General features: G+C 38.5%; 1 protein-coding gene and 4 pseudogenes across 1 annotated transcript; all 5 read left to right on the top strand.

Annotated features, from left to right (window-relative positions):
- The window catches only part of LOC149154877 (3-hydroxy-3-methylglutaryl coenzyme A reductase 1-like), a 10,865-nt pseudogene extending 1,004 nt beyond the window's left edge, over window positions 1-9,861 (top strand).
- Window positions 9,862-10,198: 337 nt separating this feature from the next.
- LOC149154876 (3-hydroxy-3-methylglutaryl coenzyme A reductase 1-like) lies at window positions 10,199-12,458 on the top strand (annotated as a pseudogene).
- Window positions 12,459-28,609: 16,151 nt separating this feature from the next.
- On the top strand, window positions 28,610-31,306 carry LOC149154875 (3-hydroxy-3-methylglutaryl coenzyme A reductase 1-like). Its single transcript, XM_089441240.1, has 4 exons — window positions 28,610-29,832; window positions 30,030-30,211; window positions 30,392-30,732; window positions 30,866-31,306. The coding sequence occupies exons 1-4, from the start codon at window positions 28,718-28,720 to the stop codon at window positions 31,124-31,126; spliced, it is 1,899 nt and encodes a 632-aa protein (XP_089297366.1). The 5' UTR covers window positions 28,610-28,717; the 3' UTR covers window positions 31,127-31,306.
- A 3,809-nt stretch (window positions 31,307-35,115) lies between these two features.
- On the top strand, window positions 35,116-58,147 carry LOC149154874 (3-hydroxy-3-methylglutaryl coenzyme A reductase 1-like; annotated as a pseudogene).
- A 747-nt stretch (window positions 58,148-58,894) lies between these two features.
- LOC149154873 (3-hydroxy-3-methylglutaryl coenzyme A reductase 1-like) lies at window positions 58,895-60,725 on the top strand (annotated as a pseudogene).
- The last annotated feature ends 11,364 nt before the right edge of the window (window positions 60,726-72,089 follow it).

Genomic DNA, 72,089 nt, shown 5'->3' with positions numbered 1-72,089 from the left:
GAGCAGCTGTGAGGATTGTACTGAGAGCTAGCAAGCTATGAGAGCTAAGGCTTTGTATAATTCCTATGTATTTCCACCATGTATGATAATACAATAGTGTGGGGTTTTTATCTCAGACTTTCCCCAAAGTATTTTCATGTGTATTGTGCCATTGATTCTTCTTCTTCTGGTTATATTGTTCAGCTTGATTTTTAAGCTTCCGCAAACTGATAGTAGAAGTAGGTTATAGTGTTCTGATTTGATTTATATTTCATTATCGGGTTAACCTATCACATATTTTCTACATGGTATTAGAGTTGTGAACAGTATACTAAGAAGAGAATTCGAAGTTTGAAGTTCGTGGGTTGCAAGTGCAAATCGAATTCATATCATACTTCAAGGTTGGCCAATGGCATTCTATGGCTTGAGACTCGAGTATGCCTTGGAAGGTAGCTCGAATTACATAGCATGGAAAGATAGAACGAATGTTGTATTAGAAGACAATGGCTTAAAGGAATTCACTGATCAAGAAATACCAAAGCCAGCTTCAACTAATGCACAAGAGTTGGCTGAGTGGAATAAGTGTGTGGCTAAGGTGAGACAGATCATCCTTGAGGGAGTTCGAGACCATATTGTCTCGAGTCTCCATGGGAAGGATACTCCATTTTCAATGTGGAAGACATTGAAGGACCTCTACCAGAACAGTAGTGACCAGAGGAAATTGGTGCTCAAGGATAAGCTTCGAAGAATCAAGATGGAGAAGGGCGATACTATTTCCACATATTTGAACAAGCTCACCACTTGCAGAGATGAGCTTGGCAGTGTGGGAATAACTACTGCCGATGATGATATGGTGAGCCTCGCTCTCCTTGGCCTTCCAAAGAGTTGGAATAGCTACCAGGAATCTGTGAATGGAAGAGAGAAACTATCGGATAAGGAACGACTGTGGTCAGATCTTATGCAGGAGGATATCAGGAGGAGCACATGAGATGGTTCTTCATCCAAGAATGATGATGAAGAAAATCTGGCCTTAGCAAGTAAGGCAAGGAAAGGGAAGGGGAAGGCTTCCCATTTCAAATCGAATTCTTCTCATGGAGGGAAGAAGGGTGACATGTCTAAAGTAAGATGCTTTAATTGTCACAAGATGGGACATTATGCGACTAATTTCCCATCAAAGAAGTCCAAGAAGGGATCCTTGGAAGGATTAGAAGGTGAGGCATTAGGCTCTCAATTCAAAATGGACGTTACCCTCATTGCATGCATGGTGTCATCAATGATGGGTTGTGTCTGGTATCTTGACAATATAGCCTCATTCCACATGACCGATGATAAAAATTTATTCAGTGCCTTAGAGGAGAAAGACCTCAAGATGCGCATAAAGATGGGTGACGATGGAAGGTATAGTGTTTCAGGAGTGGGCACGGTTGCTTTTCAGTGGGAGGATGGAGCTCCTCTCACCTTGACAGATGTGATGTATGTGCCTGGACAGAAGAAGAACTTGGTATCAGTTGCAATGTTGGAGGAAAAAGGCTATGATGTTGTCTTCAGTAAAGGAAGGCATTTCTAAGACACATAGCCATGGGTCAGACCAAGAGGATAGGGATTCAGGTGAAGAATCTTTATAAAATAGAGGTAGATGATTGTGCAACATTGAGTACAAAAGCAGAATTGGTGCAAAGTCAAGACATTGGCAAGTTGTGGCCCAAGCGGTTGGGCCATTTGCATCATGGGGCTTTGAAGATAATGCAACAGATATCTATAGGACTTCCTGATCCGGATTTAAACAAGAACGCAACAAATTACAGAGATAACCATATACACAAAGATGCAACGGAAATAATACTTCATTTCATTAATGGAAAATACTGAAATATGCTTACAAACAGAAATGGCAATAAACTAGCTAGGGCGATGGTAGCTTATCTCTAAGAAGAGATGTGATGGCTACATGCCTCTGAACTGTTCTGAACTGTATTACAATGAGGCTCGAAGGCCTATTTATTGTTGAGAAACAATGGAAAACCCTTCACATCCCGAAACCTAACCCTAGAAGATGAAACGCCAAATTGTGGGCCCCGTTTGGGTAAATTGGTACATCAATTTCCCGGGGTCGTAACTTTGGCATACGATCTCCGTTTGACGCGTATGATAGCTCGTTAGAAAGATCTATCCGAGTACTACCACTTTGGTAGGCAACATCGGTCCATGGACCCATGTTGCCCCAAAATCCCAAAAAAACGTCGTTTAGGGCCTCAAAACGACTCCGGAAGTTCAGGACCCGAAAAACTGCTAAAAATAGTAAACTGTGCTGTAATTTAGGAAACTGAAAAGACTGAAAGAGACAGTTGTGGGGGTCCAAATGGGTTGGTGGGTGGCCACCAACATCCACCTGGATCATTCCTCCCCCCTTAGGAAGCAATGGTCCCCATTGCGTTGAGTTCCTCCATCTGCTGAACTTGTCCTGCAATCTCTGATGTGTCCAGTGATGGTGGGAAGCATGGTCGACGATGGTCCACATTGAATATTTGGTGCAGGAGAAGGAATGGAGGAATGATGTGCTCCAAAGCATTGTTCTCCATAGCCTTGGTACTACTGTAAGGACCATGTCGGAATGATCTGAGCTTCTGATGGGTTCTGGTAAGGTGTTCTTTCTGTCGATGCAACCAGACTTTGTTACCCACCTGAAACTTGTGTGGTACCCATGTAGGTGAGGAGAAGTTGTTCCTGTGTTTTGTCATGACCGTATCCCTTTGCTGATGCTGCTGCATGGAGGAACCCTTTGCAGGGGTCATGGATGTAGCAACGATCTTCCCCTTATTTTGGGAGTGAACCAGACAGATGAATTTCCTGGTCTGTGATATGAGCTTGCTGCCTTTTTTTGGTAGTGATCAAAGATGTGGCGGTAGGTGGGGCTACCTCCAGTATCCTGTATAATGAATCATTCAAAGAAATAATGACAGCACGAGGCCTTGATTCATACACAGCATGTCGCCTCCACAAGTATGGTTGGCCTAATAATACATCGCAAACATCCAGAGGTGTAACATCACACAATACCTCGTCTGTGAAGGGTTTGATGCTGTAGGGAAGGCGGCACTGCTGGCGAACTTTCAGATCTCGTCCTTCGTGAAGCCACCCGATACTGTACGGCTGTGGATGTGGTGTAGTCGGTAGGCCCAACCGCTTCACGACCTCTGCTGAAACCAGGTTCTTTTGGCTACCACTATCGACAATGAATCGCAGCGGTGAACCCTTCACCCACATCTGTGAGTGGAAAAGACGCCCCCCCTCCTCTGGATCTTCGGGCTCATTTTTCTTGATCTTGGCGGTGGCAACAGTGGCACTGGGATCCGCATCAATGATCTGCTTCCCTTTGCCATTCCCTTTGTCGGGTTCTGGCTTAGGGTCGGAACATGCATCTGATTCGGAAGCCTTCAACTCGGCCACCAGTGACTGCTTGGTCCGACACTCACTTGTGTTATGAGTGGGACTCTTGTGGAACTCACACCACTTTCCTGTGTCCTTCTTCGGCTTCATGGTGTTGTTCTTTTCTTGCGGCTTCAACGGGTTGTCTTGGGTCACCCCACCTTGGCTTTGTCCTTTGGGCTTCGTATTTGCAGATCCAAAGTCTCGCTTCTTCTGTTTGAACTTTTGCTCGATTTTGACAGCGTATCGGTATGCTGTGCCGAGTGAGGAGATGGTCAAGAATCCCATCTCTTCCTGGATGTATCTGTGTAGGCAGCCGCGGTATTTTAGTACTAGATGCAGCTCAGAATCTTTGATACCCAACTATGTGCGAAGGGTATGAAAAATGTTTGTGAACTCCAGCACATCTTGGTCTCGTCCCTGCCGCAGTGTGGTCCATTTGATGTATTTGTCCTCATAGCTTCCGACAGGGTAGTACTGCTCCTTGATGGCATCCCGGAAGTCATTCCAAGTGGGTGCGACTGAAAATAGTGAGCCTGTACTTTCATCCTTCTGCTCGCAGTAGGTTTCCCACCAGTCCTTGACGTGGGGGGCTGCTTTGAGAAGAGCGAAAACAATCTTTTCCCGACTTGAAAATTCATGAACAGGGTAATACCCATCTAGCAGATTTAACCATTTATCTACGGCATCTGCATCTATTTTACCCTCGAAGATGGGGATTTCAAAATTAACTTGTACCTTAAACGGCGTGGTGTTTCCAGAGTCGCTTTTGGAAGTCGATGCGTCGCGTCTGGGTAGCCGCTGAAGGATCTGCGCAAAGCTATCCATCATCGCGTTCCTTTGCCGCTCGAGTGCTTCTTCGAGCAAGATTTTGATAGGATCTCCTGCCCCCTCGTCTTTCTTCTCATCCGCCATGGGAGGCCGTCGAGATTTTCGAGGCTGGTCTTGCAAAGGTTCGACCAGTTCAAGCCCTAACTCCTTATATCCCGACCTCGTTGGGGACATGCAAAGAAAAACAGAGAAAAAGCAGAGCGCTCTGATACCACTGATCCGGATTTAAACAGGAACGCAACAAATTACAGAGATAACCATATACACAAAGATGCAGCGGAAATAATACTTCATTTCATTAATGGAAAATACTGAAATATGCTTACAAACAGAAATGGCAATAAACTAGCTAGGGCGATGGTAGCTTATCTCTGAGAAGAGATGTGATGGCTACATGCCTCTGAACTGTTCTGAACTGTATTACAATGAGGCTCGAAGGCCTATTTATTTTTGAGAAACAATGGAAAACCCTTCACATCCCGAAACCTAACCCTAGAAGATGAAACGCCAAATTGTGGGCCCCGTTTGGGTAAATTGGTACATCAATTTCACGGGGTCGTAACTTTGGCATACGATCTCCGTTTGACGCGTATGATAGCTCGTTAGAAATATCTATCCGAGTACTACCACTTTGGGAGGCAACATCGGTCCATGGACCCATGTTGCCCCAAAATCCCAAAAAAACGTCGTTTAGGGCCTCAAAACGGCTCTGGAAGTTCAGGACCCGAAAAACTGCTAAAAATAGTAAACTGTGCTGTAATTTAGGAAACTGAAAAGACTGAAAGAGACAGTTGTGGGGGTCCAAATGGGTTGGTGGGTGGCCACCAACATCCACCTGGATCACTTCCCAAAGGTAAACTTGAGCAAGTTGACACATGCAAAGGTTGTACCTTGAGAAAGTGCACCAAGTCTTCCTTTCATGATCGAGACAGTCGAGTAGAGGCTATCTTAGAGCGAGTTGATACTGATTTGTGTGGACCATTCTCGACGACATCCACAACGAAGCAAAGGTATTATGTGATTTTCATTGATGACTATTCTCGTAAATGCTGGATTTATTTCATGCAGAAGAAGGACCAAACTTTCACAAAGTTTTGTGAGTTCAAAGCTTTGGTCGAGAAAGAGTCAGGGAAGAAGATCAAGGCCTTGAGAAGCGACAATGGTGGAGAATATGTCTCTCAAGAGTTTAAGGACTTTTGTGTAGCAGAAGGAATAAAACAAGAATTGATGGCATCTCATAACCCACAGCAGAATGGGGTGGTCAAGAGGAAGAACAAAACTATTGTAGGGGCAGCACCAGAAATGCTGCATGACCAAGGCCTACCACTTCACTTGTGGGCTGAGGCATGCAACACAACAGTCTATTTGCAGAATAGAAGCCTGCATTACATAGTTGGGATGAAGACACTAGAGGAAGCTTTCTTCAGTAATAATCTAGATGTGGGTCACTTCAGGATCTTTGGCTCATCCATATATTTCCATGTGACAAAGGATGCAAAGAAGAAGCCTGAGCCGACAGCAAAGTTGGGGATATTTGTGGGGTACACTGATACACCTCACAACTATCGGGTGTACTTGCCTACCAGTCGGAGGACAGTGGTTCACAGAAATCTCAAGTTTGATGAGTAGAAGGCCATGTGAGTTTCCCTTGAGAGGGAGCTCCAACTACAGGTTGTGGAGGAACTGTTGGTTCCTAAGGAGGAGGAGCCTCAAACTGATGCAGAGTAGCTACATGCAGAGGTTCCAGGAGTGGAGACATGCACTCAAGAAGAGTCTTCCAGAGATGGATGGAAGCACATAAGAGAAGCTGACAAATTGTTGGAGGATGCGAGAGACAATGTGGGAGCACCATCTTCTCAGCGCAAACAAAGGAGGTTACCTAAGAGTACACTGGATACATGGCCCTTGCTGGGGAATGTGTTGAGACCGAGCCATCTTCCTTTAAGGAAGCAGTGCAGCAAAAAATTTAGGTTGATGCTATGGTGGAGGAGTATGACTCCATAGTTCGTAACAGTGTTTGGGACATGGTTCCGAGACCGGAGAACAAGTCAGTTGTGAGTTCCCATTGGCTTTACAAGGTAAAGCAAACTACAGGTGGTAGTGTGGAGAAGAATAAGGCAAGATTTATTTCCCATGGCTTTTCAAAGGTTGAAGGGATTGACTATGATGAGAATTTTTCTCCTGTTGCAAGGTACTCATCTATCAGATCTATGTTGGCACTATCAGCATAGATGGGTTGGAAGATCCATCAGATGGATGTGAAGACTGCATTCTTGAATGGCCAAATTGAGGAAGAGGTGTACAAAGAGTAGCCGAAAGGTTTTGAGACCTTCAATCGTCAGTCACATGTGTGCCGACTCAAGAGAGCATTGTATGGGCTGAAGCAAGCACCTCGTTGGATAGACAGATAGACAACTACTTCACCAGGTTGGGCTTCAGAAAGAGTGAAGCGGATGCGAACTTGTACCACATCGTGGTGAAAGGTAAGTTGTTGATCATCGTACTTTACGTTGATGATCTTATATTGACTGGTGATGATCAGTTGATCATGTCTTGCAAGGAGGACCTTGCAAGAAAATTCGAGATGAAAGACATGTGTCTCATGTATTACTTCCTTGGCATGGAAGTGTGGCAGAAGGATGGGGAGTTGTTTGTGTCTTAGGGCAAGTATGCAAATGAGATACTCAGGAGATTCCACATGGAGAAGTGCAAACCCATGCAGACTCCTCTAGCAGGTAACTGGAGGAAGGAGGTTGCTACTTCAAGAGAAGTGGTAGAGGCTACTGTGTACAGGCAGCTTGTGGGTTCACTGATGTACTTAATGAACACACGACTAGATTTGTGCTATGCGGTGAACCAGCTGAGTCAAGCGATGGTTTAGCCTACCAAGATGTTTTGGAAGGTGGCAAAGCATGTATTGAGATACCTCAGAGGCACATCTCAGTATGGATTATGGTATAGACAGATAGAGGGAGTGAAGCTACAGGGCTTCACTGATGCATATTGGGCAGGGAGTCCATCAGATCGGAAGAGCACATCAGGAGGGATTTTCAACCTTGGGTCAGCGGTATTTTCTTGATACAACATGAAATAGAGGTCGGTTGCACTCAACTCAACCGAGGAAAAATACATGGCTGCAAGTCAGGTAGCATGTGAGGCCATCTGGAAGCGGAAAATCCTAGTCAGTTTGTTTGATCAGAGGATGGATCCAACTATGATCTATTGTGATAACCAGAGTTGTATCAAACTATCTGAGAATCTAGTATTTCATGATAGGTCCAAGCACATCGACATCCGGTATCATCATCTCAATGATTGTGTAGCGAGGAGGATCATGTTGCTGTAGTATATTTCGATAGAGGAACAAGATGTTGACATTTTGACAAAGGCATTGTCAAAGTGTAACTTCGAGTTCCATAGAGACAGGATCAAGGTGGAAGATAATCCCTTTCTTGTTGAGAGGGAGTGTTGAAATATGGCAACAAGAATATTCCAATTTAATTTGTCCTTGAATTAAATTATGAATTAAAATCGAATTTAGTCTTAACAACTACTTGGAAATAATTACGTAAGTTATGTTAAATTAATTGGTTGGAGAAATTCAAGTTAGAAGTCTTTCTGAAGTCATGCAAGATTTATCCCTTAAATTAAGGAGATAATATTGAGTTATATTTGAGTTGTAATTAGTTAACTCAGTTTACTGAGTTAAGTCTAGTTAAATTAGTTCCAAACTGTTTGAGGAACTAATAGTGAGTTAACATTCAGTTGATGCATTAATGCACTTAACTAGTGCTACTCCAGTTAACTGAAGATTCCCTCATCAGAAACTCATGCATGTCTTTTCTGAGAAAGACCCAATTGAGAATAATGTTCAAGGATAGTGTACTATCAGTTGCATGTGTTTTCTCATGGAGAAAACTCATGCATGTAGTCAAGGATTCATCCTTGAGGATTGCATAGTTTTGAAGGCTTGTTTTTCCACTTGGTAATAGGCTAATCATCCACAAGGAACAACGCAAGGAAATAGGAGCTTGGAGGTCAAAGAGGAAGGATGAAGAGAAGCCAAGATTGTCTGTGAGCATCTGTGAGGATTGTACGGAGAGATGGCTAGCTGCGAGAGCTAAGGCTTTGTATAATTCCTATGTATTTCCACCATGTATGATAATACAATAGTGTGGGGTTTTTATCTGAGACTTTCCACAAAGTATTTTCATGTGTATTGTGCCATTGATTCTTCTTCTTCTGGTTATATTGTTCAACTCGATCTTTAAGCTTCCAAAAAATGATAGTAGAAGTAGGTTATAGTATTCTACTTTGATTTATATTGCATTATTGGGTTAACTTATCACAGATTTTTCTACAGATATTGTAGTTGTTGTGAGTTGTGGCAAAGTGGCTTCTTATTCCCTCGAATCGACTCTTGGGGGAGACTGTAGGAGAGTTGCTTCGGTGAGAAGAAGGGCTTTGGAGATGGAAACTAGGAGATGTGTAGATGAGATTCCCTTGGATGGATTTGATTATGGATCCATCCTTTGCCAATATTATGAACTACTTATTGGGTATGTGTAGATTCATGTGGGCGTTGGAAAGCCTCTTATTCTCAATGGCTTTGAAAACATGGTTCCCATGGCCACTACCGAGGGTTACTTGGTGGCGAGCACCAACAGAGGTTGTAAGGCCATTCTTTTTTTGGTGGTGCTACAAGTGTTATTTTTAGAAATGGCATGACTAGGGATCCTGTCATTCAATTCCCCACATCTAGGAGAGCTGCATATCTCAACTTTTACTTGGAACATCCCAATAACTAAAAAATCTTGTATCTAATATTCAATAGGTATGGTGATTAGATTTATTTTTTGTTATTTTGGATAACATGCGTATACACTCTAGTAGTTTTATCACTCCAAAATCCCTTAATGCTATATATGCTTAATCTATCAATTATTCAAGAGAATCATATTGTTGTATACGAGAAAGTAACCATTTTGTGAGTAATATAAATTGACTCTTTCTCGTTGATCTGATGTTCTTATGAATATAATAACAACACCAATGAATCAAGTGAGCAATTGTAAGAAGCAATTATAACATGAGGTTTTGTTGTTCCACTAGAGATGCCATGGGGATGAATATGGTGTCCAAGGGCATGTAGAATGTTTTAGATTTCCTTCAGAAGGAGTTTCTTGTATGGATGTTATCATTGTTTCTGGAAAGTCTCTCTAGGCCATGCAAGTCTCAATGATTCTGATTTAAATTCGGGTTTTGGGTCATCCCTATTTCCATTGGTTCTATGGACTCTTAGTTCACAACACTTTTTGTTATTGCCTTTTTTTTTCCATTTTTTTTGTTTAATGAAATTTGTTTTGGCTATTCATCGGGTGATTTTTGCGCAATTTATGTGCAGACAAGAAACCCACAATTGTGAATTGGATTGAACGGTGTGGGAAATCAGTAATGTGTAAGGTTGTCATTATCAAGGTAGTTGTTAGCAAGGTCTTGAAGACTGCTATTCCAGGTTTGTTAGAACTAAACATGCTTAAGAACTTAATTGGATCTGCAGTGGCTAGTGCCATGGAGGCCTTCAATACCCATGCATCTAATATTGTCTCTATTGTATTTATTTAATGCCCATGCATTATGGATTGATCGAGCTATTTTTTCCTATTAAATTTCTCGTTGGTGGTGTATGTGCAACATTTTCACAGACTGCAAGACATTTTAGAGCTTGAATGAGAGTGTTTTAATAGCTTGACCAAGAGTATTGGACATTGGAGAGCTCGACCCAATGTTTGAATAGCTCGATCGAGAATTTTTACTTTAGTGTAATGGATACTATGGTTTTAGCGAAAGAAAAGATGGGCATAGAAATTAGAAAAAAATTGGAGATGAAATGGATTGTTCCATTGATGCATTGACTTAGGATACTGCTAAACTTGTTAGAGTTGGGCCTGTAAAAAAGTTCATGAATGGTAATAGTTATACCAAATCAAAGCAAAAGTCATCTGATGCTTTGCTATTGCCCATGGGAATGATGAATAAGGTGTTCTTTGTCATGTTTTTCGCTCCCTCCTATTTTGTCATGAGGAGATGGAGGGAGAAGATAACAACTTTGACGCCTCTTTTCATGTGATGAGCCTTGGGGAGATGTTGGCCATTGTCGCTCAACTTGCCTCCTTCATATACTTGAGCGGATTCTTTGCCATTGATTATTTCTAGAATTTTATCACCACCTCCAAGGAAAATGGTGGCGAGGGGTCAACTGCTTGTGATGAGGAGTTTGATCAGCTGTGGAAGGAGGAGGTGGAAGATCTCATGATGAGCCCTCTTCCCTTTTTGCAACCAAATTCTAATGAAGAATTGTGTGTTCCTATTATGAAGCCTTACTGACCTCCTCTGCCTCAAGTGAAACAACAACTAAAGGGGAATGGGGTGATATTAGCATCATCGCTGGGGGATAATGAGGATGAAGATATTGCAAATGCTATGAGCTATGGCAAACTAGCTTCTTATTCCTTGGAATCGGCTCTTGGGGGAGGCTCCAGGACAATTGCTTCGCTGAGAAGAAGAAATTTGGAGATGATAAATAGGAGATGTATGGATGGGTTTCCCTTGGATGGATTTGATTATGGATCCATCCTTGGCCAATGTTATGAACTTCCTGTTGGGTATGTGTAGATTCTTGTGGGTATTGCAGGGCCTATTTTAGTTGATGGCATTGAAAACATGGTTTCCATGGCCACTGCTGAGGGCTTCCTGGTGGTCAGCACCAACAAAGATTGTAAGGTCATTCATATGCCCGGGGGTGCTACAAGCGTTCTTCTTAGAGATGGCATGACCAGGGCTCATGTCATTCGATTCTCCACTATTAGGAGAGTTGCACAACTTATGTTTTACTTGGAAAGTCCCAATAACTGTGAAAGCTTCTCTCTCATCTTCTCTGAGTATGGTGATATTTTTTTTTTTTTTTAGATCACATGCGTACACACTCTAGTATTTTTATCTCTCTAAAATCCCTTAATGCTATGATCAATCATTCAAGAGAATCAGATTGTTGTATATGAGAAAGTAACCATTTTGTGAGTAATATAAACTGACTCTTTCTCATTGATCTGATGTTCTTATGCATATAATAACAACACCAACAAGTTTTCCAGGCTGCAAGGAATCAAGTGAGCAATTGCAGGAAGGAATCTGTACATGAGGTTTTGTTGTTCCACTAGAGATGCCATGGGGATGAATATGGTGTCCAAGGGTGTGCATAATGTTTTAGATTTCCGTTAGAAGGAGTTTCCTAATATGGATGTTATAAATGTTTCTGGTGAGTCTCTTTAGGCCACACAAGTCTAAGTGATTATGATTGAAATTTGGGTTTTGGGCCATCCCTCGTTCCACTAGTTCTATGAACTCTTGGTTCATTGCACTTTTTTTTTTTATTTCCTTTTTATCTTGGTTTTGTTTAAATTATTTTTGTTTAATGAAATTTGTTTTGGCCAGTCATCAAGTAATTTCTGTGCGGACAAGAAACCCACAACTGTCAACAAGATTTAAGGGAACGAGAAATTAGTTATGTGTGAGGTAGTCATTACCGAGGAAGTTGTTAGCAAATTCTTGAAGATCATTGTTCCAGCTTTGTTAGAATTGAACATGCTTAAGAACTTATATGCACTGGACGGTGCCATGGGGGGCTTCAATTCCTATGCATCCAATATTATATCTGATGTATTTACCTTAACGAGCCAAGATCCTGCCTAGAACATTGAGAGCTCTCATTACATTACAATGAAGGAGGCATCTAGAAAGGATCTGCATGTTTTAGTCACAATGCCTTGTATTGAGATAATTAGAAAAATTACACCCAGTAATGTTTTTTTAATACTATCTTTGGGTCGGGGGTGTCTATTTCAATTTGGGTTTTGATTAGAATAGTAGACGCATTATATGCTTTAATTTGTAATTTCTTTGCTTGGTTGTAGGTGGGAACAGTATGAGGGGGAACAAAATTGGATTCGCAAATTGCTTGCTTGAATATGATCAGAGTGAAAGGAGCTAATGTCGAATCTCCTGGGGTGAATTCTTAGAGGTTGGCGATAATTGTGGTAGGAGCGTTTTTGGCTAGAGAGTTGTTTTTCATGTCTTCTTTGGCTGCAAGTTAGCTGGTGAAGATCCATATGAAGTACAATAGAAGTTCAAACAGAGAAACCAAAAAAGAAACCACCATTTGATCATTGACATCAACATACTCATAATTTGTACAAAAACCAATAATTTCACCACATTTCTTGATTTTTTATTTATTTCATTTCAAAGTTGGCTCTTTATCATGGGCTAATGAATATGAAAAGATTCCATCCCTCCTTCCATAGTTAGGCAAGAAAATTCCATACAACGATGGAAATTAATTAGAGTTGATAAAAAATGCTATGGAATGTTATAAATTGTCCTCCTTGTCCAGTGAAGTGAAATACAAAAAATACATTTAATTAAGGTGAATTTGAAGTTTAGATTCGATCTCAAGATTGAATTTAAGAATGCCCTTTCCCAAGTTGAATATATTTTATCACTGGTTGACAAATTTACATTCCTTAACAAAGAAAGTTTACATTTGCATGAATCTATAAGATCATAATGAGTAATTGACTTTGAAATCTCCAAATCAACACATCAAAAATGGAATTTTTTCCACATGACTATTCCTCTACAAGAGAAGATATAGAAAGCAAGAAAAAAGGGGGAATATGCAAGGTTCACAACCCAAATGAACAACGCCAAAAAAGTAAACCAAAAAAACAACATCTGATATGAGAACAAATCTCAAACAAACGTATTCCACAACTACTTCCATCAGTGAACTTTTCAAAAATCATAAATCCTAGATAGAGGGAGAGTCCGAGTTTGGAGAGAGCATCAACCTCCATGTTTTACTCCCGATAGACATGTTGGAAGGAGACAACCAAGAAAGAAGGGATACTATTCCTAATCACTTAATTCCAATTGTAGGGAACTGGAACCACAAGAGAGAAACGACCCTGAATCCAATTTATCATAACTAGGGAGTCACCAATAATAAGAATATTTCCAATGCCCAATCAAGAAGAGCACTAAAGAGCACTCCACAATGCAAACAAATCGGCTCTACAATTTCCCCCTGTTATAGGCATTTTTGGGCACTGCAACCCCAATCATATATGTCCATAAACCAAGGGCTCCTAAGTCCCTAAAAGTGTTGTTCCATACCCTCAAAGAACAAGGTCAGCTGATTACATCATCTCCCAGAAGTTCTCCATGAAAAGCTGCTCAGAACTGGTCAAAACTGGACCATCTCACCTTCTCCATGGTCAAAGTGCGATGCATCCCACCTAATGCACACGGGAGGTGTGATGCATACTGAAAATCCCTTCTATGGGGTGCGATGGACGAGAATAGACAAGTGGCAGAGATAGTTTGTGAGGTGGATGATCATGGAATCTTCCAAAAACTTCTCTTGTGACACTTGCCTCTCAAAATCGCCCAAGGATGAGTAAGAGATCAATGAGATCTCCAAGTGGAATTAAGAACTATCAGAGAGAAGACACTAATAAAAAACCCAGAGCTCACTCACACCTCTACAAATATCTATATATAGATCTCTCATCCTAGAGATCCAGAGGTTGGAGGCTAGAATTTTGTATCTTTTAAGGAAGTGATGCTGGTTTCTTGGTGCAACATCATAGTGTTGGGTGATCCAAGCTTTTCATGAGGTGAAGAAGGGCTTTCTTGCTGAGAGGATGACGCTGGGTCAGAACAATTGGTTGTAATCCTCTTTTCTATTCTTGATTATTAATAAAGCTATTCAAGTTTTCCTCCACATTCTTATATGATTGATGATATATGCATTTGTGTGGTCAATATATATCTGGTCCTATATTGTTTATGATAGTAGATCTCTGTTCTTGTATAGTGTTATGCTGCTTTGATTCCACAGGTGCTCTTTGAAGCTGGGTAGACGAGGAAGCGAGTGGCAAAGACCTATCAGAAGGGAGAGGAATCAAGCAAGGAACCAAGCGCAAGACAGAGGTTGGTCTCCTTTTTTCCCCTCTTATCTACTTCTCATAAAGGAAAACAAAAGTGGTTTTAGTTTGTTTGTTTCTAAGGTAGCTACCAGCCTTAGTGGGACTAGCAGCTCTGCATAGACACTAGATTTCCCGATAACAAAATGGCGACTCCGTTGGGTAGTGAATAGATTGTTTATTTGTCTATATTTATTTTCTTTATAAACTTACAGATGGAGCCTGAAGTCAAGCCAGCTAGCCTTCGAACTGCATTTTCTATGCAAGTGCAAAGTAGATCAATGTTGCTTCAGTCTATCTCCGGGTTTTATTTATGAACTGAAAAATCGATTTACAAGCTCTCTAATTGCCCTTGTGGTGGCTCTAGTAACCTCCTTAGATCTACCCCTGTGATTTATTTACTGATTATCACTTGCTCGGCCTAAATCCCTGAACTCTACTGCAAACTGTGATCAAGAACTGGATCAAAAGTCTCGTACTGTACCATCACACCCTCTCTTCAAAGATATCAGTATGCATCGCACTTCCCGTGTGCTGTAGGTGGGATTCATACTGGAATCCCTGTGTAACAGGTGCGCTAATCATAAAAGGCTAATTTTGCCTCCACACTTTGGTTTTTCTTCACCCTTTTCAGCTCTATTCAGGAGTTTTGTTATCTGTAGTCAGTATACCTCTGTTGGAAACCACCTTCCTTGCCATTATTCCGCCTCCATTGTGCAAAGAACTGTAAATGTTTTTATGTATTGTGAGCCATTTTCAGTTCTCTTTTACAAAGAAGTAGCGTAATTGAATTGTCATTTCTTGATTTGGAAGTGTCGCAAGTGTCGTTTTCAGTCATAGAAGAGAACTCGATTGTTCTTGATAGTTGATTACACTGTTACTCTTGTATTTGATTTGAATTAGTAGTTTTTCAAGTGTTGAAAGCAAGTTTTCCATTCCAAATCGCAAAGTGTCGTCATTGTCTTAATTTTGTCTTGAAAAGAAGCTTGTTAGTAATGTCGCTTTGAAAAATAATTCAGATTTGCGCTTAGCTTTCTTTCTATCATTCACACATTAAGATGGCTGAAAACAAATACATGCATGTGCATTTTCATTTAGACTGTTTGTTGGTTTGATTTAGGACAATGCATATAGTGTGTGCTCTCTACTCTATGTTGAAAGAATATCATCTCTCTTTCTTTAGTAGCTAGGATTTTCATTGCAAAAAGAAGATTAAATGATTGTTTATCATCTTAGATTGCATTTTAGGAATTGTATATCTACATCACGCGGTGAACCTGAAAGGAAAATTTCTTAAACAAGATCAACTATAAAATAAATTTAATGAATCTAAAAATGCTTTGGAACCTAATGCACAATGTTTAGAAGTCTAGGCTAGAGACATATTCCGGCGTCGTAAAGCCTGGTAACTGTTGTTTTCATTGCTGGTTGGGTGATTCCTCCACTTTGAGACAACAAGTGCCAATACAGACTTGTGCTCCCACGTACCATCGAGTATATATTGGGAGACCACAATAGGCTATATCCTTTATCCATAGGAAGCCGTGTCTGCCGCCCTATCGATCGCAATGCACTGAACACAGCATTCAGGAAGATTGACTGCCGTACCGTAAAAAGTATTCTGCAGTTTTGCGATTGGTTTGGTAATCCCTCTGTCTAGACTTCTAGAGTAGTCTCTTTCATTCCTTTTCAGACTCCTTAAAGGAAAAGTTCCATCTGAGCACTTGTCACTTCAAGCTCATTAAAAATCGAAGGCGACTAGAGTCATCTTTTGTTTTTTCTCGACTCTTAAAAATTGAAAAAACAAGTTGTGTCAAAGCGTCTAAAATTTATTTTAATCGGAATAACGTCATTGTTCCCTCGTTGGTCTTAGAAGTTAGTCTCCCTTCATCGCAAGTTCTTGTAGAATCGCTAGGAAATCTTTTGGATAGACTAGATATGTCTGAACAATCGTCGACATCTAGGACTTTGTCATCTGACGCAGCAACAACAGAACGTCCTGCTGCTACTCCAACAATGTTTGCTAGTGTACCATCTGTCCCCACAAGTTATCAACAACAAGCCGGAGTCCAATTAGGGACTGTTTCGATGACATGGTCAGTTCCTATTTCTTCATCCGGATTATCATCTGGTATTTCTTATGTTGAAACTCAACAAATTGATCCAATGTGTCTTCAAAGGCCAATCTACCCTTTAAGTACTGGATTGCCACCATATGGGGGGCAATATGCCTTTTCATTGTTCCCTCCCGGAGAACAACCATGTGGGAGTTTACAACAAAGTTCAAGTCAAACTGGAATTACATCCGGTGGTTGGGTACCAATACTACCTCAGCAACCAAGGGTTGTATATTCAATGCAACCAGTCCACCCTGTGTCGAATATTCCCACTATACCTGCTATGGTGACTGCATCGCAAGTACAAGCGCTACCTGTTGTATGTCAACCCCAAGTTTCTCAGGTTGCAATACAACAGCCTCTCGTCTCAGCGATTCAATCACAACCTCAGGTTAGTGCCTCCGTATCTGGAGTGACTCAGGCTCAAACAAGTACTATGACTCCTCATCTTGGTCAATCATCCAGTATTGGACAATAGAAAATGGTCCAACAACCATGGTTGGTTCAATCTCAACAACCACAATTCCAGCAATCATATCAAGGACCTGAGCAACAAGTATTTGTAAGTAATGGGCAACCGCATTTCCAAAGCGGTTATCAACAACCATACTATAATGGTTATGCCCATCAACCTTATCAAAGTTACCAACATCAAATACATTATGCTGGTATGCAAAGACCCACTGCTCAGGCGATTCCATCTTATCCTGGGTATGCTTCGCCTAACCTGAATCAACAGTTGCCCTTTGTAGAAACTCTAGAATTACCATATTTAAACCGGCTGACGAATGATCCAATTGCTTACACCCCTTGGTGGACGGCGATTCCGCATAAACTTCCGTCAGATATTCCTAAATTTAATGGAAATCTGGGTGAAGACCCGTCGAATCATGTAATGACCTTTCATCTGTGGTGTTCATCTAACACTCTAAACGATGATTCGATTAGGCTTCGCCTTTTTCAGCGAACGTTAACTGGTCCGGCAGCAAAATGGTATATTGAATTTCCTAGAGCTTCATTCGATAACTTCAGTACCCCAGCCACAACCTTTTTAACCCATTTTCAGTTACCCATAAGGTACGAAACGGGAACAAAACTTCTTACCAATTTCAAGCAGACAACGGCCACTCACATATATGATCACATTCATGAGTGGCGACGTTGTCGTAGAATGGTAAAAACGTACGTTCCTGATCAGTTTTTAGCTGAATGGTTTATTAAGTCATTATTACCTTGTATTACGGAAGATGTGGCAAAAGGAGGAGTTGTCACTAAAGAGCAAGTCATTGCTCGTGCGCAATATCTAGACTTGATATATACTCAGTCTGGCACACTCTACGATAAAATCCCTGATGCTCCTAGACCGGAATTCTCTGTTCCTCCTCCTCCTAAATCAAACAAATACTCTCATGTCGGCGATGGCGTGATAGGTATGACAAGCATGAAATCGACAAAGGCTACATCTAAGAAAGCCCGTAAGATTTCTGATCAAAATGAAAATGAATAACTTCTCGCCTTGGATGTAAATGCCGTGTCGACCGACAAGGGCAAACAACTGAAGCAAACAGGGGGCAAGAAGAAAAAGAAAGGGAGAAAAAAGCAGCAGGATGAGTCATCTCCTGAAAAACCTTCTGCAAACCCTTCTGGGCAAAGGAAACCCCCTGCAGGGTGTCAGATATGCGATAAGGATCATCAGACGAGAGATTGTCCACATAAAGCTGAAGTTAAGAAACTCTTTAAGAGTTCAAAAACCTCAGAAGTATTGACTGATCCGTTTCCAAACCCGGGAACCAAACTGGTTGCTAATCAAAATGCTTCCCGATCCCAAGTGCTTATGTTGTCTATCTCAAAGCAGCAAAATGATGCTTTGACAAGGAAAAAAGATTACGGGAATCCATAGCTGTCAAATAACAAGGCTAATGAACAACCTAGTAGTTCGACAACAACTTTGACCGAAGTTGTGCCACCCTTCATTCCTGAGCCAATGATATAGCCACCAAAGGGAGCAGTACACAAATCGACATTTAATCCTCGTGCCAAAGTAGCACAGAATTATAATATAGTAGAGGACCTGGCCCAATCGCCGTCCGCTATGTCGACACTTGAGGTACCGCAAAATTGCCTCTCCCAAAAGCAGGATCTATTATCAGTAATAGGTGGGATTGACCCAACGGATTCCAATCTTGTATCCTTTAATCACAAAGGATATGACCCTCAGTTACCAGCTCAACTAGCTTTCCTTATTCAAGTGAAAGCCCTCAACAAAACTGTTCATCAAACAATTATTGATGAGGGGGCATCTACATGTATTATGTCGATGAGTTGCTGGAAAAATTTAGGCTCACCACCCTTGTCGCGATCGTCAACGATGTTAAAAGCATTTGATGGACGATCATACACTCCATACGGGATTTTAAGTAACTTGCAAGTTGAACTAGGGGGAAAAACAATAGAAATTGATGTTGAAGTAATTGACGAAAACCTCAATTACAACATCCTACTGGGAAGGCCCTGGATATATGCCATGGCCGCAGTTGTGTCGACCTACTTCAGGAAGATTGCATTTCCCTTTCAAGGAGGAATTACAATCGTCGACCAACAAACATTTCTCCCCAACAGTTCACAAGTTACGAGAAGCATTCCAATGATCCATGGAAGCAATCATTCGCTTCAAAATATCGGAGTAGGCCTCCTAAAAGACCCTGCCTTAATGGGTACTTTTGCCATACCGCCTCCGAGTAATCTGGTGGAAGTGGCTAGAGTGGAAATCTGCAATATGAAATCTACTATATCTAATGGATTCGGAAGATTCCTAAACATTTTGTCAGCATGGATCATCGCCATTTTAGAAATATTGTAGCAATCAATTTTCTTGGCCTGGGGGGCAAACCCAAATCAACGCTCTTCGAGTGTTTGGATAGATAGGTCTAAGGAATATGGCACCTGTTCAGATCCTTGGTCACATGTACATTCTACAGACGAAGGAATCATTCAATCAATGATGATAGGAGAGGCACCATGGGAAAATCACCACCATCGTTCCCGTCTTCCGGATTACCACGAAGATTATTCCAGCAACCTTAATCATCCTTCAATTTTTTATTTTCTATCAAATACTGTAAATACGGTGGATTTCGAGGATGGTTCTTATCTCGTGTCGACCTCGTTAAAAAATGAAACAAGGAGTCATGAGGGTAGTTCTTTTACTATGTCAACCTCATTAAAAAATGAAACGACTCCCTTTCCAAATCGAGTCTTTGATTACGATCTCGTAAAATCAAACTCAAGTCTTTCGAAGATCTCGAAGGTAAACCTTCATTCCAACCACCGAGATGAATGCAATGAAGCTTGGGGGGCATGCACCTCGATTTGCGTTATTATGCCGGGGGCATGCAAATTTATCATGAGCAGTGCTACCGTAGGGTTCAAGCTCATTAAAAAATAAACCTGCCACGAGCAGTGTTACCGCAGGGTTAAAGCTCGTTAAAAAATAAACCCGCCATGAGCAGTTTTTATGTGAAGTTCAAGCTCGTTAAAAATTAAACCTAAGCAATGAGCAAATGTTTCCCCCAGAGTTCAAGCTCATTAAAAAATGAACCAATTTCCGGTAAATAACCATTATGAATGCATTATCATCAGCTTTTTGAGCCCTGGTCATGTTCTTACCATCACCTCCACTCTGTTTTAGCCGATCATTCACCTCCATTTGATTGTTTACCCTTTTGAGGAATAGTTGCGAAGAGTGATCCTGTTAGCCATCCTTGTGACACTGTCGTGATTGGAAAATTCCAAACCTTACCTAGAATTAGCTGCTACCCACATTTATCACTCGTTCCTCGAAAGATGAGTCTCCTTTAAGCTCTTTTCAAATGACTCGTAAAATATGAAAAGATTGTCGAGCGATTGGCCTCTCCAGCTAGTTAAAGTGACCGGAAGTGCTATCCCCCTTTTAGATTTTAATCTTTTTTGGACTTGAGGGATTATTACACAAAAAGATCGAGCGCTTGTTTTCTTCGGCTCGTTAAAATTACCGAAAATTCATCCCTTCTGTATTGTTTTATACTTTTTCGGACTTAAGGGGTTATATGACGAAAAAGGATTGTCAGAGTTTTCTTTACATCCCTTTTCAGACTCTCTAAAATTGAAAAGGACCGAGTTATCTTTGTCGTTAAACTCGTTAAAACCGAATAACGACAAACTTGTCGAGATAGACAAGAATGAGTTTCACTATCGCTAGGCTCGTTAAAACATAGCGATGGGTTTGCCCGAAGGTAAAATTATATATCAAGCATATGTTACCCTCCTCAAGCTTGACAAAAATAAAGAGGTACTGGTCAACAATGACTGGAGAAAAATTGGGAAGATAACTTGAAGAAACTTTATTGGTAGCAAGTCGCTCTTGAACATGACACTTTCACTCCGCATCCGAGTCAGGTTGGGTTGTTCCGTTCACTGGTCATATCACCATTGGTCCATCACACCATCCACTTTTGGGGTTAACGCTACCAATCCATCATGTCAGTGTCGCCGGTATGTTCAAGAGAAGTCGCTCAGAGAATTCACCTGTGTCTCATCCACTACAATACATTCACGCTCCATTCTTTCATGACCGGCACCCTGAACCCTGTATCATCAGATCGTTTTCACCTCCAAAATCATTTACTCCGTTCCGTGCCGTAGATATGAGATTCATTAAGGCCCTCCTACGGCGAGTCGCTTCTTGTCGACATCAGCTCATTATCCAAGAAGTCGACTTAGGGACAACCCTTTCAGTACTTTGAAGCTTGCATGCCTCAATGGCAAGTTTCTCACTTCCGACGACAGGTTTACATCAATGGCCTTCGACCGAAAGATTTTGCGTGGTGTTCGATGCCAAGTCCCTTATTCACACCACGTGAATTGTACTGTAGTACCTTGAGGGTCATCATCATTATCGGTGATTCCTCTCGTGCCTGTTAACAGCTTACATCATTGGCTGGTAATCAGGCGATGTCTTTCCATGTTCGACTCTAGAACATCTCTCACATGGATCGACTTGTACTTTGAGTGAATATCGAACGAGATTGAAGACCCCGGATCTAGTTTCATCCATTCGGGCTGCGATATATATTCAAGAAAATAAAGACATCAAATGTACATCATTGTTGCACAGATAATCATCCAATCTAAGGGATGATGGCTCTACCAGAATCATCGGTCTGCACGTAGATGATTGTCTGTCTTATGTACATGAAAATGAATTTATAAAGTTGAGCATGGGAATGCCCGCCTCAGCTAGATCATGAAAATATTATGAAGATAATGTATTGTATTGTATCTTATTACAGGTCGCCTTCCAGCTCGGAAAAACTTCGGATCCTCATGATAAAGCATTTCACCCGACATCAAAAGATTAACGACCTCATGCTTTAGGGGGCAACTGTTATACACATTTTTGGGCACTGCAACACCAATCATATATGTCCATAAACCAAGGGCTCCTAAGTCCCTAAAAGTGTTGTTCCATACCCTAAAAGAACAAGGTCAGCTCATTATATCATCTCCCAGAAGTTTTCCATGAAAAGATGCTTAGAACTGGTCAAAACTGGACCATCTCACCTTCTCCATGGTCAAAGTGCGATGCATCCCACCTAATTCACATGGGAGGTGCGATGCATACTGAAAATCCCTTCTATGGGGTGCGATGGACGAGAATAGACAAGTGGCAGAAACAGTTTGCAAGGTGGATGATCATGGAATCTTCCAGAAACTTCTCCTGTGACACTTGCCTCTCAGAATCGCCCAAGGATGAGTAAGAGATCAATGAGATCTCCAAGTGGAATCAAGAACTATGAGAGAGAAGACACTAATCAAAAACCTAGAGCTAACTCACACCTCTACAAATATCTATATATAGATCTCTCATCCAAGAGATCCAGAGGTTGGAGGCTGGAATTTTGTATCTTGTAAGGAAGTGCTGCTGGTTTCTTTGTGCAACATCATAGTGTTGGGTGATCCAAGCTTTTCATGAGGTGAAGAAGGGTTTTCTTGCTGAGAGGATGACGCTGGGTCAGAAAAATTGGTTGTAATCCTCTTTGCTATTCTTGATTATTAATAAAGCTATTCAAGTTTTCCTCCACATTCTTGTATGATTGATGGTATATGCATTTGTGTGGTCAATATATATCTGGTCCTATATTGTTTATGATATTAGATCTCTGTTCTTGTATAGTGTTATGCTGCTTTGATTCCACAAGTGCTATTTGAAGCTGGGTAGACGAGGAAGCGAGTGGCAAAGACCTATCAGAAGGGAGAGGAATCAAGCAAGGAACCAAGCGTAAGACAAAGGTTGGTCTCCTTTTTTCCCCTCTTATCTACTTCTCATAAAGGAAAACGAAAGTGGTTTTAGTTTGTTTGTTTCTAAGGTAGCTACCAGCCTTAGTGGGACTAGCAGCTCTACATAGACACTAGATTTCCCGATAACACCCCCCTACCACCATACCAGAAAAAATGATAATGAACAGAAGGGTCCAAGTGAAGCGAGACACCACATCCAAAAACCCCTTCAAAAGAGGCTCCATCAAAGGAACATATAGGAAAAATTCCAGCCAAATCGACATTTAAGACAGGACGATGGGATGCATTTTGAATCCAAGGACCAATTTCCTGGAAAATATCCACAATGGCAAGAGTAATAGCCTTAATCACATGGAGTTTATCATAAAAATTAAAGCATTCTTGGCTCTCCATATCCCCCAAAGGACATAGAGGGGGACAGTCCTATGGGATTTAGCTCTTGTATTCCATACACTGAAACATTGATGGATGGAGGAGGCATCATTGATATGAGGGACACCCAATATAGAGGCCATCTCCACCCATATCTTGATAGTGAAGGGGAAACATAGAAAAACATGAATGTTGTTCTCAGATTCCTGTCTACATGGACAACACCAGCTAGTACCCAGAAAATGTTTTTTATATAAATTGTCCCACGTTAGAATACAGTTGTGAATGGACAACCATGAGAAACACTTGATCTTCAAGGGAGATTCCCACTTCCATAGCAGAGAGGTAGTATTTGAGAAAGATAGTGATTGGGATGTCGATGTAATGTCATCATAAGCTTCCTTGACCAGGATCCTATCATTCCCAATGTGTTTTCCCCACACAAGAACATTAGACCTTTGTGAGATGTTAATTCCCACCATGCATAGGAGATTGTGATAAATTTCGAATTCCATCCAACATATCCTCTGATAAACTGATATGTTATGCATGTGGCCAAGTATGAGAAGCATAGCATTGCCTGGACCACTGTCATAAGCTAGCAAGAGTATCCAACCCCCGAGACTTGAGTTCATTAATGATAGAAATAGGGAGTAGATGATTGCCATTGAAACCTTTAATGGCATCCAGACCCACTTTAATTCTCAACCCATCACTGACCCTCCATCATAGATTGTTGCAAAGCCATGGAATGGAAAGCCTGAGACTGCTCCATATTTCTAAAGGTCTACATGCTGATGGCACGCCCATTGCGATCCACTCCTCCATTCTTGACTGCTTAATATATTTTCCAAACATAATATTTTTCCACAACCCCTTCTTAAGAATAGTGTAACACCCTCCTCCCACAGTTACCTACGTTATAACTTTTTCAACTCTGCTATTCATGCAATTATAAATCAATTTATTGTTTAGAGACAAAGAATCAACCCTTTCATTATATTCAGCATTGTTAAGGTTTAAGCACCTGTCTTTAACTGTTCATAACATTGGTCATCCAAAAAACCTTAAAACAACAAAACATTTTAGATGCTCTGGCATGATTAATTAACCTAGAATTATCTCAGAGGACAACAAGGCCAACAAGGGGTTTTAACTTTTGGGCTAAATATTTTGCTAGAAGATATTTTGGCCCTCCTAAAGTGTTGACAATTGGTCTCAGGGGAGCCCCCTCCTTATGGATCTTGGGAAGCCCATAGATCCTAGAAGTGATAGGGCTACTCTTGATGAGTTTATGGGTAAAGGAAACAACAATGCTGCTGGATTTTATAGCAAGAGAAATTGATCTGGAGATCTTCTTTAAGAGATCCTTATTAAGTTTCCTATAGCTCCCGCTGTTACAAAGGTGATCTAACATCTTTCTCTGGTAATCCTCCTTATCAAGGACAACTACAACCCCACCTTTGTTTGCTTTAAGAACAACAATGTCATGATTCTTGTTCAAATATTTAAGGGCATCAAACTCTTGCTTGCTAATATTGTTCTTGGGATTTTTGCCTTTCTTAAAATCACAACATAAGGTTGTCTAACAATATCCTTAGTGTTATCGAGTAAACCCCTAATCCCATATTCAATATCACAAATAATCTCTTCTTAACCATTAATCCTATAATTATATGATGGATTTAATACTATTGAATTTTAAATTTGCATTATGCATTCACACAATTTGAAGAAAAAACTACATTTTCAAATTATAAAATATCTTAAGTTGATTAGATCACATATTTACAAAGTAATTTAATTATTAAAAGTGTGTTTTTTTTTAAATATATCTCCCTATTAATTTTATTTAAAACCATTAAAAAAAAACCGAAAACGCATTGGTAATATTTCCTTTGAACGCCTCTGCACTTTTCGGCCGAGTACCGCGCCGAAAAACCTCTCACCAGTTGAACTGTCGCTCAATTTAATTAAGGCTCGTTATATGTCGCTTCATTTGAGAAATGTCGCTATTTTGTCTTCACATATAGAAAAATCCCCGGTTGTGCAGATACTTCGATGTCTTATAAAACAACAAAATAAGGGTCCATTGTGACCAGCGTTCAAAATTGAACACGTCAGAGCCCTTCAAAGGGCCTCTGGCACGTCAGAGAAGTAAGGAGAAATTTTTACACATCAAAAGAAATTTAAAATATGATTTTTGTCATTTAAAAAAAAAATTGCAATAATATCTTAAATTTTTTTAAGAAGGGCTGTTAAATTTTCAACATTTTTTTGAATTTCATTTTTTTTGAAATTAAAATTTTAAGAATGTTGAATTTGTGAATTTCCTTTCATGTAAAACTTAAATTCCATTTGAGAAACTCCCATTTCAAAAACAACAATTTCTTTTTGGGTTGTTTTTTCTAATTATGCATATGATGCAAGTTCTTATTACTTATTATGTCAAAATTACCTTTTCATACCATTACATTTGGCAGTTTCTAAGTTGCTCTCATTTAAAAAACAACAGTTTCTTTTTGAGTTGTTTTTTCTAATTGTGCATATGATCCAAGTTCTTATTAATTATTATTTCACAATTACCCTTTGATACCATTTCATTTGGTAGTTTCAATTAAGAGCCACTAGATGTCAATATGGGTCATGTATTAGGTCTGTAGTTTTATTGGGTTGTGCCTAAAGGCTGCCCAAAGCAAGGTTTGACAACAATTTAAGCTGGAGAGGAGCATAGATTCATGATTTAGCAAACACCTGTCAAACAAGGTTTAAGCACAATTTATGCTTGGAGAGGAGCGCATTCCACAGGATTCCTAACTTACTGGATTCTATTTGTTTGCGGATTCCCAATTCCTGGTATGTTTTCATATTCCCAATTTCTGAATGAGTTACTTGTATCAGTGTTAGTAAATGTGATAGTGACTTGGAGGCAAGATACTAGTAATCAGAGAACAGATTTATCTTTGTTCATAATAATTCTATATGCCACCCCAAATCTGGAAAGTATGTTACAGAATGCTTGTAGTTTGATTAACTTGTTTTTTCTAGAAAATAACAAGTCATGCACAAACATGAGATGTGAAATACCAGTGGTTTTTATTACCCCGCATCTAGCAATTAGTCCATTTTCTCTAGGCAACATCATATAGTCATCAAAATTAGCCTTAGATCTCAACAGCATTATACACAACACCTTGTTAGATTAAGCTAATGATATGAACCCTCAAATACCCATAAGAAATATTTGAGTGTGGTGTTATGGCCTATAGCCTAACACATAGTTTTTCTATAGCAACATAAACATTACTCTTGATCTTCCAATGATATCCCAACAGGTTGATCCACTGCTTCTTTTAAATCGACATCCTTACAAGAAGGAACCATCCTCACATAGTTGCAAGAGGGAGGCTCAAACCGTCCCTTAACTTATTCTAGTTTCATTCTGTATGATGGCTACTTTGCTGCGGCTAGATGATAACAAATAGAAGCCCTTCTAAACTGCATATTTAGGGTCCTTATTACAGTGTATAGGTTCACTACTGATCAACTCTCCTTCGTTGCAAATAGGGCTTCGTCATAACTGTGGATTAGGGCATCATCGAACAATAGATTAGTAGGCTTCATTAGGGCTCCTTTGATAGCGTGTAAGTGTCACCCTTAATTTCGGATTACATCAACCTTGAGGACTGCGGCTAGGGCAGCTTATATAGACTCCTCTTTGACTCTGTCTAGGGTTAGTTAAGGCCTCCTCTTCCCACCGTATAATGATCCTCTTCTTGCTACGTAGACAGGTCTTTTTTTGTTGCATGTAGAAGGGAGACTAATGAGGAGTATCCCCACAAACCGACCGGTATACTTTATACTATGTCCATAAAAAAAAATTATGTGCATCAAAAATGATTTTGTGAACTATATAAACCTATTGCACTCACCTAAAATGATTGTAGCTTTGTCTTTGGGTTTAGGAAAAGGATATGAACTGCCCTTCTTCAGATAGATCACGATTGCTCCAACGACCCTAGCTCGGAGCCATGAGACATGAGTGTGCCACCACAAGGTTCCTTCATAATCAACATTGATGAATGTGTATGTGTAACTTCCACCCGGTTAAATTGGGCACTGTGTAATATACTTGCGTCCATCGGCCCAACCTGTATGTAATTGGTGTATTCCATGCCTGCCATGATTGAAACATCTATCACTCTCAGCTTTACATTATTTCTTTCATATAGTAAAAGAGGTAGGTTAACATCCCAACAAATTACCCTTTTCCACAAGTTTAAAACACTGAGAGGTTAAGAAGTCGATTTCAAGGGATATATAGCATAAAGTATTCTTGTTTGATGAAATTATTTTTGTTCGTTGAAATTATACGCAAGACTTATTTATGCATAATCTAAGATTTCACATATCAAAGGCAATAGGGACTTCCCAAATGGCTAGATTCATTTTTACTATAAATATGTGTGATTTTAAGAGATGGTAGATTTGAATTGAATCTCATATTTCATGAATCTGTAATGCATATAAGTTAATAGATGGTAGATTTTAATTGAAGTGGATATTCTAGGAATCTGTAATAGTGGTGAATAGTAAATTTGAATTAAATAAAATATTTCAGAAATGTGCAATTAATATAAGAAATTGAATCTCCAAAAATCTACGTGGTGAATTTGAATTAAATTAAATTCACCAAAGATTGAATCACCATATTCCAATTAAGGGATGTCCAAAAAATGAGAGCATAGACAAATTAGTGAATAGTGGGTCCCCGTTGCTTAAAAAATAGTTGGTCCTGTTAACTGGCCATTTACAATGACTATATCATGCATCTCGCATAATCTCTGAATAGGGGTGATTTCAATCTGTTCTAATAAATTGAGATTGTAACAATATAATGAGATGGAATTTAGTTCAATTCATAGTTTGATATATGCCCATTAGTTTATTCATCTCCTTTCACTCAGAAATATTATATAAAATTTTCGCAATATATCAATAAGAGTAATTCATTTACTAATGCAACCTTTGATGTAGTGGTATCATTTTGTTTGTGAAAAATATAAAGAAATTTGAAAATAATTTACTATTGTCAATTGAATTGCTTTTTTTTTTTTATGCTTTTCATTATAGAAGTGTGACCTAGATGTATGCCCTTCTAAATGAAATTAAAACCTGCCCTTCAAATTTGATCACTGATTGAGACTCTATGCCCTTCCAAGACAGGATGCGGGATGGGCCGGGCCGCATGACATTTATGACCCAATAATAAAAATATCTCATGCTTGACCCGACTCATTTCCATAATTGTCTGCGTGCCGTGGATTCCTGCAAACTAGCGCCCGCCAATTTCCGCCTAACACCACTACCGCGCACATGTTCGTAAGCGGCGGCCAGGAAATATAGTCTGATTCAGACTTCGGAAATTGCAATGGAAAATACTGTTAAACATGCAGCGGATATTATGCGATTGGGATTATAAATATTACCCACCTCGCTCCCTATTTCTGAGTGTAGAGAGTCGGGGAAGAGTGCCTACATTGCTCAGCTTTATTTGTTCAAAACAAAAAAATTCTGTCGGAGATCCTTCCCTAATTCTCATTCCATATAATGGATACTATGGTTTCTGCGAAAGCAAAGATGGGCACAGAAATTAGAAAAAAAATTGGAGATGAAAAGGATTGTTCCATTGATGCATCCACGTGTGCTACTGCTAAACTTGTTGGAGTGGGGTCCGCAAACAAGTTCATGAATGGTAATAGTTATACCAAATCAAACCAAAAGCCATCTGATGCTTTGCTACTGCCCATGGGAATGACGAACAAGTTGTTCTTCGTCATGTTTTTCACTGCCTCCTATTTTCTGATGAGGAGATGGAGGGAGAAGACGACAACTTCGACGCCTCTTCTTCATGTGATGAGTCTTGGGGAGATGCTGGCCATTGTCGCTCAACTTGCCTCCTTCATATACTTGATCGGATTCTTTGGCATCGATTATGTCCAGAATTTTATCACCACTTCCAAGAGTAATGGCGGTGAGGGGCCAGTTTCTTGGGATCATGACTTTGATCAGGTAAGGAATGGGCAGGAGGAGGAGCTCATGAGCCCTCCTCCCTGCCTGCAACCAATTTCAAATGAAGAATTGGGAGTTGCTGTTGTGAAGCCTTATCAGCATCCTCCTCCCCAAGTGCAGCACCAGCCAAAGCGGGGTGGAGCGATATTAACATCATCGCTGGGTGATAATGAGGATGAAGCTATTGCAGCTGCTGTGAGCTGTAGCAAAGTGGCTTCGTATTCCCTGGAATCGGCTCTTGGGGGAGACTGCCGGAGAGCTGCTTCCGTGAGAAGAAGGGCTTTGGAGATGACAACTGGCAGATGTATGGATGGGTTGCCCTTGGATGGATTTGATTATGGATCCATCCTTGGCCAATGCTGTGAACTGCCTATTGGGTATGTGCAGATTCCTGTGGGTGTTGCAGGGCCTCTTCTGCTTGATGGAATTGAAAACATGGTTCCCATGGCCACTACCGAGGGCTGCCTGGTGGCCAGCACCAACAGAGGTTGTAAGGCAATTCATATGTCTGGGGGTGCTACAAGCGTTCTTCTTAGAGATGGCATGACCAGGGCTCCTGTCGTTCGATTCCCCACTGCTAGGAGCGCTGCACAACTCAAGTTTTACTTGGAAAGCCCCAATAACTACGAAAGCTTGTCTCTCATCTTCAACAGGTATGGTGATAAATTTTATTTTTTGTTCTTTTGGATCACATGCGTACACACTTTAGTAGTTTTATCTCTCCAAAATCCCTTAATGCCATGATCAATCATTCAATAGAATCAGATTGTTGTACATAAGCAACCATTTTGTGAGTAATATAAACTGACTCTTTCTCGTTGATCTGATGTTCTTTTGCATACAATAACAGCACCAGCAGGTTTGCCAGGCTGCAAGGAATCAAGTGCGCAATAGCAGGAAGGAATCTGTACATGAGGTTTTGTTGTTCCACTGGAGATGCCATGGGGATGAATATGGTGTCCAAGGGCGTGCAGAATGTTTTAGATTTCCTTCAGAAGGAGTTTCCTGATATGGATGTTATCAGTGTTTCTGGTGAGTCTCTCTAGGCCATGCAAGTCTCAGTGATTCTGATTGAAATTTGGGTTTTGGGTCATCCCTCCTTCCACTAGTTCTGTCGACTCTTGGTTTACTGCGCTTTCTGTTATTGCCTTTTTTCGGTGGTTTTGCTTGAATTCTTTTTGTTTAACGCAATTTGTTTTGGCCGGTCATCAGGTAATTTCTGTGCAGACAAGAAACCCACAGCTGTGAACTGGATTGAAGGGCGGGGTAAATCAGTAGTGTGTGAGGCGGTCATTACCGAGGCAGTTGTTAGCAAGGTCTTGAAGACCACTGTTCCAGCTTTGTTGGAATTGAACATGCTTAAGAACTTGACTGGATCTGCACTGGCCGGTGCCATGGGGGGCTTCAATGCCCATGCATCCAATATTGTATCTGCTGTATTTATCGCAACGGGACAAGATCCTGCCCAGAACATTGAGAGCTCTCATTGCATTACAATGATGGAGGCATCTGGCAAGGATCTGCATGTTTCAGTCACAATGCCTTGTATTGAGGTAAGAAAAATTACACTCAGTAATGCTTTTTTAATACTTTCTTTGCGTCAGGATGTCTATTTTAATTTGGGCTTTGATTAGAATAGTAGACAAAGAATGTGATTTAATTTGTAATTTCTCTGCTTGGTTGCAGGTGGGAACAGTAGGAGGCGGGACACAGTTGGCTTCGCAAGCTGCTTGCCTGAATATGCTTGGAGTGAAAGGTGCTAACGTGGAATCTCCTGGGGCGAATGCTCAGACGCTGGCAAGAATTGTGGCAGGGGCAGTTTTGGCTGGAGAGCTGTCTCTCATGTCTGCTTTGGCTGCGGGTCAGCTGGTGAAGAGCCATATGAAGTACAATAGAAGTTCAGACAAAGAAAGCAAAACAACGACCACCCCACCATGTAATCAGTGACATCTGCATACTCTTAATCTATGCAAAGCCAATCCAACAAAGTCACCACATTTCTTCATTCTTTATTCATTTCATTTTCAGGGTTGCCTGTCTGTCAGAGATTAGCATGTATGCAAAGATTCCATCCCTGCCCCTTCACAGTCGATCTGAAAATACCATGCAACGATGGAAATTAAGAGTTCTTTCCCGTTGTTCCATGATCAAAATAATTAAAAGTTGATTAATGAATGCTATGGCGTCTGATTATGCAGTATCGTGAAATACGTAAAACGCTCTCTTTCCGAAGTTGAAAATATTTTATTAGTTGTTAAAAAAATTTCTGGTGTGCGCTTATCCTCCAGGTTTTACATATCCTCCTGGTTTTACGGAAGACAATTTAATTACCTTAAAAATTAATGCAGGGCGACTATTCAACGGTTATTGATGTATTTTTTTTAGATTTATATGGGGAAAATCTATCTTAATTTAATTGTTATTAGTGAATCCGGTTGTTATCAGTGAATTCGGCTGTTATAGTGAATGCAAGCTGCTTCATTACTTTTGATCAAAGAAAACCAGGCTATTTGGAATAATCTTTTGGTGATCCTTAAGGGAGCAAATTTTCACTCCTACAAGATGGCTCTGGATTTTGGGCATTTAACCTATTCCAAGCAAAAGCAGTTTTAGCAGTTTTAGGAAATACTCCAAAAACAGTTTTGAAACATACTCAAAACCCTATTGACATATCCTCTTACTCTTTCTTTTTTTCCCTTAATTAAAAAAAAAAAATAACTATTTATTATATTATTCATTGATTGATCGCTCTAATTGTTTAGTTTCATTTCTTTTCCTTTTACTTTAATTTTATTTATTATATTTTTCATTAATGATTTTAATTGTGAGTGTAGATTCATCTCATGTTCTTGTCTATTGAGTCTTAAGAAAAATGCAATATTTTATTTTTTGAAAAATTTATTGAGGAATTTTCGGCGAAAATCACATAGAAAAACTTTTGTCTAGGCGTTTCGAACCAGCCAGTGTGGTTCTTCGTCAGGACAAGTTGAATGAGCAGATCCCACTTAGCACATTAAATAGCTAGGGCAGAGAATCCCATGAGTTAACTTAGCACATTAAATAGATAGGGCAGATAATCACATGACTTAACGGCTAACAACCAATAGTTAGAATTCACTAGATAAGGGCTAGTTTGACTCTGATAAAAAATAAAATAATATTAATATATGTAAATTTTTATTTAATTTATTATTATAATTAATTTTAATAAGAATTTTTTTTTGGTTATTGATATTAAAATTAAAATGTAAGGGACAATGCTAGAAAATATATATATATATATTGATGAATATAAATTAAAATGAATTAAATTAAAAATTATGTAAAATAAATTAATTTCAAAAATAATAGTTAGTTATAAATACCAAAAATAGAGTAAATTATATTTATTAAAATATATATATTTTTATAAATATTCGCCAAAGAGTTAAAAAGAAATGATGATGATGATGATGATGATGGTGGTTAACGTCAGCTAAGACCAAATAATGATCTATCAGACCTAAAAATACAAATTATTTATTTTGATTTAAGATTTTATTCCTATGCTCAAAAAGCTTGGAGAGAAGCCTCCCGAGTTCACTATAATTTTGGTGTAACACCCCTTGTGAAGAGTTAATGTTAGTAAATAGTAAAAGTAATTATTGAACAAAGACTTTATTTGAAAATATATATATTCCTGTTATTAATTTTATGATTAATGAAAAACAATTGTGTTGGTACTCTTTGAGCTGAGTTATGATTAATCATGGTTAGTAACTGGGGAATCAGTTACAATGGAACCCTAACTACCTTGAGGTAGTTGAGACCCCAGAGGAAAAAGGGGAAAAATGCCAAGTCTGGTTAGGATCAGATGGCAGGGAAGAAAGAAAATATTCATGCTATGTCTGGTTAGGATCAGATGGCATAAGAGGAAAGGAATTTTCCTGGTACGCTATGTTTGGTTAGGATCAGATAGCGCTTACTGGCGAGGCCAGTGTAATTGCGGTCGAGTAGGACCTGCAAGTACTTGGGGGTGGAAGGATTAAGAAGAAATATTCCTACGGACGGGTGGACTGACAAGCAATACAAGTAGGTTTGTACAGGAATAGGTATGGTCTACTATGTGTACATTTACTTATAGAGTTAACTCTGGTGTGGATATTATGCTAAAAAGATACATGCTTCTGTGCTAGAAAGAGTGGTACAACATAACCTCGTTGACTGTTATTTATATTCTAAGCCAAGAAAAGAACATTAGTTGCTGTATTTGTAGACAGAAACCGAGACATTAGCATTCTATGAAACTGAATATCAACTCATGCATACTTTATTCGAAATAACAGTAGAAAGAAAACTGAATGCATAAGTCTTAGCTTCTGCAGAAACAGTAAATAATATGAATAGTAGTTCTACGGTAAGAACCCTTACCTATATCTGCATGTCAAAGAAAGAATCTTAACTATTTATTTACAGTCGAAAATCGAAAGAAAAGAACAGGCACCTCTAACAAGAAATGTATTGCGTTCACAATAGAATGACCACTATTTCATAAACGGAACTGACAGGCCCGCAAACCCAATACATGTATAAACCTCATGCCTCTTGCGAACAAATACAAGCTTTTATATAAACATTGACCGGCCAGGAGGACCGCCATCACCTTGGAAACGAAGAACCATACTACTGTATTAATCATATACATATGCGCGGGTTAACATCACAGGGTTTACCCTACTATAATCATAACAGTTTTAAAGAAAGTAACATGCCGAGGACCGCATGGTAACAGGGGTTACAAGCAGCCTCAGTCGAAAACATTTAGTAAAACCCTCATCTCAAATAGGATAAAAGGGTTTGGTTAAAGTTAATGCATAACGGCCGGAACGCCATGGTCGCAAATTAATAAATAAAACTTGGGTTTAGATTTGTATACCCGGAAAAACAAGTCAAACAGATCTTAATACCATCCCAGGCATGTAACTCATAACCAGGAGTTAAACGCTGATAAAATGAGACAGCATTGTTGTGCCAAGAAGAGATAGAGCTGAAAACTTAAATACGAGTATATATATATAAACAAGTCTGAGACAAACGTCGAGCCTGAGACAAATGCAACCCAATAAATCACATGGCATAATCAAAATCGTATATGTCTAACTGTATGCTGTGAGTCGAGCATTTAACAAAATAATAAACTGTGCATAAATACATCACTCAGAGAACCGAGCTTGGACAGAAACCATCCTATCATGAGCTCTTAAGAAAGACTAAAGTCATCCAAACTAACAGTCAAGGAAATGAGCCATATGGGATCATAATCAGTAAAACCTGGTCGCTTAGCGGAGAATTACTTGAAAGCCATGAACTCGGCCTCCCTGTTCAGCAGAAGAGAGGATTAGCCACTGTTCCGAGTAAGTATAATCGATTAATTGAACCTATGAATGAGGGGTTCCTCATACCTGTAGCAGAAGGGCCGAGGCTGGAAAGTTGGGTCTTCTCCCCAACACTGCTTGCACGCTGGAAGCCTTTCCTGTAAACCATGAAAATAGATGACTGAGTAATATGTCCATCGACTGAGAAACAAAAACAATCAAATGTAAACGATAGCAGAAGTGTAGCTCATAAACTCAGCTTAATCTGAACAAAACCTGAAGTGTTCTTTCGTGCCTTGATAAAACTGCTGCAGTGGAGAACTTCAAAGCCTTCGGGCGAACAGGGTCGAGTCGAGGAGTTCGGGAGCTAAACTCTCAACCAGAATGAAAATAATAACAAAGCCAATGCAAAATGAACATTAAATATTTCATGCAAGACTCGGCCTCGTGGCATCGCCTCTGCCCTTGATCTGAGAAGGTCTGCCACCACCGTCCGATCAACGAGAAGGATCCGGAAGCGTTTGAGCGCGAAATGGGAAGTCCAAGGAGCCAGCCTTGCAACTCTGGATCACGCCACCGCACATGGCGAAACGAAGGAGAGTCGTTGATCAGGCCAGGTGTATGAACCACAGCAAGCCCGTGCTGCAAACGACAGTGCTCTACGGTACTCATATTCCAAAGCAGATTAAATCGATCTCGCATTGAATGCCATACAGGTCGCAATCAAGGCTGGTGCCAGCCCACGGTACCCGGGATCGGTCGTGGCAACAAGACGCATGGCCACCACAACATAAACCAAACATATATAAGACTAACCTTTTATCATTGAGTAGAGATTCGAATGTTATGACTATAATTGTTAATCAAATGTATATTGACCGTGATGATTGTAAAGTGCATATCATATAATAAACCATGAATATGTCAAGCCGAAAGTCGTAGGTGCATGTTGTAATATTATTCCATAATCATATAAGTCGAAATCCTTGGAGAATTATGGTTCACGTGGTTTATGTATACGTTGATATATTATGGTTGGGTGTATGTAGAATTGCAGAATCTGTAATATGTAAAAAAAAATTAATCTATGGTTAGAGCGTGACAATATGGTATCAGAGCCCAAGGTTTACAACTCTGTGACCTTTGGGGAAATTTACTTTGGAAGTTATAGTAACATGAATACAAATAGTATTAAGATATAAGATCAGATAAATTAAATCTGTTTAATAAGCTATCCTGGAACAGGTGGTAGCAGAATGAGAAGGGCAAATAGTGCTCCTTATGGAAATCCGGAACCACCGGATATCATGGGACAACCTCAGGGAAATCCTGAGCTTTGGGTACAATTGGGAGCAGCAGGCCGCAATAATGACTCGACGCTATTGAGGACAGTGCAAGAGCTAAAGGACGAAATGGCCCGGCTGCGAGCAGATAATGAAAGGTTAAATGTTGAACATGAGAGGATTCTGAAAAGCCTATCTGATAAGCAACACCAACAGCAGTCGCATCCGAGACCTGAACAACCAAGAATAACAGATGAACAGAGCTATCATACTGAACCAGAAGAAGTGGAGGACAGAGCAGAAACGCGAGGAGAGAAGTCTGTCAATGCTTCTGAATATCAAACCCCGAAAAGACCCCGGATGGAACTACAAGGGGAGTTTCAGAAAATCAAACCACCTCATTTTGATGGGGAATCAGAAGAAGCTGCAGAGGCATGGTTGATTAACATGAATAAATATTTTCAGGTATATGAATATGATCATCATCTTAAAGCAAGGCTGGCCATATTCCAGCTGCAGGCCAAAGCCACGCTATGGTGGGAGGAGGTCAAGATGGTGCGGGGAGTAAGTGAACAAGATGTGACGTGGGAAATGTTTCAAAGGTATTTCAAGGAGAAGTATCTGACAGAACGCTTTTATGATGAAAAAGCGCGAGAATTTCATGATCTGCGGCTTGGGCAGCAGACAATTAACGAGTTTGTAACTAAATTCACCTCCCTGCTTCGTTACGTGCCTTATATTCATGAAGATAAGGCTAAGGTACAAAGATTTGTTAGTAGCCTACCTCTGACAATGCAAGAAAGGATAGATTTCGATAATCCAAAAACCATGGATGAAGCAATTCGAAAAGCAAGACTGTGTTACCAGCAGAACAAGTCAAAAGGAGAAAATTCTGGAAAGCGTTGGACAGATAAGCGGGGCAGCAAAATGCCTATGGGTAGTAAGGGAGCACGCAACAGTTTTCAGAAAGGATTTTCGAAAGGAGCCAATACTAAAAACCCAGCTAAAACTCAGAGAAGATTCAAGCCTCCTGCAGAATCCAAATACGGTGAACAACAAGTTAGACTGGACAATGAAGGCTCAGCTCGGCCACCTATTCAGTGTTGGGGTTGTGGCGGACCCCATTATATTAGAAACTGCCCTCATCGGAAGGACAACGATCAGCTGTCCCAGATCTACGAAGCTTCGACAGTGGGAGATGTGGCTCGATCCATGCCCAGAATAAACACAGCATTGGAGGATCGACAAGCTGATTATCAGCCAACAATGATAGAGTTTGAAGGTAAGATCTGTGATCGAACTGTTTCTATTTTAGTAGATCCAGGAGCTACTTTAAGCTATATAAGCCCCAAGGTTGTGGAAAGTTGTGGTTTGCAAACCACTAAATTTAAAAGTCCTTGGCTAGTACAGCTGGCCACTGGGATCAAAAGACGAGTACTAACCAAAGTCAGCAATTGTCCATTAAGGTTAGCTGGCCAAACCATAACAACTAAATTAAATGTACTCCCTCTTGGTTCCTATGACGTGCTGATAGGAATGGACTGGTTGGAACGACGGTGGTCTGTAATTAACTGTAAAACAAAAACAGTCTCTTACCGAGATGAGCTGGGTGTGGGAAAAGAGATTCAAGGCATCCAGAAACCAGTGCAGATTCGACCGATCACAGCCTCACAGCTGGTTAAGTGTATTCGGAATAAGTGCCAGATTTATGCAGTACAAGTGGGGGTTGCGGATTCCGTGAATAAGGCTGCAAATGTTAAATATATACCAGTAGTGCAAGATTTTGCAGATGTATTTCCTGAAGAAATTCCGGGGCTGCCGCCCAAAAGGGATTTAGACTTCACCATTGAGCTGATACCCGGAGCAGCCCCAGTGTCCCGAGCACCTTATCGGATGAGTGTGCCGGAGTTAACTGAATTAAAAATGCAACTGCAGGAGCTGCTGGAAAAGAAGTATATCCGCCCTAGTGTCTCTCCTTGGGGAGCCCCTGTGCTATTTGTAAGGAAAAAGGATGGGACTCTGCGGATGTGCATAGATTATAGACAGCTGAATAAACTGACAGTTAAGAACAAATATCCACTACCCCGCATTGACGAGTTGTTTGATCAGGTAAAAGGGGCGACAATCTTCTCAAAGATTGATTTAAGATCGGGTTACCATCAAATCAGAATCAAAGATGAGGATATAGCCAAGACAGCTTTTCGTACTCGTTATGGGCACCACGAGTTTGTAGTGCTGCCTTTTGGATTAACTAACGCACCTGCCACATTCATGTGTTTGATGAATAGTGTATTTCATCAATACTTAGACAAATTTGTATTGATCTTCATTGATGATATACTTATATACTCCCGGAATAGGAAGGAGCATGAGGAGCATTTAAGGATAGTGTTGCAGACTTTACGGGAGCATCAGTTATATGGAAAATTCAGTAAATGTGATTTTTATAAAGAACAGATCCAATATTTGGGCCACATTATTACGAAGGAAGGTATAGTTGTGGACCCCGAAAAGATTAAAACTCTAATGGAATGGCCTACACCCAAGGATGTGGCAGATATTCGATCTTTCATGGGGCTGGCTGGATATTACCGGCTGTTTGTAGAAGGTTTTTCTAGAGTTGCCTATCCTATTACCTCCTTGCAAAAGAAGGGAAAGGTGTTTAAGTGGACAGCGGACTGTCAACGGAGTTTTGAACAACTCAAACATTTACTTACCACAACACCTGTATTATGTGTGGTAGATCCTGAAAAGGAGTATGTAGTTTGTACAGATGCCAGTAAGGAGGGCGTGGGTGGAGTGCTAATGCAGGAAGGTAAAGTGATTGCCTATGAGTCCAGAAAGTTAAAAGAACATGAGCAGAAATATTCTGCCTATGATCTGGAATTAACCGTTGTGATCCATGCTTTGAAGATGTGGCGTCACTATTTGGTAGGAAGGAAATTTTTATTAATGACGGATCACCACAGCTTGACTAGTTACTTTAGTCAACCTACTTTAAACGCAAGACAAGCAAGATGGGTGGACTTCTTGGGAAATTTCGATTTCGAAATTAAACACTTAAAGGGAAAGGAGAACAGAGTAGCTGATGCACTGAGCCGAAAAGTGCATTGCATTTACGAGATTGGTATCAGTCAAGGATGGTCCACTCTTGACAAAGAGATTGAGGAAGCTGCGGCGCAAGATCAGATTTACTTGCAAAAGAAGCTTTTAGTGCAGAATTCAGATACCCGTTCCATACAACAAGGCTATACCTTGAATTCAGCCGGCATGTTGTGCTATCAGAAGAAGATTTACATACCCAATCGGAACAGTATTAAAGAAAAGATTCTGGACGAAAATCATAGAAGTCCTTATGCAGGACATCCTGGTTACCAGAAATTAATCACCTCACTAAGGAAGGAGTATTATTGGCCAGGCATGAAAAAGGATGTTGTAGAATACTTGGCGCGCTGTTTGGAGTGTCAACAGGTGAAGGCTGAACATCAGCATCCTGCAGGACTACTACAGCCAATACCCATCCCAGAATGGAAATGGGAGACCATAACCATGGACTTTATCACCGGTTTGCCGAAATCCAAAAAGAATAATGATTCTATAATGGTGGTTGTGGATAAACTCAGCAAGTCAGCTCACTTTATACCGGTTCAATCCACTTATCGTGCAGCTCAAATCGCAAACATTTTTATGCAAAATATATTTAAACTTCATGGGCTGCTGAAAGCTATAATATCTGATCGTGATGTTAAGTTTACTTCAGCTTTTTGGAGGACCTTATTTGAAGGTCTAGGAACTCAATTGAGCTTCAGCACCGCATACCATCTGCAAACTGACGGACAGACTGAGCGAGTGAATCAAGTATTAGAGGACATGTTGAGGTCTTATGTGATGCAACAACCTACGCGATGGGAGGAGTATCTACACCTAGTGGAATTCGCCTATAACAATGGTTATCACTCATCCTTGAAGATGAACCCATTCGAAGTACTCTACGGCCGGAAGTGTCACACACCATCCAGTTGGGGTGGACGAGAGGACAAATTCTTGATGGGTCCCGAGATGTTGGAAGAGATGGAAGTCATGGTGAAAAGAGTTCGAGCTAATCTAAAGATGGCACAGGACCGGCAGAAGAATTTTGCAGATCAGAAGAGAACATTTAAAGAGTATCAAGTGGGTGAACATGTGTACATCAGAATTCGAGCTAGGAAAAGTACCCTCCAATGGAATGCCTGTGCCAAATTGGCACCGCGTTTTTGTGGACCATTCCAAATTCTGGCATGAGTAGGGCCGGTAGCTTATCAGCTCGCTCTACCCAGCCATATTCGGGTTCATAATGTCTTCAATGTATCAGTTTTAAAGAGATATGTGTATGACCCTAGGCATATAATAAGTTGGCAGGACATTCAGGTAAGGGAAGACTGTCATATAATGTAAACTGAAATAAAATATTAGTAAACAGCTGATTTAATTGTTATGTGTTTCAGGTGGAACCGGAAGGAGAGTTCCTGGTCGAACCAGTGAACATATTAGATTGGAGAAGAGTCGAGCTGCGGAAAAAGGTCATCAGCCAGGTTAAAGTGCAGTGGCAGCACTTTGGACCTGAAGAGGCCACCTGGGAAAATGAACAAATGATGAGGGATGCTTATCCCAGTCTGTTTATGGATGAACAGCAACATCGGGACGATGTAGACTTTCAGGAGGGGGAGATGTAACACCCCTTGTGAACAGTTAATGTTAGTAAATAGTAAAAGTAATTATTGAACAAAGACTTTATTTGAAAATATATATATTCCTGTTATTAATTTTATGATTAATGAAAAACAATTGTGTTGGTACTGTTTGAGCTGAGTTATGATTAATCATGGTTAGTAACAGGGGAATCAGTTACAATGGAACCCTAACTACCTTGAGGTAGTTGAGACCCTAGAGGAAAAAGGGGAAAAATGCCAAGTCTGGTTAGGATCAGATGGCAGGGAAGAAAGAAAATATTCATGCTATGTCTGGTTAGGATCAGATGGCATAAGAGGAAAGGAATTTTCTTGGTACGCTATGTCTGGTTAGGATCAGATAGCGCTTACTGGCGAGGCCAGTTTAATTACGGTCGAGTAGGACCTACAAGTGCTTGGGGGTGGAAGGATTAAGAAGAAATCTTCCTACGGACGGGTGGACTGACAAGCAATACAAGTAGGTTTGTACAGGAATAGGTATGGCCTACTATGTGTACATTTACTTATAGAGTTAACTCTGGTGTGGATATTATGCTAAAAAGATACATGCTTCTGTGCTAGAAAGAGTGGTACAGCATAACCTCGTTGACTGTTATTTATATTCTAAGCCAAGAAAAGAACATTAGTTGCTGTATTTGTAGACAGAAACCGAGACATTAGCATTCTATGAAACCGAATATCAACTCATGCATACTTTATTCGAAATAACAGTAGAAAGAAAATTGAATGCATAAGTCTTAGCTTCTGCAGAAACAGTAAATAATATGAATAGTAGTTCTACGGTAAGAACCCTTACCTATATCTGCATGTCAAAGAAAGAATCTTAACTATTTATTTACAGTCGAAAATCGAAAGAAAAGAACAGGCACCTCTAACAAGAAATGTATTGCGTTCACAACAGAATGACCACTATTTCATAAACGGAACTGACAGGCCCGCAAACCCAATACATGTATAAACCTCATGCCTCTTGCGAACAAATACAAGCTTTTATATAAACATTGACCGGCCAGGAGGACCGCCATCACCTTGGAAACGAAGAACCATACTACTGTATTAAATATATACATATGCGCGGGTTAACATCACAGGTTTACCCTACTATAATCATAACAGTTTTAAAGAAAGTAACATGCCGAGGACCGCATGGTAACAGGGGTTACAAGCAGCCTCAGTCGAAAACATTTAGTAAAATCCTCATCTCAAATAGGATAAAAGGGTTTGGTTAAAGTTAATGCATAACGGCCGGAATGCCATGGTCGCAAATTAATAAATAAAACTTGGGTTTATATTTGTATACCCGGAAAAACAAGTCAAACAGATCTTAATACCATCCCAGGCATGTAACTCATAACCAGGAGTTAAACGCTGATAAAATGAGACAGCATTGTTGTGCCAAGAAGAGATAGAGCTGAAAACTTAAATACGAGTATATATATATAAACAAGTCTGAGACAAACGTCGAGCCTGAGACAAACGCAACCCAATAAATCGCATGGCATAATCAAAATCGTATATGTCTAACTGTATGCTGTGAGTCGAGCATTTAACAAAATAATAAACTGTGCATAAATACATCACTCAGAGAACTGAGCTTGGACAGAAACCGTCCTATCATGAGCTCTTAAGAAAGACTAAAGTCATCCAAACTAACAGTCAAGGAAATGAGCCATATGGGATCGTAATCAGTAAAACCTAGTCGTTTAGCGGAGAATTACTTGAAAACCAGGAACTCGGCCTCCCTGTTCAGCAGAAGAGAGGATTAGCCACTGTTCCGAGTAAGTATAATCGATTAATTGAACCTATGAATGAGGGGTTCCTCATACCTGTAGCAGAATGGCCGAGGCTGGAAAGTTGGGTCTTCTCCCCAACACTGCTTGCACGCTGGAAGCCTTTCCTGTAAACCATGAAAATAGATGACTGAGTAATATGTCCATCGACTGAGAAACAAAAACAATCAAATGTAAACGATAACAGAAGTGTAGCTCATAAACTCAGCTTAATCTGAACAGAACCTGAAGTGTTCTTTCGTGCCTTGATAAAACTGCTGCAGTGGAGAACTTCAAAGCCTTTGGGCGAACAGGGTCGAGTCGAGGAGTTCGGGAGCTAAACTCTCGACCAGAATGAAAATAATAACAAAGCCAATGCAAAATGAACATTAAATATTTCACGCAAGACTCGGCCTCGTGGCATCGCCTCTGCCCTTGATCTGAGAAGGTCTGCCACCACCGTCCGATCAACGAGAAGGATCCGGAAGCGTTTGAGCGCGAAATGGGAAGTCCAAGGAGCCAGCCTTGCAACTCTGGATCACGTCCCCACACATGGTGAAACGAAGGAGAGTCGTTGATCAGGCCAGGTGTATGAACCACAGCAAGCCCGTGCTGCAAACGACAGTGCTCTACGGTACTCATATTCCAAAGCAGATTAAACCGATCTCGCATTGAATGCCATACAGGTCGCAATCAAGGCTGGTGCCAGCCCACGGTACCCGGGATCGGTCGTGGCAACAAGACGCATGGCCACCACAACATAAACCAAACATATATAAGACTAACCTTTTATCATTGAGTAGAGATTCGAATGTTATGACTATAATTGTTAATCAAATGTATATTGACCGTGATGATTGTAAAGTGCATATCATATAATAAACCATGAATATGTCAAGCCGAAAGTCGTAGGTGCATGTTGTAATATTATTCCATAATCATATAAGTCGAAATCCTTGGAGAATTATGGTTCACGTGGTTGATGTATACGTTGATATATTATGGTTCGGTGTATGTAGAATTGCAGAATCTGTAATATGTAAAAAAAAATTAATCTATGGTTAGAGCGTGACATTTGGCATTGTAAAAGGCTAGGAAGGTCAGTATTGTAACAAATGTTGTGAAATTGAGATCTAATGTGGTTGTATGCAGGGCACTCTAAGAGGAAGTGGTTTTCATCCTCGATGCTCCTATTCTCACAAATATGGCAGATCCTTTCCATCCATGGCGTTTTAGGAACTGCCCAGCGGCCAGTTTCACTATGGAGCTCATGAGAATTCGTTCTAATCTTTGCTATATTAATTTTCTTCTTTGAGCTAGTTAGAATAGAGAGATACTTTTGATCTTCAAGGGTGGGGTTGATGACCTTCTTATAATAACTTAATTTTCTTTTAGACGCTAAATCTTTCTCACACCACAATTTTTCTTTGAACTTAGAAGTAAATATTATAATATTAAAAATTAAATTAGTTTTAAAATATAAAATAGATTAATTTTAAAATTAATTTATGTAAATTAAAAATAAAATTAACAGACAAAGAGTTAAAAAAAAACCAACAAATTAAAAACAATTAATAGTTTAAATTAATTAATTAATTCAAAATTAATATTAGTAAATTTATAATTAAATTAAGTTTAAATAAATAGACACAAAGTTTAAAATAAATCAATAAATAATAATAATAATGATAAATAAGCCAAAAATATATATAAAATAAATAAATAAAGCTAATAATAATAATAATAAATAAATAAATAAATAAATAGATAAAATAGAATACAATAGAAATCACAAACTTAACAATAATTAAGGGAGGGAAAGAAAGAAAGCAGTTAGGAGGACAGCGCTGGGACCTCCTTAGACTGAAAAACAGCCGAATAATCTTATTTATCTATTATTATTATTTACTTTTAGCTTTATTTATTTATTTTATATATATTTTTGGCTTATTTATCATTATTATTATTATTATTTATTGATTTATTTTAAACTTTGTGTCTATTTATTTAAACTTGATTTAATTATAAATTTACTAATATTAATTTTGAATTAATTAGTTAATTTAAACTATTAGTTGTTTTTAATTTGTTGGTTTTTTTTGGTGAACTCTTTGTCTGTTAATTTTATTTTTAATTTACTTAAATTAATTTTAAAATTAATCTATTTTATATTTTAAAACTAATTTAATTTTTAATATTATAATATTTCTTTTTAACTCTTTGGCCAATATTTATAAAAATATATATATTTTAATAACTATAATTTACTCTATTTTTGGTATTTGTAACTAACTAATATTTTCGAAGTAAACTCTTTGTCTATTAATTTTACTTTACATAAATTAATTTTAGAATTAATCTATTTTGTAATTTAAAACTATAATTCTTTGGCCAATATTTATAAAAATATATATTTTAATAAATATAATTAACTATTACTCTATTTTTGGTATTTATAACTAACTAGTAATTAATTTATATTACATAATTTTTAATTTAATTCATTTATATTTATATTTATATATATATATATATATATATATTAATCTACTTATTCTAGCATTCTCCTTTACATTTTAATTTTAATATCAATAACAAAAAAAAAATTCTTAACCCAGTTGAGCGAGAGGAGTTCTGGGATGGGTGACCTCCTGGGAAGTCCTGGTTACCGGGTGCAAGCCCCGGAAGTGATGATTGATGCTATGTGATTCGTTCCACATTTCACTAGTTTCAATCCCACTTCTTCACCCCTGTGAGCATCACCCGATGCAATGAGTGCTAAGTGAACTATTCAAAAATCATGAGAAATTAGTCAAGAAATGGTCATATGTTTGAATGACTTACTTAACGCAGTTGAATCCCAAAAATGATATCTAAAAAAATTCTTATTAAAATTAATTATTATAATAAATTAAATAAAAATGTATATATATTAATATTATTTTACCTTTTATCAAAGTCAAACTAGCTGTTATCCAGTCAATTCTAGCTGTTGGTTGTTAGCCGTTACGTCATGGGATTCTCTGCCCTATCTATTTAATGTGCTAACTGAGATTTGTTCATTCAACTTGCCCTGACGATGAACCACACTCGCTGGTTCGAAACGCTTTGACAAAAATTTTCTATGTGATTTTCGCCGAAGATTCCTTGATAAAATTTTGTTTATAATTTTACTAATAAAAATAAAATTCCAATATAATCAATTCAATTAAGTCAATCTATTATTCCTATTACTTACATTTTATTATTTTTTTAATTAAGCTTATATTATTTATTATTATTAGTATTAGTATTTTGATCTAATATTTCATTTTGTGGAAACTACAACATTTGCTTCATATTGGCATGTAGAGTGTCTCTCAACCTAATTATTAATTTTTACTCTCAATTATTTTATTCTTATATAAAGTTGATGTAAATTCAAGTCAGGAATTGAAGTATTTTATTTATGGCCAAAATTGATTTTTTTCCTTGCATTTAGATGCCTTCTACAACCTTATATGAGTGAGATGTTGTCAAATTACATTTAAAAATAATAAAATCATACTTACATTAACAAAATAACAATGTTAATCATATATAAAATACTTCAATTTCAAGTTTGATCCTACATCAAATTTATATATGCCAAAAATAACATAAATTTCATTTATTTTTTTCCCATGGCTAGTAAAGAAAAGATAACCCGGTGGAGATTTTAATGGCATAGATGCCCCTCTATTGGCGACTTCTTGTTTCTTTCTAAAAATAATTCATATTGTGTACTAAAAAATGGTGCTCATTGTAAGGAAGCTACTATGAAAAGATGGTGATTTTGATGACATAGATATCTAATTTCTTTCTAAAAATATAATGATTTTGATGACATAGATGTCTGATTGCTTTCTAAAAATTATTCATATTAAATACTAAAAAATGGTGCTCATGGTAAGGAAGCAGCTAGACTCTTTGGGAAAACTTGAGCAACTAAGTGACCCAGGTAGGAAGTTTGCTTCTTTTGTTCTACTCCGATCGCATTCCTATTATCACTATTTGATTGTACATAAGTAGTCTGGTAGGTAAGGCAAGCTCAACAAGCAAAGCTAGTTATGTTCTCCTTAATTGAATTTAGAAGTTTATAAGACGGGTAGAGAGGTTAGCTTTCCTATTATCACTATTTGATTGTAACATAAGTAGTCTGGTAGGTAAGGCAAGCTTAATAAAAGTAAAGCTAGTTATGTTCTCCTTAATTGAATTTAGAAGTCTATAAGAGGGATAGAGAGGTTAGCTGTGCCAGTTATCTGAGGACTTACATAAAGTAGAAAATAAGAAATAATTAATTCTTTCACCATTTAAAATGAAGTTAATAGACTAATATAGATCCATCTTAAGTATGGATCTCACATGAGTCGAGAGGGATCAAATTTCTTCATGTCTAAACTTCTTTAGAGTGCAAAATATAATGTGTTTTAAAAGTTTAATTCTTTCATGATATATACATAGAAAAATTTAAATGATATATAATATATAATTAATTTACATTTTTTTTTTTTACATCACATGTATATCCAGACATAAATATTTTTCATATACATCATTAAAGTGTTTTATTTAACAATTTTTTTTCTATTTTAACAATTTTTCTTCTATATATTATTATTATTATTATTATTATTATTATCGAATTTTAAGGTCATGACCAAGCCAGACACCACATAGGTGTATGAGACCCCCTTGTTTGTGGGACAGGGGACCCACCTTGCCCAGAGTCTATGAAGTTGATATATATGAAGTTGATATAATTAGTTAACATAGATTTTCAAATAGTTTATTTAAATCTCTTTTAAAATATTTTTTAAAAGTATAAGATTTCAACATCTTACTCATACATTTTTTTACGTCGATTCATTTTCTTTATTGTAGCCGATGCTATTTTTCTATTTAGAACATAATTTTTCATTTTTCATTTTATTTTAAAAGAGACCCATGGACTGACAAACTTACATTAAGTAGCAAACAAAAAATAATTAATTCCTTCACCACTTAATATGAAGTTAATATATGATATGTAAAAATAATATGATTGATCTTATATGATGTGTAATCCATAGTAAGTTCAAATCACATGTAATATTTGAAACAAAAATATATAAATAACCAAGATATTGATGTCAATTATAAATTAAATATTTTAATGTCCATATTAATAAACATAATTTTATGTCAATTTTATAGAGAGAGAAATAAATAAATCAATTTAAATTTAAATTTTCTTATATTTTCACTTTGGAAGATGTGTAATTTATTTAATTCTTATTGACTTTATATGATGTGTAATTTATTTAATTCTTATTGACTTTATATGATGTGTAACCCATTGTAAGTTCAAATCACATGTAATATTTGAACCAAAAATATATAAATAACCAAGATATTGGTGTCAATTATACATTAAATATTTTAATGTCCATATTAACAAACATAATTTTATATCAATTTTATAGAGAGAAAAATAAATAAATCAATTTAAATTTAAATTTTCTTATATTTTCACTTTGGAATATGTGTAATTTATTTAATTCTTTATATGAAGTAGATTAAAAAAAAGGTTTAATATGGATCATAAATTAAATAATTCAATATGTATGTTGAGGAAAATATTTTAACATCAAATATGTATAGATATAGAAGGAGTGAGTGAGTTGTTATTCCATTATTTCTTTCGAATTCAAGGAATAAGGTAGATTTGTAACTCAGTTAATGTATAATATTGAGTTGACATGTAACATTTAAAATATTATTAATAACAAAAATAATTCAATGTGTGTATCTTATGAATATGAATATATGTTATCGGAATATAGAGAACGTGAATCATAAACAAAATATTTCAATGTCAACTATGTAGATATTGTATAAATCTAGTATATAAAAAAATCATATAGTTAAAACATTTTATTGTTGTTTTGGTCAAAAGGAATATAGCTCCATCTTATCTTTAAATAGTTGTCAGGAATCAAATTTCTCCAGGTGCAAATCCTTCCTCAAATTTATGCATTCAAAAAAGTTTGCATGTTGAGAGATTTGATCCTTTCAAGACTTTGATCTAAATTGATTAATAAAAAATATTATTTAATAACATGACTTACTAATCATGGTTATGAATATAAATCATTATTATTTAAATTTATTATTTTATATAATATTATTAATAAAACAAACTTATAATATTAATTATTTTTATTTTTATTATTTTTTAATTGATTCAATACTTAAATGTTTAAGTTCATTTACAATTATTTCACGGCATTATAATTAATTCACATTTAAATAGTTACACTCATTTACAATCACTATACCATTTTACAATATTTTTACACTGGAAAAATATGATTTTAGCCATTAATCAATAAATAAATGTGAAAATTAATAAGTAAATAAATGTGAAAAGTCATAGTAGGAAAACGAATTGGTGTGAATGGTTGCGAAACTTAGGATTGAATCTTGCGCGCACCGAGTGGTGTAGCCTTAGTTATGCCCTTGTGATGCGGTAAGTTTACAATTTAATTAAATCACATTATATGCCATGAGAAAACCCTGGGAAGTGTAGAGTAAGGGGCATTGATATGTCGAGAGGAAATATACATACAACTTATTGATTGAATATCTCATTCCCTATAATTGTTTTTCCTGCTCAATTGGTTAAATGACAATTCTCTATTTATCTCTTACAAGTTAGGGGAGAGATGTCTATTGTTTTGAAGGGACCAGTGATTGTCATAGCATTGGTCTCACAAACCAGTGGAACTTGACACATATATTACTAATATTTAAATAAAAATAAATAACATTAAGTGCAAATATATTTTAAATTATGTTCAAAATTTGTCCATATGATAACTAGTCCTACAACTATCCATAAATACTCTTTTTAATATTAATAGTACAAAACATCTTGTCCCAAGTAAAAAACAAATAAAACTATAAATTGTCCCAAAATGGTCTAATCTACCAATACAAGGTACCCATCGCTTCAACTGCCACTGAACTGATTTGGAGCTAAGTATCCCAATGCACATTCCTACCTACAAGTATACAAAGTTGATAGATATCAGCCATAAATGTTGGGTTATTCAAAAATTTAACCCACTAAATTCAATAAATGACACCCAACCCATTAAATTATCCATTAAATAGATCAAAGCACAAGGGTCAATCATAAAAAATTCCTAGTTATTAGATCACATCAAAATCAATCGAGAACATATATTCAAATTTGAGAGATCACAATCCATATTAATTCTTGTTATAAATCAAATTCAATAGCAAATAACTATAAAATAACTTCAACCTTTGTTGAATTTGCATTTTAAACATTGAAATTATTATTTACCCTGGAAACATACCATGAGAGAGAGTGCACATTATATTCAGGTTATTTATTTTAGTTTTTGCACAATATAGATAGGTTATTTATCACAATATTTATTTCAATTTTTCATAGTGATTGATCTCTGTTCATACTGATTGAATCGTAACAATATTTATTTCAGTTTTCCATATTGATTGATATTTGTTCAAGTCATTTAATATTACCCTTATTATAGGTTTTTTCCCAAGAAAACCTATATAGTATAAACGCACAAAATGTCACAGGAAGCCATGAAATCCACACAAAACATTGAACTGTAGAAAACATTTATTGTTGCAGGTTGGAATAGTTAAGAGGAGAACAACTTAATACATTAAGAGGAGAATCAATCAATTGACCATAATGCAGAAATATAGGACCTAAATTTAATAAGTCAAGTGAAAAAAATAATATTATCATAATTTATCTAGATATCTAATTATAATTAAATATGGCATTGGGATTATAAACATTACCCACCTTGCTCCTATGGCATTGGGATTATAAACATTACCCACCTCGCTCCTATTTCTGAGTCCAGAGACTTAGGGAAGAGTGCATATATTGATCATCTTTCTTTGTTCAAAACAAAAATGTTTTGTTGTTGCTTCTTCCCTATTTCTCACTTAAGTGTAATGGATACTATGGTTTCAACGAAAGTAAACATGGGCATAGAAAATAGAAAAAATAATGGAGATGAAATGAATTTTTGCATTGATGCATCCACATGTGCAACTGTTAAACTTGTTGGAGTTAGGCCTACAAACAAGTTCATGAATGGTAATAGTTATACCAAATCAAACCCAAAGCCATCTGATGCTTTGCTACTGCCCATGGGAATGATAAACAAGGTGTTCTTTATCATGTTTTTCAGTGTCTCCTATTTTCTCATGAGGAGATGGAGGGAGAAGAGGACAACTTCTATGCCATTGGGGAGATGCTAGCCATTGTCACTCAACTTGGGGAGACGTTGGCCATTGTTTCTCAACTTGCCTCCTTCGTATACTTAATCAGATTTTTTGGCATTGATTATGTCTAGAATTTTATCACCACCTCCAAGACCAATGACAGTGAGGGTTCAGCTATTTGGGATGACGAGTTTGATAAGGTGAGGAAGGAGGAGGTGGAGGAGCCCATGAGCCCTATTCCCTATCTGCAACTAATTTCTAATGAAGAATTGGGTGTTGATGTTGTGAAGCCTTACTAGTCTCCTCCTTCTCAAGTGCAACAACAACCAAAAGGGGGATGGAGTGATATTAACATCATCGATTAGTGATAATGAGGATGAAGATATTGTTGAAATATGGCAACAGGAATATTCTAATTTAATTTGTCCTTGAATTAAATTGTGAATTAAAATCGAATTTAGTCTTAACAGCTACTTGGAAATAATTGATTAATTTATTTTAAATTAATTAGTTGGAGAAATTCAAATTAAAATTCTTTCTGAAGTCATGCAAGAGTTATCCCTTAAATTAAGGAGATAAGATTGAGTTATATTTGAGTTGTAATTAGTTAACTCAGTTTACTGAGTTAAGTCTAGTTAAATTAGTTCCAAATTGTTTGAGGAACTAATAGTGAGTTAACAGTCAGTTGATGCATTAATGCACTCAACTAGTGCTACTCGAGTTAACTGAAGATTCCCTCATTAGAAACTCATGCATGTCTATTACGAGAAAGACCTAGTTGATATTAATGTTTAAGGACATTGTACTATCAGTTGTATGTGTTTTATCATGGAGAAAACTCATGCATGCAGTCAAGGATTCATCCTTGAGGATTGCACAGTTTTGAAGGCGTGTTTTTCCACTTGGTAATAGGCTAATCATCCACAAAGAACATCACAAGGAAATAGGAGCTTGGAGGGCAGAGAGGAAGGTTGGAGAGAAGCCAAGATTGTTTATGAGCATCTGTGAGGATTGTACTAAGATCTGGCTAGCTGTGAGAGCTAAGGCTTTGTATAATTCCTATGTATTTCCACAATGTATGATAATACAATAGTGTGGGGTTTTTATCTGAGACTTTCCCCAAAGTATTTTCATGTGTATTGTGCCATTGATTCTTCTTCTTCTGGTTATATTGTTCAGCTTTATTTTTAAGCTTCCGCAAACTGATAGTAGAAGTAGGTTATAGTGTTTTGATTTGATTTATATTGCGTTATCGGGTTAACCTATCACATATTTTCTACATGGTATCAGAGTTGTGAACAGTATACTAAGAAGAGAATTCGAAGTTTGAAGTTCGGGGTTGTAAGTGCAAATCGAATTCATATCATACTTCAAGGTTGGCCAATGTCATTTTATGGCTTGAGACTCGAGTATGCCTTAGAAGGTAGCTCGAATTACATAGCATGGAAAGATAGAATGGATGTTGTATTAGAAGACAATGGCTTAAAGGAATTCACTGATCAAGAAATACTAAAGCCATCTTCAACTAATGCACAAGAGTTGGCTGAGTGGAATAAGTGTGTGGCTAAGGTGAGATAGATCATCCTTGAGGGAGTTCGAGACCATATTGTCTCGAGTCTCCATGGGAAGGATACTCCATTTTCAATGTGGAAGACATTGAAGGACCTCTACCAGAACAGTCGTGGCCAGAGGAAATTTGCACTCAAGGATAAGCTTCAAAGAATCAAGATGGAGAAGGGCGATACTATTTCCACATATTTGAACAAGCTCACCACTTGCAGAGATGAGCTTGGCAGTGTGGGAATAACTACTATCGATGATGATATGGTGAGCCTCGCTCTCCTTGGCCTTCCAAAGTGTTGGAATAGCTACCAGGAATCTGTGAATGGAAGGGAGAAACTGTCAGATAAGGAACGATTGTGGTCAGATCTTATGCAGGAGGATATCAGGAGGAGCACACGAGATGGTTCTTCATCCAAGAATGATGATGAAGAAAATCTGGCCTTAGCAAGTAAGGCAAGGAAAGGGAAGGGGAAGGCTTCCCATTTCAAATTGAATTCTTCTCATGGAGGGAAGAAGGGTGACATGTCTAAAGTAAGATGCTTTAATTGTCACAAGATGGGACATTATGCGACTAATTTCCCATCAAAGAAGTCTAAGAAGGGATCCTCGGAAGGATCAGAAGGTGAGGCATTAGGCTTTCAATTCAAAATGGACTTTACCCTCATTGCATGCATGGTGTCATCCATGATGGGTTGCGTCTGGTATCTTGACAATATAGCCTCATTCCACATGACCGGTGATAAAAATTTATTCAATGCCTTAGAGGAAAAAGACCTCAAGATGCACATAGAGATGGGTGATGACGGAAAGTATAGTGTTTCGGAGTGGGCACGGTTGCTTTTCAGTGGGAGCATGGAGCTCCTCTCACCTTGACAGATGTGATGTATGTGCCTGTACTGAAGAAGAACTTGGTATCGGTCGCAATGTTGGAGGAAAAAGGCTATGATGTTGTCTTTAGTAAAGGAAAGGCGTTTCTAAGACACATAGCCATGGTTCAAACCAAGAGGATAGGGATTCAGGTGAAGAATCTTTATAAAATAGAGGTAGATGATTGTGCAACATTGAGTACAAAAGCAGAATTGGTGCAAAGCCAAGACATTGGCAAGTTGTGGCCCAAGCAGTTGGGCCATTTTCATCATGGGGCTTTCAAGATAATGCAACAGATATCTATAGGACTTCCCAAAGGTAAACTTGATCAAGTTGACACATGCAAAGGTTGTACCTTGAGAAAGTACACCAAGTCTTCCTTTCATGATCGAGACAGTCGAGTAGAGGCTATCTTAGAGCGAGTTCATACTGATTTGTGTGGACCATTCTCGACGACATCCACAACGAAGCAAAGGTATTATGTGATTTTCATTGATGACTATTCTCGTAAATGCTGGATTTATTTCATGCAAAAGAAGGACCAAACTTTCACAAAGTTTTGTGAGTTCAAAGCTTTGGTCGAGAAAGAGTCAGGGAAGAAGATCAAGGCCTTGAGAAGTGACAATTGTGGAGAATATGTCTCTGAAGAGTTTAAGGACTTTTGTGCAGTAGAAGGAATAAAAAAAGATTTGACGGCACCTCATAACCACAGCAGAATGGGGTGGCCAAGAGGAAGAACAAAACTATTGTAGGGGCAGCACCAGAAATGTTGCGTGACCAAGGCCTACCACTTCACTTGCGGGCTGAGGCATGCAACAGAACAGTCTATTTTCAGAATAGAAGCCTGCATCACATAGTTGGGATGAAGACACTAGAGGAAGCTTTCTTCAATAAGAGTCTAGATGTGGGTCACTTCAGGATCTTTGGCTCATTCATATATTTCCATGTGACAAAGGATGCACAGAAGAAGCTTGAGCCGACAACAAGGTTGGGGATATTTGTGGGGTACACTGATACACCTCACAACTATCGGGTGTACTTTCCTACCAGTTGGAGGACAGTGGTTCACAGAGATCTCAAGTTTGATGAGTAGAAGGCCATGTGAGTTTCCCTTGAGAGGGAGTTCCAACTACAGGCTGTGGATGAATTGTTGGTTCCTAAGGAGGAGGAGCCTCAAACTGATGCAGAGTAGCTACATTCAGAGGTTCTAGGAGTGGAGACATGGACTCAAGAAGAGTCTTCCAGAGATGGATGGAAGCACATAAGAGAAGCTGACAAATTGTTGGAGGATGCGAGAGAGAATGTGGGAGCACCATCTTCTCAGCGCAAACAGAGGAGGTCACTTGAGAGTACACTGGATACATGGCCCTTGCTAGGGAATGTGTTGAGACCAAGCCATCTTCCTTTAAGGAAGCAGTGCAGCAACCAATTTAGGTTGATGCTATGGTGGAGGAGTATGACTCCATAGTTCATAACAGTGTTTGGGACATGGTTTCGAGACCGGAGAACAAGTCAGTTGTGAGTTCCTGTTGGCTTTACAAGGTAAAGCAAACTGCAGGTGGTAGTGTGGAGAAGAATAAGGCAAGATTTATTTCCCATGGATTTTCAAAGGTTGACGGGATTGACTATGATGAGACTTGTTCTCCTGTCGCAAGGTACTCATCTATCAGATCTATGTTGGCACTATCAGCATAGATGGGTTGGAAGATCCATCAGATGGATGTGAAGACTGCATTCTTGAATGGCCAAATTGAGGAAGAGGTGTACAAAGAGCAGCCAGAAGGTTTTGAGACCTTCGATCTTGAGTCACATGTGTGACAACTCAAGAGAGCATTGTATGGGTTGAAGCAAGCACCTCGTGCTTGGTACACCAGCATAGACAACTACTTCACCGGGTTGGGCTTCATAAAGAGTGAAGCGGACGTGAACTTGTACCACATCGTGGTGAAAGGTAAGTTGTTGATCATCGTACTTTATGTTGATGATCCTATATTGACTGGTGATGATCAGTTGATCGTGTCTTGCAAGGAGGACCTTGTAATAGAATTCGAGATGAAAGACATGTTTCTCATTTATTACTTCCTTGGCATGGAAGTGTGGCAGAAGGATGGGGAGTTGTTTGTGTCTCGGGGCAAGTATGCCAATGAGATACTCAAGAGATTCCACATGGAGAAGTGCAAGCCCATGCAGAATCCTCTAGCAAGTAACTAGAGGAAGGAGGTTGCTACTTCAAGAGAAGTGGTAGAGGCTACTGTGTACAGGCAGCTTGTGGGTTCACTGATGTACTTAATGAACACAAGACTAGATTTGTGCTATGCGGTGAACCAACTAAGTCAAGCGATGGTTTAGCTTACCAAGATATTTTGGAAGGTGGCAAAGCATGTATTGAGATAGCTCAGAGGCACATCTCAGTATGGATTATGGTACAGACGGACAGAGGGAGTGAAGCTACAGGGCTTCACTGATGCAGATTGGGCAGGGAGTCCATCAGATCAGAAGAGCACATGAGGAGGGATTTTCAACCTTGGGTCAGCGGTAGTTTCTTGGTACAACATGAGAAAAAGGTCGGTTGCACTCAACTCAATCGAGGAAAAATACATGGCGCAAGTCAGGTAGCATGTGAGGCCATCTGGATGCGGAAAATCCTAGTTGGTTTGTTTGATCAGAGGATGGATCCAACTATGATATATTGTGATAACCAGAGTTGTAGCAAACTATCTGAGAATCTAGTATTTCATGATAGGTCCAAGCACATCGACATCCGGTATCATCATCTTAATGACTGTGTAGCAAGGAGGATCATGTTGTTGTAGTATATTTCGATAGAGGAACAAGATGTTGACATTTTGACAAAGGCATTGTCAAAGTGTAAATTCGAGTTCCATAGAGACAGGATTGGGGTGGCAGATAATCCCTTTCTTGTTGAGAGGGAGTGTTGAAATATGGCAACAAGAATATTCCAATTTAATTTGTCCTTGAATTAAATTGTGAATTAAAATCGAATTTAGTCTTAACAACTACTTGGAAATAATTAATTAAGTTATTTTAAATTAATTGGTTGGAGAAATTCAAGTTAGAAGTCTTTCTGAAGTCATGCAAGAGTTATCCCTTAAATTAAAGAGATAATATTGAGTTATATTTGAGTTGTAATTAGTTAACTCAGTTTACTGAGTTAAGTCTAGTTAAATTAGTTCCAAACTGTTTGAGGAACAAATAGTGAGTTAACATTCAGTTGATGCATTAATGCACTTAACTAGTGCTACTCCAGTTAACTGAAGATTCCCTCATCAGAAACTCATGCATGTCTATTTTGAGAAAGACCCAATTGAGAATAATGTTCAAGGATAGTGTACTATCAGTTGCATGTGTTTTCTCATGGAGAAAACTCATGCATGTAGTCAAGGATTCATCCTTGAGGATTGCATAGTTTTGAAGGCTTATTTTTCCACTTGGTAATAGGCTAATCATCCACAAGGAACAATGCAAGGAAATAGGAGCTTGGAGGGCAGAGAGGAAGGATGAAGAGAAGCCAAGATTGTCTGTGAGCATCTGTGAGGATTGTACGGAGAGATGGCTAGCTGCGAGAGCTAAGGCTTTGTATAATTCCTATGTATTTCCACCATGTATGATAATACAATAGTGTTGGGTTTTTATCTGAGACTTTCCACAAAGTATTTTCATGTGTATTGTGCCATTAATTCTTCTTCTTCTGGTTATATTGTTCAACTCGATCTTTAAGCTTCCAAAAAATGATAGTATAAGTAGGTTATAGTATTCTGCTTTGATATATATTGCATTATCGGGTTAAATTATCACAGATTTTCTACAGATATTGTAGTTGTTGTGAGTTGTGGCAAAGTGTCTTCTTATTCCCTAGAATCAACTCTTGGGGGAGACTGTAGGAGAGTTGCTTCGGTGAGAAGAAGGGCTTTGGAGATGGAAACTAGGAGATGTGTAGATGAGATTCCCTTGGATGGATTTGATTATGGATCCATCCTTGGCCAATATTATGAACTACTTATTGGGTATGTGTAGATTCATGTGGGTGTTCCACAGCCTCTTATTCTCGATGGCTTTGAAAACATGGTTCCCATGGCCACTACCGAGGGTTACTTGGTGGCGAGCACCAACAGTGTTTGTAAGGCCATTCTTTTTTTGGTGGTGCTACAAGTGTTATTCTTAGAAATGGCATGACTAGGGATCCTGTCATTCAATTCCTCACATCTAGGAGAGCTGCATAACTCAACTTTTACTTGGAACATCCCAATAACTAAAAAATATTGTATCTAATATTCAATAGGTATGATGATTAGATTTATTTTTTATTATTTTGGATAACATGCGTATACACTCTAGTAGTTTTATCACTCCAAAATCCCTTAATGCTATATATGCTTAATATATCAATTATTCAAGAGAATCATATTGTTGTATATGAGAAAGCAACCATTTTGTGAGTAATATAAATTGACTCTTTCTCGTTGATCTGATGTTCTTATGAATATAATAAAAACACTAGTAGGTTTTCTAGGTCGCAATGAATCAAGTGAGCAATTGTAAGAAGCAATTATAACATGAGGTTTTGTTGTTCCACTAGAGATGCCATGGGGATGAATATGGTGTCCAAGGGCATGTAGAATGTTTTAGATTTCCTTCAGAAGGAGTTTTTTGTATGGATGTTATCATTGTTTCTGGAAAGTCTCTCTAGGCCATGCAAGTCTCAATGATTCTGATTGAAATTCAGGTTTTGGGTCATCCCTATTTCCACTGGTTCTATGGACTCTTAGTTCACTACACTTTTTGTTATTGCCTTTTTTTCCATCTTTTTGTTTAATGAAATTTTTTTTGGCTATTCATCGTGTAATTTTCGCACAATTTATGTGCAGACAAGAAACCCACAATTGTGAATTGGATTGAATGGTGTGGGAAATCAGTAATGTGTAAGGTTGTCATTATCAAGGTAGTTGTTAGCAAGGTCTTGAAGACCACTATTACGGGTTTGTTAGAACTAAACATGCTTAAGAACTTAATTGGATCTGCAATGGCTAGTCCCATGGAGGCCTTCAATACCCATGCATCTAATATTGTCTCTATTGTATTTATTTAATGCCCATGCATTATGGATTGATTGAGCTATTTTTTCCTATTAAATTTCTCGTTGGTGGTGTATGTGCAACATTTTCACAGACTGCAAGACATTTTAGAGCTTGACTGAGAGTGTTTTAATAGTTTGACCAAGAGTATTGGACATTGGAGAGCTCGACCCAATGTTTGAATAGCTCGATCGAGAATTTTTACTTTAGTGTAATGGATACTATGGTTTCAGCGAAAGAAAAGATGGGCATAGAAATTAGAAAAAAATTGGAGATGAAATGGATTGTTCCTTTGATACATTGACTTAGGATACTTCTAAACTTGTTAGAGTTGGGCCTGCAAAAAATTTCATGAATGGTAATAGTTATACCAAATCAAAGCAAAAGCCATTTGATGCTTTGCTACTCCCCATGGGAATGATGAATAAGGTTTTCTTTGTCATGTTTTCCGCTCCCTCCTATTTTGTCATGAGGAGATGGAGGGAGAAGATAACAACTTTGACGCCTCTTTTCATGTGATGAGCCTTGGGGAGATGTTGGCCATTGTCGCTCAACTTGCCTCCTTCATATACTTGAGCGGATTCTTTGCCATTGATTATTTCTAGAATTTTATCACCACCTCCAAGGAAAATGGCGGTGAGGGATCAACTGCTTGTGATGAGGAGTTTTATCAGCTGTGGAAGGAGGAGGTGGAAGATCTCATGATGAGCCCTCTTCCCTTTTTGCAACCAAATTCTAATGAAGAATTGTGTGTTCCTATTATGAAGCCTTACCGACCTCCTCCGCCTCAAGTGAAACAACAACTAAAGGGGAATGGGGTGATATTAGCATCATCGTTGGGGGATAATGAGGATGAAGATATTGCAACTGCTATGAACTATGGCAAACTAGCTTCTTATTCCTTGGAATCGGCTCTTGGGGGAGACTGCAGGACAATTGCTTCGGTGAGAAGAAGGAATTTGGAGATGATAACTAAGAGATGTATGGATGGGTTTCCCTTGGATGGATTTGATTATGGATCCATCGTTGGCCAATGTTATGAACTTCCTGTTGGGTATGTGTAGATTCTTGTGGGTATTGCAGGGCCTATTTTACTTGATGTCATTGAAAACATGGTTTCCATGGCCACTGCCGAGGGCTTCCTAGTGGCCAGCACCAACAAAGATTGTAAGGTCATTCATATGCCTGGGGGTGCTACAAGCGTTCTTCTTAGAGATGGCATGACCAGGGCTCATGTCATTTGATTCTCCACTATTAGGAGAGTTGCATAACTTATGTTTTACTTGGAAAGTCCCAATAACTGTGAAAGCTTCTCTCTCATCTTCTCTAAGTATGGTGATAATTTTTTTTTTTTAGATCACATGCGTACACACTCTAGTATTTTTATCTCTCTAAAACACCTTAATGCTATGATCAATCATTCAAGAGAATCAGATTGTTATATATGAGAAAGTAACCATTTTGTGAGTAATATAAAAGGACTCTTTCTCATTGATCTGATGTTCTTATGCATATAATAACAACACCAACAAGTATTCCAGGCTCCAAGGAATCAAGTGAGCAATTGCAGGAAGCAATCTATACATGAGGTTTTGTTGTTCCACTAGAGATGCCATGGGGATGAATATGGTGTCCAAGGGTGTGTATAATGTTTTAGATTTCCGTTAGAAGGAGTTTCCTGATATGGATGTTATAAATGTTTCTGGTGAGTCTCTTTAGGCCACACAAGTCTAAGTGATTATGATTGAAATTTGGGTTTTGGGCCATCCCTCCTTCCACTAGTTCTATGGACTCTTGGTTCACTGCACCTTTTTTTTTTTATTTCCTTTTTATCGTGGTTTTGTTTAAATTATTTTTGTTTAATGAAATTTGTTTTGGCCAGTCATCAAGTAATTTCTGTGCGGACAAGAAACCCACGACTGTGAACAAGATTTAAGGGCACGAGAAATTAGTTATGTGTGAGGTAGTCATTATCGAGGAAGTTGTTAGAAAATTCTTGAAGATCATTATTCCAGCTTTGTTAGAATTGAACATGCTTAATAACTTATATGCACTTGACAGTGCCATGGGGGGCTTCAATTCCCATGCATCCAATATTGTATCTGATGTATTTACCTTAACGGGCCAAGATCCTGCCTAGAACATTGAGAGCTCTCATTACATTACAATGATGGAGGCATCTGGAAAGGATCTGCATGTTTCAGTCACAATGCTTGTATTGAGATAATTAGAAAAATTACACCCATTAATGTTTTTTAATACTATCTTTGGGTCGGGGTGTCTATTTCAATTTGGGTTTTGATTAGAATAGTAGACGCATTGTATGATTTAATTTGTAATTTCTTTGCTTGGTTGTAGGTAGGAATAGTATGAGGGGGAACAAAATTGGATTCGCAAATTGCTTGCTTGAATATGATCAGAGTGAAAGGAGCTAATGGAGAGAGCATCAACCTCCATGTTTTACTCCCGATAGACATGTTGGAAGGAGACAACCAAGAAAGAAGGGATACTATTCATAATCACTTAATTCCAATTGTAGGGAACTGGAACCACAAGAGAGAAACGACCCTGAATCCAATTTATCATAACTAGGGAGTCACCAATAATAATAATATTTTCAATGCCCAACCAAGAAGAGCACTAAAGAGCACTCCACAATGCAAACAACTCGGCTCTACAATTTCCCCCTGTTATAGACATTTTTGGGCACTGCAACCCCAATCATATATGTCCATAAACCAAGGGCTCATAAGTCCCTAAAAGTGTTGTTCCATACCCTAAAAGAACAAGGTCAACTGATTACATCATCTCCCAGAAGTTCTCCATGAAAAGCTGCTAAGAACTGGTCAAAACTGGACCATCTCACCTTCTCCATGGTCAAAGTGCGATGCATCCCAGCTAATGCACATGGGAGGTGAGATGCATACTGAAAATCCCTTCTATGGGGTGCGATGGATGAGAATAGACAAGTGGCGGAGACAGTTTGTGAGGTGGATGATCATGGAATCTTCCAGAAAATTCTCCTGTGACACTTTCCTCTCAGAATCGCCCAAGGATGAGTAAGAGATCAATGAGATCTCCAAGTGGAATCAAGAACTATCAGAGAGAAGAAACTAATCAAAAACCCAGAGCTGACTCACACCTCTGCAAATATCTATATATATAGATCTCTCATCCCAAAGATCCAGAGGTTGGAGGCTGGAATTTTGTATCTTGTAAGGAAGTGTTGCTGGTTTCTTGGTGCAACATCATAGTGTTGGGTGATCTAAGATTTTCATGAGGTGAAGAAGGGCTTTCTTGCTAAGAGGATGACGTTGGGTCAGAACAATTAGTTGTAATCCTCCTTACTATTCTTGATTATTAATAAAGCTATTCAAGTTTTCCTCCACATTCTTATATGATTGATGGTATATGCATTTGTGTGGTCAATATATATCTGGTCCTATATTGTTTATGATAGTAGATCTCTTTTCTTGTATAGTGTTATGTCGCTTTGATTCAACAGGTGCTCTTTGAAGCTGGGTAGACGAGGAAGTGAGTGGTAAAGACTTATCAGAAGGGAGAGGAATCAAGCAAGGAACCAAGCGCAAGATAGAGGTTGGTCTCCTTTTTTCCCCTCTTATGTACTTCTCATAAAGGAAAATGAAAGTGGTTTTAGTTTGTTTGTTTCTAAGGTAGCTACCAGCCTTAGTGGGACTAGCAGCTCTGCATAGACACTAGATTTCCCGATAACAAAATGGTGACTCCACTGGGGAGCGAATAGATTGTTTGTTTGTCTATATTTTTTTGCTTTATAAACCTACAGACGGAGCCTGAAGTCAAGCCAGCTAGCCTTCGAACTGCATTTGCTATGCAAGTGCAAAGTAGATCAATGTTGCTTCAGTCTATCTCTGGGTTTTGTTTATGAACTGAAAAATCGATTTAAAAGCTCTCTAATTGCCCTTGTGGTGGCTCTAGTAACCTACTTAGATCTACCCCTGTGATTTATTTACTGATTATCACTTGCTCGGCCTAAATCCCTGAACTGTACTGCAAACTGTGATCAAGAACTGGATCAAAAGTATCGCACTATACCATCGCACCCTCTCTTCAAAGATATCAGTATGCATCACACTTCTCGTGTGCTGTAGGTGGGATGCATACTAGAATCCCTGTGTAACAGGTGCGCTGATCAGAAAAAGCTAATTTTTCCTCAAGACTTTGGTTTTTCTTCACTCTTTTCAGCTCTATTCAGGAGTTTTTCTATCTCTAGTCAGTATACCTCTGTTGGAAACCACCTTCCTTGCCATTATTCCGCCTCCATTGTGCAAAGAACTGTAAATGTTTTTATGTATTGTGAGCCATTTTGAGTTCTCTTTTACAAAGAAGTAGTGTAATTGAACTGTCATTTCTTGATTTGGAAGTGTCGCAAGTGTCGTTTTTAGTCATAGAAGAGAATCCAATTGTTCTTGATAGTCGATTACACTGTTACTCTTGTATTTTATTTGAATTAGTAGTTTTTCAAGTGTCGAAAGCAAGTTTTCCATTCCAAATCGCAAAGTGTCGTCATTGTCTTCATTTTGTCTTGAAAAGAAGCTTGTTAGTAATGTTGCTTTGAAAAATAATTCAGATTTGCGCTTAGCTTTCTTTCTATCATTCACACATTAAGAAGGCTGAAAACAAATACATGCATGTGCATTTTCATATAGACATTTTGTTGGTTTGATTTAGGATAGTGCATATAGTGTGTGCTCTCTGCTCTATGTTGAAAGAATATCATCTCTCTTTCTTTAGAAGCTAGGATTTTCATTGCAAAAAGAAGATTAAACGATTGTTTATCATCTTAGATTTCATTTTAGGAATTGTATATCTACATCACGCGGTGAACCTAAAAGGCAAATTTCTTAAACAATATCTGTTATGAAACCAGCTCAAGAAAAGATAGAAAAGATAGATCAACGTCTTAGAATTCAGCCTCTTCGAGGGGGAAACCTCCTTTACATTACATAAATGAACAATTCTTGGATGATACAAATGACAAAACCTCCTTTCTATATATAGGAGTCTAAGGAGTCACAATATAATCCAGCCGACCTAACAATAATAATATAAAGCCACAAAAATAACAATAGAGGGATTCTATGGGGCACAGAAATAACAATATGGGGGTAATAGGGGCACAACAATATAAATAAGGGGTATAACTACAATAGTAATGGGGTAATCACTAGTATTATAGGGACCCAACATGCCCCTCTCCTTCAAAAAAGTGTTGTCCTCAACGCTTGAGTAGTTCTGGATACTTCTGCATAAAATTCTCATCCTCCCATGTGGAATCTTCAGCGGATAAGTTCTTCCACTTGATAAGATACTCTGAAATTGATCGATTTCGTAGCTGTCGAGTTCTTGTTTCTGTGACTGCTTCCGGTTCCAATATAATTTTTCCTTCCTCGTCAAGTTCTGGCAATATTGTTTGAATTGGGAGCTTGTCACCTATAACCTTCTTTAAACATGAAACATGGAAAACTGGGTGCAATCGAGAAGCTGCAGGAAGCTCCAATTTGTATGCCATAGTACCAATCTTTTGCAACACCTTGTACGGACCATAATACTTTGGTGATAATTTATTATCCTTCTTAGCTTGCTTTAGGGACATTTGCTTATATGGTTGTAGCCGTAGGAATACCCAATCACCTACATCAAAACTTCTTTCACTGCGATGTTGATCTGCCTGTTGTTTCATTCTATTTTGTGCCAACACGAGGTTATCCTTTAAGAGTTGGAGGACTTGTTGTTGATGTTCGATGTGATGTTCCACTGCCTGAACCTTAGAATTTTCTCTTAAATATGATGTGATGGATGGTGGTTGATACCCATAAAGTGCCATAAATGGGGTCATTTTTGTTGCTGTATGGAAGGAAGTGTTATACCACCATTCAGCCAGAGGCAACCATTTGACCCATTGTGTCTGTTTATCAGATACAAAGCAACGAAGATATCCTTCCAAACATTTGTTTACTATCTCAGTTTGCCCATCAGATTGAGGATGATAAGATGAGCTATGAGCTAACTGAGTACCAAGACAAGAAAATAATTCTGTCCAAAAATTTCCAGTGAAAATGGGATCTCTGTCACTTACAATAATCTTTGGGTTTCCATGTAGCTTTTGAACTGTTTCCATAAATGCAGTAGAAACTGTACTGGCTTTAAATGGATGTGATAATGCACAAAAGTGTGCATACTTGGTAAGTCTGTCAACTACCACCATGATGACACTCTTTCCCTCAGACTTGGGTAAACCTGTGATAAAATCCATTGAAACCTCCTCCCAACGTTGGCTTGGAATGGATAAAGGTTGTAATAGACCCGGTGTCTTAATTGTTTCAACTTTATTTTGTTGGCAAACCAAACATTCCGCCACAAACTTTTGAATATCTGATTTAAGGCCATCCCAAAAAAATTCCTTCTTAACCCTGTGGTAAGTTTTTAAAAATCCTGAGTGCCCTCCTAAGGGAGAAGTGTGCAATTCCATAAGAATCTTTTGTTTTAGCTGGGAATTCTTACAGAGGTATAAGCGATCTTTGTACCATAACGAATCATTTTTCCAGCTAAATGTATCAGAAGTACTGGAATCTTGTTGTAGCTTTCGAATAAGTGCCCACACTTCTTCGTCATTCTTCCATTCCTCCCTTGCTTCGTTTATCCAATCTGGTTGGATAATAGAAATGGCACACAACAATGCTTCCACATCCTCATCCTTTCTTGAGAGTGCATCTGCCACCACATTTTGCTTCCCTTTTTTGTAGATGATTTCAAAGTCATAACCCAACATCTTTGTGACCCACTTTTGTTGCTCTTCAGAGGATAATCTTTGTTCTAAAAAGTATTTAAGGCTATCATGATCCGTTTTTACCTTGAAGTGTCTTCCCATTAGGTAGGGTCGCCATTTCTTAAGTGCATGGAGTATTGCCAACATTTCCTTCTCATAAATAGCTTTGCTTAAAAACTTTCCCTTGATTGGACGACTTTCAAAAGCAATGGGTCTTTCATCTTGCATTAGAACAGCACCAATTCCATTTCCTGAAGCATCACATTCCACAATAAAGGTTTTTGTGAAGTCCGGTGTAGCTAAGACCGGTGCTTGGCACATTGCCTCTTTAAGATGTTCAAAGGCCTTTGTTGCTTTCGGAGTCCATGAAAATGAATCTTTCTTCAATAATGTTGTTAGAGGTGCTGCTATTCTCCCATAATTCTTAACAAACTTGCGATAATACCCTGTCAACCCAAGAAATCCTCGCAGATGCTTTATGGATGTGGGGATTTTCCATTCCTTAATGGCTTTAATTTTGCTAGGGTCTACCTTAACTCCTTCATGAGATACAATATGACCCAAATATTCCACCTCCTGGACTCCAAAGAAACATTTGGATCTTTTTGCATATAATTGTTTCTCCTCCAATAGTTGTAGCACCCTGTCAACATGTTCAACATGATCCTTCCAAGACTTGTTGTAGATTAGTATATCATCAAAAAATACTAACACAAATTTTCTAAGGAATGGTTTGAAAATTGAATTCATCAAACCTTGAAATGTTGAAGGTGCATTGGTAAGGCCAAAAGGCATGACCAAAAATTCATAATGACCCTCATGAGTTCTAAATGCCGTTTTTGGAATGTCTTCAATCTTCATTCTGATTTGATGATATCCCGAACGAAGATCCAACTTGGTGAAGTAAATTGATCCATGCAATTCATCCAGTAATTCATCAATAACAGGAATGGGGAACTTATCTTTAATAGTGAGCTTGTTGAGCTCCCTATAATCTGGACACATGCGCCATGATCCATCCTTCTTGTGCACCAATACTACTGGAGCTGAGAAAGAACTTTGACTCGGTTGAATTATACCAGCCTCTAGCATTTCTGCAACCATACGTTCAATTTCACTTTTTTGGACATAGGGATATCTGTACGGCCTGATGTTTGGAGGAACACTTCCTGGAATCAGATGAATAGCATGATCATGATCACGCATAGGTGGGAGACCCTTGGGAGTCTCAAATACCTTGGAATGATTGTCCAGGACTTTTTGGAGATCTGGAGAAATAGATGATTCCAATGTGGAAACATCTAGCGAACATAATTGTGCAATTACACCTCTTTGCTCCTTTTTTAGAAGCTTTGTCATACCATTAGAGCTGATTATCTTTCCTGGTTTCCCTGCAATACCCCTTAATTCAACTTCCTTTCCTTCCGCAGAAAATTTGATGAAAAGTTCTTGAAAATTAAAAGCTATTGTACCCAAGGATTGTAGCCATTGGACTCCTAGTACAACATCACACCTCCCATTGGAATGGAAAGCATTGGGCTAGTCAATACATATTCTCCCATGGATAGCTTGATATTATGGCACTTTCCAGAGCAATTTATTGTTCCTCCATTTGCAATCATCACTTGACACTCTGGTGCTGGATATAGGAAGCAATTCAATTCTTTTGCTACCCTACAATGAATAAAATTGTGGGTGCTTCCTGAATCAATCAACACTATTACCTTTTTCTTCTTGATTTGTCCTTCTATCTTGATGGTTTGAGGAGTGGTAATTCCCGCCAATGCATTACAAGATATGGTCGGATTTATTTGTTCTTCATCTAGGCTTTGTTCCTGGAGTATATCTTCTTCTTTTGACCTTTCTTGCTCCTTTTCTTCTTCCTCTTCACAATCTATGTAGAATAATTTCTTCTCAGCACACTTATGACCTTTAGTGTATTTGCTATCACAACTGTAACAAAGCCCTTTTGCTCTTTTTTCTTCCAATTGTTGTGGTGTCAACCTTATAGGTTGTGGAAGACTAGGGGCAACAACACTTCCGTCTTTATAGTTGTGAGTGGTATGCTTCCTGGTTGCCATAATTTTGCTTTCCATTTTTCTTGCTAACCTGAATGCCTTCTCTAATGAATCAGGTTCCCAAAGGCGAACATCATGTTGGATATTATCCTTTAAAGACCCTATGAACACATCAATCCTATGCTCCTCTGGAATATCTTTTACCCTTATGTTCAATTTTTGGAACTCCTCAATGTGCTCCATTACTGAACCCTTTTGTTTGAGACTTATCAATTGGCTAAAAAAAGTGTTGCTTTTTGTATCTTCATAATGTGCTATCAATTCTTCCGTAAAAATTGCCCAAGTGATAAATTGTTTACGAGAGCAAAGCCATTGATACCATACAAACTGATTTGGTTCCAAATATAAAGTTGCCATACGTACCTTTTGTGTGTTTTGCACATTATTGAGATCGAAGAATTGCTCCATCTGTAATATCCATGTAGCGGGATCCTTGCCATCAAACTTCCTCATATCGATTTTTGGAATATGGTGATTCTTCGATCCAACATTAGCATCTATGGTATCATGATTAACATTTCTTTTGTTTTCATCATGAGTTTCCTTTACTACCTTTTCACCATTAGTGACCCTTTCTTGTAGCAACTTCTTTAATTCTTCCATGTTTGTCTTCATATCTATCTTCAAATCTGCCATGTCTCTCTTCAAGTCTGTCTTCGAATCATCCATCTTAGCTTCCATTCCCTTTATCTTAGATTCCACGCCACTTATCTTAGCTTCTGTTAGCTTTTGTGAGCGTGACATTTGTTGCACTTGTTCTTGTAATTTTGATATATCATGTAGCATTTCTTCCTCTTCTTCATGAGTCATGCTAGAGCTTTCAGGTTCCTTACTAGGTGTTTGCATTTTCTTTCCTCGGGGCATCAGTTACCGATAATAATGCTTTACTATGCCCTTTGAATTCCGTTAAACCAAGCTTACACAAAAATTTAAAAAAAAAAAACTACACACCTTTTTTCACTTTATAGAAGCCTGATATTGAATCTGATGTATCTCTGTAATTTCATATCATCCAGTTCTGAAATTGCTAGCTGTAGTAGCCTTCTGCGTCCTCTTTCCAATGCCACAAGTCTGAGCCAAATTGGATTCTCCAAGGAAGATTTATGTGAAATCTCCCACAGTGACTTGCTTTTAGACTGGTTCAGTAGAGCGAACTTGTACGACATGCCACGAGTCACTGTTTCAACCTTTGAATCTGAAACACACACACAAGAAACTAAAGTCCGTCCTCTTTCTTTTCTTTTTTATGAAATTTCAATCCGATCCTCAGAGAGAGAGTTATGACGATTTTCCCCAGATCACCTGTTTTGAATGTAATTCAGGAGTCTGCAAAAAGGTCAACTTCCTCAGATCATATCTCCGAATATATTGTGCTAAAAGCTCTGAAATTCGGACCCAAGGTTCAGCGCCAATTCTTCTCAAATGGGTTTTTTTGCGACTTCTGAAACGTCACAGAAAAAAGTTATAGCGAAAATTCCACGATGACCTGTTTGGAGCAGCGAAACCCTAGAATCCAAAGCTCTGATACCAAATGTTATGAAACCAGCTCAAGAAAAGATAGAAAAGATAGATCAATGTCTTAGAATTCAGCCTCTTCGAGGGGGCAACCTCCTTTACATTACATAAATGAACAATTCTTGGATGATACAAATGACAAAACCTCCTTTCTATATATAGGAGTCTAAGGAGTCACAATATAATCTAGCCGACCTAACAATAATAATATAAAGCCACAAAAATAACAATAGAGGGATTCTATGGGGCACAGAAATAACAATATGGGGGTAATAGGGGCACAACAATATAAATAAGGGGTATAACTACAATAGTAATGGGGTAATCACTAGTATTATAGGGACCCAACAATATCAGTTACTGTAAAATAAATTTAATGAATCTAAAAATGCTTTGGAACCTAACGCACAACATTTAGAAGTCTAGGCTAGAGACGTATTTCGGCGTCGTAAAGCCCGGTAACTGTTGTTTTCATTGTTGGTTAGGTGATTCCTCCACTTTGAGACGACAAGTGCCAGTAAGGACTTGTGCTCCCACGTACCATCGAGTATATATTGGGAGACCACAATAGGCTATATCTTTTATCCATAGGAAGCCGTGTCTGCCGCCCTATCAATCGCAATGCACTGAACACAGCATTCGGGAAGATTGATTGCCGTACCGTAAAAAGTATTCTGCAGTTTTGCGATTGGTTTGGTAATCCCTCTGTCTAGACTTCCAGAGTGGTCTCTTTCGTTCCTTTTCAGACTCCTTAAAGAAAAAGGTCCATCTGAGCACTTGTCACTTTAAGCTCATTAAAAATCGAAGGCGACTAGAGTCATCTTTTGTTTTTTCTTGACTCTTAAAAATTGAAAAAACAAGTTGTGTCAAAGCGTCTAAAATTTATTTAATCGGAATAACGTCACTGTTCCCTCGTTGGTCTTAGAAGTTAGTCTCCCTTCATCGCAAGTTCTTGTAGAATCACTAGGAAATCTTTGGATAGACTAGATATGTCTGAACAACTGTCGACATCTAGGACTGTGTCATCTGACGCAGCAGCAGCAGAACCTCCTGCTGCTACTCCAACAATTTTCGCTAGTGTACCATCTGTCCCGGAAAGTTATCAACAACAAGCCGGAGTCCAATTAGGGACTGTTTCGACGACATGGTCAGTTCCTATTTCTTCATCCGGATTATCATCTGGTATTTCTTATATTGAAACTCAACAAATTGATCCAATGTGTCTTCAAAGGCCAATCTACCCTTTAAGTACTGGATTGCCACCATATGGGGGGCAGTACGCCTTTTCATTGTTCCCTCCCGGAGAACAACCATGTGGGAGTTTACAACAAAGTTCAGGTCAAACTAGAATTACATCTAGCGTTTGGGTACCAATACTGCCTCAGCAACCAAGGGTTGTATATTCAATGCAACCAGTCCACCCTGTGTCGAATATTCCAACTATACCTGCTATGGTGACTGCATCGCAAGTACAAGTGCTACCTGTTGTATGTCAACCCCAAGTTTCTCAGGTTGCAATACAACGGCCTCTCGTCTCAGTGATTCAATCACAACCTTAGGTTAGTGCCTTCATATCTGGAGTGACTCAGGCTCAAACAAGTACTATGACTCCTCATCTTGGTCAATCATCCAGTATTGGACAACTGTAAATGGTCCAACAACCATGGCTGGTTTAATCTCAACAACCACAATTCCAACAATCATATCAAGGACCTGGGCAACAAGTCTTTGTAAGTAATGGGAAATCGCATTTCCAAAGCGGTTATCAACAACCATACTATAATGGTTATGCCCATCAACCTTATCAAAGTTACCAGCATCAAATACATTATGATGGTATGCAAAGACCCACTGCTCAGGCGATTCCATCTTATCCTGGGTATGCTTCACCTAACTTGAATCAATAGTTTCCCTTTGTAGCAACTCTAGAATTACCAGATTTAAATCGGTTGACGAATGATCCAATTGCTTACGCCCCTTGGTGGCCGGAGATTCCACATAAACTTCCGTCAGATATTCCTAAATTTAATGGAAATCCGGGTGAAGACCTGTCGAATCATGTGATGACCTTTCATCTGTGGTGTTCATCTAACACTCTAAACGATTATTCGATTAGGCTTCGCCTTTTTCAACGAACGTTAACTGGTCCGGCAGCAAAATGGTATATTGAATTGCCTAGAGCTTCATTCGATAACTTCAGTACCCTAGCCACAACCTTTTTAACCCATTTTCAGTTACCCATAAGGTACGAAATGGGAACAGAACTTCTTACCAATTTCAAGCAGACAACGGCCACTCACATATCTGATCATATTCATGAGTGGCGATGTCATCGTAGAATGGTAAAAACGTACGTTCCTGATCAGCTTTTAGCTAAATGGTTTATTAAGTCATTATTACCTTCTATTACGGAAGATGTGGCAAAAGGAGGAGTCGTCACTGAAGAGCAAGTCATTGTTCGTGCGCAATATCTAGACTTGATATATACTTAGTCTGGCACGCTCTACGATAAAATCCCAGATGCTCCTAGACCGGAATTCTGCGTTCCTCCTCATCCTAAATCAAACAAATACTCTCATGTCGGTGATGGCGTGATAGGTACGACAAGCGCGAAATCGACAAAGCTACATCTAAGAAATCCCGTAAGATTTCTGATCAAAATGAAAATGAATAACTTCTCGCCTCGGAGGTAAATGTCGTGTCGACCGACAAGGGCAAACAACTGAAGCAAACATGGGGCAAGAAGAAAAAGAAAGGGAGAAAAAAGCAGTAGGATGGGTCATCTCCTGAAAAACCTTCTGCAAACCCTTTTGGGAAAAGGAAACCCCCAGTGGGGTGTCAGATATGCGATGAGGATCATCGGACGAGAGATTGTCCACATAAAGCTGAAGTTAAGAAACTCTTTAAGAGTTCAAAAACCTTAGCAGTATTGACTGATCCGTTTCCAAACCCGGGAACCAAACTGGTTGCTAATCAAAATGCTTCCCGATCCCAAGTGCTTATGTTATCTATCTCAAAGCAGCAAAATGATGCTTTGACAAGGAAAAAAGATTACGGGAATCCACAGCTGTCAAATAACAAGGCTAATGAACAACCTAGTAGTTCGACAACAACTTTGACCAAAGTTGTGCCACCCATCATTCCTGAGCCAATGATAAAGCCGCCAAAGGGAGTAGTACACAAATCAACATTTAATCCTCGTGCCAAAGTAGCACAGAATTATAATATAGTAGAGGACCTGGCCCAATCGTCGTCTACTATGTCAACACTTGAGGTACTGCAAAATTGCCTCTCCCAAAAGCAGGATCTATTATCAATAATAGGTGGAATTGACCCAATGAATTCCAATCTTGTATCCTTTAATCACAAAGGATATGACCCTCAGTTACCAGCTCAACTAGCTTTCCTTATTCAAGTGAAAGCCCTCAACGAAACTATTCATCGGACAATTATTAATGAGGGGGAATCTATATGTATTATGTCGATGAGTTGCTGGAAAAATTTAGGCTCACCACCCTTGTCGCGATCGTCAACGATGTTAAAAGCATTTGATGG

The sequence above is a fragment of the Pinus tabuliformis genome, chromosome 9, assembly GCF_031772625.1.
Source record: "Pinus tabuliformis cultivar Carrire ecotype Pingquan chromosome 9, CPIR1, whole genome shotgun sequence".
NCBI lineage: Eukaryota > Viridiplantae > Streptophyta > Pinopsida > Pinales > Pinaceae > Pinus > Pinus tabuliformis.
Note: the sequence above shows the minus strand (reverse complement) of the source record. Positions and strands in the feature narration are given on the sequence as shown.

Coding starts and splice junctions, on each gene's coding strand:
- LOC149154875 (XM_089441240.1), top strand. CDS start 28,718: ATGGATACTATGGTTTCTGCGAAAGCAAAGATGGGCACAGAAATTAGA. Junction 29,833..30,029: donor TTGTCTCTCATCTTCAACAG/GTATGGTGATAA, acceptor ATACAATAACAG/CACCAGCAGGTTTGCCAGGC. Junction 30,733..30,865: donor TCACAATGCCTTGTATTGAG/GTAAGAAAAATT, acceptor GCTTGGTTGCAG/GTGGGAACAGTAGGAGGCGG.